Source organism: Nuphar pumila, chromosome 13 (assembly GCF_984573655.1).
Source record: "Nuphar pumila chromosome 13, dmNupPumi1.hap1.1, whole genome shotgun sequence".
NCBI lineage: Eukaryota > Viridiplantae > Streptophyta > Magnoliopsida > Nymphaeales > Nymphaeaceae > Nuphar > Nuphar pumila.
Window position 1 is genome coordinate 7,749,374 of NC_143261.1, and position 72,089 is coordinate 7,821,462.

The 72,089-nt window shown below is 37.4% G+C and overlaps 3 protein-coding genes across 5 annotated transcripts; all 3 read right to left on the reverse strand.

Moving 5' to 3' along the window:
* Window positions 1-21,774: 21,774 nt before the first annotated feature.
* On the reverse strand, window positions 21,775-28,395 carry LOC149817659 (calcium-dependent protein kinase 26-like). Of its 2 annotated transcripts, XM_089985144.1 has the most exons (6): window positions 28,319-28,395; window positions 26,208-26,379; window positions 25,383-26,131; window positions 25,002-25,298; window positions 22,420-22,785; window positions 21,775-22,297 (listed from the first exon to the last, which is right to left on the reverse strand). In XM_089985144.1, the coding sequence occupies exons 3-6, from the start codon at window positions 25,960-25,962 to the stop codon at window positions 22,032-22,034; spliced, it is 1,509 nt and encodes a 502-aa protein (XP_089841270.1). In that variant the 5' UTR covers window positions 25,963-26,131; window positions 26,208-26,379; window positions 28,319-28,395; the 3' UTR covers window positions 21,775-22,031. The 2 variants fall into 2 exon arrangements, with proteins under 2 accessions (XP_089841270.1, XP_089841271.1); XM_089985145.1 differs by lacking the exon at window positions 26,208-26,379 and having other exon boundaries at window positions 28,319-28,363.
* Window positions 28,396-33,270: 4,875 nt separating this feature from the next.
* Window positions 33,271-48,499, reverse strand: LOC149817660 (sorbitol dehydrogenase-like). Of its 2 annotated transcripts, XM_089984340.1 has the most exons (7): window positions 48,293-48,499; window positions 47,695-47,762; window positions 46,549-46,785; window positions 37,675-37,965; window positions 37,102-37,289; window positions 36,767-36,941; window positions 33,271-33,360 (listed from the first exon to the last, which is right to left on the reverse strand). In XM_089984340.1, exons 1-7 carry the CDS (start codon window positions 48,408-48,410, stop codon window positions 33,310-33,312), a joined length of 1,128 nt encoding a protein of 375 aa, XP_089840466.1. In that variant the 5' UTR covers window positions 48,411-48,499; the 3' UTR covers window positions 33,271-33,309. The 2 variants fall into 2 exon arrangements, with proteins under 2 accessions (XP_089840466.1, XP_089840467.1); XM_089984341.1 differs by lacking the exon at window positions 33,271-33,360 and having other exon boundaries at window positions 36,497-36,941.
* Window positions 48,500-53,798: 5,299 nt separating this feature from the next.
* On the reverse strand, window positions 53,799-55,106 carry LOC149817661 (uncharacterized). Its single transcript, XM_089984342.1, has 2 exons — window positions 54,885-55,106; window positions 53,799-54,062 (listed from the first exon to the last, which is right to left on the reverse strand). The coding sequence occupies exons 1-2, from the start codon at window positions 55,104-55,106 to the stop codon at window positions 53,976-53,978; spliced, it is 309 nt and encodes a 102-aa protein (XP_089840468.1). The 3' UTR covers window positions 53,799-53,975.
* Between the last annotated feature and the right edge of the window lie 16,983 nt (window positions 55,107-72,089).

The following is a 72,089-nucleotide window of genomic DNA, read 5'->3' on the forward strand; positions in this document are numbered from 1 at the left end:
ACAATTTTCGTAAATCATGTAGCAAAAAAAAAGAAAAAAATTTATCCTTTTCTAGAATCGTTGTTTCATGACACCAATGGTGGAAAAGGGTGTTACAAAAATCGTGAGAAAGAAACAACCGAAGGAAACAATAAACAAGAATGATCAAACAAAACACAATGACACACAGATTTACGTGGAAAAACCTCTCCTTAAATCCGAGAGGGAGTAAAAAACCATGGCCGCCCAGAGGAAAAACTTTATTGCTTTTTTTCGACAGTTACAAGAGGGAAAGAAAAGAAAGAATTTATACAAGGCCCACAAAAAAAATCTTCTAGGGGGAGTTGCCCCCCAGAGACCCCCCGCCAGGGGCGGCCCCCCTTGGACCCCATGCTCGTTGAACGTGCAGCGGGACCTGCGTCGGAGTGAGCCCCCGGACCTTCCCCCCCCCCCCCCCTCCTGTAAGGGCAAAAACTCTAAATCAGGTTTCATAACTCATTAAGTTGAACCATGCTACAGTCAATGTGCAAGTCAGTTGGTGCTTGATGAAGCAGTGTAGGATCGTCTGCTGGATGTGCACAGAGGTAGAAAAAGAAGGGAGAAAGAGAGAGGGTTGATGTTCATGGCCTTCTTCAGGGGGGATTCTTTTCTCGGATAATCATGCAGTGCAGGGACTGGGTATTAAATAACCATCTCCGGGGTACTTAAGTCTTTGCAACCGCTCTTTTTCTAGAATCGTCGTTTTATGGCACCAATGGCGGAAAGGGTACTTAAGTCTTTGCAACCGCACCGGACTCCGACGCTAACTGATGCTGACAAACATGGGGATATGAGCCACATGTGCTTACATATGTGGCGCTCATTGGGACCCCCAAACATGCACTATAGCAAACAGTGCAGGGGGGGGGGACATATAACCTGCTTCGTCTATAAATACCTCCTCTTCCCATGAGTTCACACATCTCATTCCTCTCTCTCTCTCTCTCTCCTTCATGTATTCTCGCCCTCTACTCTCTATGCACTTCCCTCTTTGCCTCCACCACCTTACACCAAGTCGTGCCACCACCCTTTTCCTTTGACGCCACCAGCAGCCACTACCTTGCTGCAATGCCACCACCGTGATCGGCACCACCCTCAGCCACTGTTCGAGCAACCTCCACCAACGCTGCCACAACATGAATTGATCACCATCGTAGGGATATTTCGATTTTTAATGTAGGTGTTCTTACGTGAATTGCTTGGTATTATGTGATATATATATATATATATATATATATATATATATATATATATATATATATATATATATATATATATATATAATGCATACAGAAATCATGTAGAAGTATCTCGATGGAATTCAGTAAAAGTCTCAATTTTTATGAAGGAGATAACCAAGATTGTGAAGCACAAGAGTCGACTTCTGCAAGGTAGGGTCAGCCCCCTATTGCTTCACAGAGTCACTAGTCATGCCCAAGGGCCGACCCTTGTTTCTGAAGGGTCGACACTCGGGTGGTTCTGTTCTAAGCCTTGACCAGTAAGGGTCAAACCCTGCTACTGCAGGGTTGACCGTTGTTGAGTATTTTGACTACTTTTATGCCTTGACCAGCAGGGGTTGACCCCTGTTGTGCATTGTGTAAACCTGGACCAACGAGGTTCGACCCTTGTTTCGGAAGGGTTGACCTCTGCTGTGTTTTATTGTCTTCTGAAACCCCTAAGGGTCGACTCCTGAGGTCAACTCTTGTTGGGTATTGACCCTTGACACACAAGGGTCGACCCCTGTTTCCTAGGGGTCGAGTCTTGTTGAGTCCTGAGTTGATCCTTGAGTGTCTAGGTAGCCTCTTGCTGAGCAAGAGTTGATCCCAAAACTTTGTGAGTAAACTCCTAGTTTTAGGGGTGTTGACTCCTATGTATTGAATGTTAGATTCTTTGATGTTTGGCTACTTTTTTTCAATGAACAATGTTATGTGAATCTTCATGTTGAAAAACCCCTGAGACATGCGTCGACTCTTCTGAACAAAAAGCTGACCCTAGACAATGTGTGAGGCGACTCTTCGGGTCAAGAGCTAACCCATGACATGGTATAATTCGACTCTTTTGAGGAAAAAATCAACCCCTATATGTTTGTGAATCAACTCTTTTGAACAACGAGTTGATCCCATGTACTTTGTAAATTAACTCTTTTAAAACAAAGAGTCGACCCTAGACGCTATAGATGTCTACTATTCCGAGCAAGAGTTGACCCTTGACTCTTTGTGAGTCAAATCCTCTAAAGAAGGAGAGTCGACCCCGGTGCTTTGACTCTTTATAAGTCGACTCTTCTGAAGAGAGAGTTGACTCCTATACTTTGTGAATCAACTTTTTTGAACAACAATTAACATCAGGATTATGAGGGTTGACTCTTGAGTTGAGAGAGTCGACTCCTTAATTGCAATGACAACTCTTTTGACCCTAGTTGTGGGTTTATGATGGTTTGAGCCTGGTCAAGGCAGTTTAAGATAATGTCGTTTAAGATCTACATGTTACTTTCTGTTATGCTTTGATTTTCTATAAGATGCCCCAGGATCCACACTCCAAATCCGCAACAACGGTTACCCTTAGACCTCTTTCCCATCGTGTTCAAGTACCCCCGACACATATACCTCAGGTTCCATGATAAAAGAATCTCATGTTTGATTCTCTTGAGTCCATCAAGCTTAAATTGAAGTATTTGTCTGTCGAGAATTTGGATCTACCTTCCGATCCTTCTTTGAAGCCATCAAATTCAGATGTTCAGGATGTTCTAACACTCTCTCCCACTCATTTGTATAAACTGTAATTTTGTCAAAAAGATGAGGATAGCCTCTTTTGTCTCTGCAAAAGTGAAGAGTCTCTAACAAATTGGCCATGCTGAACACATTTGCAGCATCATTGAGTATAAACATCTTGCACCTATAAGTTTCAAATCATTGATACCATATGCACAACTACACAAAAGACATAAATATATAGAAAAACTTGCAAGTTTGAATGCCCCTGGGTGTCGGATGAGCTCGAATGCATAACATTCTGCCATGCATATTTTGTTTCGATTTTTGGACCCTTTAGTGGTGGTTCAAAACTGTCGCTAAAGACCTGGTTTCCACCTAGGTCTTTAGTGGCGGTAATTCTCTGAAAAGCATTGGATTTTTTACCCGTTTGATGATACGGGTTACTCTCTCTCTCTCTCTATATATATATATATATATATATATAGAGAGAGAGAGAGATAGATAGATAGATAGATAGATAGATAGATAGATAGATAGATAGATATAGATATGGGTGTGCTAAACCCATTTGGTGTTAAACCATGTGCTAAATAGATTTTTCAGGCTTATTTTATTTTATTTTTAAATTCTGATATGTACTTGATTTTATAGGGATCAGCTCTTGAAGTGTTTGATTCCAACACATGGGTGGGTTTTTATAAAGTTCAAAAAATCAATGGACCAAAATCTTTGTAAATTTTTGAGGTTGCGAACATCATTTTTTTTCATGAGAAACACATGATCCAGGAGTGGATTCTTAGTAAATCGACCATGCCCAATACATTTATAGGGCTGGAACCCCATAAAAAGTACCTGAGAAGCTAAAAACCCATTTAGCACGCGGTTTAGCACTAAATGGTTTGGTGCTAAACCACATGATAAATGGGTTTTTTGGGGCTTTTTGCATTTTATTTTTAAATTCTGACCGTACAGATGTGATCTATGTACTTGATTTTAGAGGGATCAGCTCTTGAAGTGTTTGATTCCAAAGCATTGGTGGGTTTTTATAAAGTTCGAAAAATCAACGGTCCAAATTTTTTGTAAATTTTTGAGGCTCCAAACATCATTTTTTTCATCGAAAACACATGATCTGATCCAGGTGTGGATTCTTAGTAAATCGACCATGCCCAACACATTTATGGGGCTGGAACTCCATAAAAGCACCGAAGAAGCCCGAAAACCCCATTTATCACCAAAATGGTTTAGCATGGACCCATTTTCCTATATATATATATATATATATATATATATATATATATATATATATATATATATATATATATATATATATATATATATATATATATATGTGTGTGTGTGATCACTCCCAGATTTTATAAATTTTAAGGTGAAAAATGATTTCTATTGAAAATTCAGTTTTGGCCCTCAAACAAGTTTTGAGAGCCATAAAAGCCAGTGTGCCCTTCCGGTGTGCCTTGCTAAGAACACATACACCTGCTTTTTGGTAAGCTAACTGCTTTTTCTGCTTTTGTAGGTAGGGCTGCGAAACTAGATGAGCCAGTCATTAGGCTTGTTAAGAGCTCGTTCAAACTTGCAAAATAGGCTCAATAAGATCAAGCATGAACAACCAATGTTCGCATTGGCTCAGCTAGTATAGGCTCATTTTATTAATAATAATATATATATATATTACATATATTTTATATTATAAAATAAAGTTGGTTGAAATATTTGGAGTGCAAGCAATAAGTTTAGAGTTCAAATCCTATTGCTTATAAGTTTGAAATAATTATTTATTTTGTAAATGAGCTAGTTTGAACTTCATTTAATAGGTTTGGGATCTAGATTTGATTGTATTTTATTTTTTATTTTAAATATATTTCTTTGTAAATGAGCTTACCTGCCCGTTTAGCTCGGACTTTTCATGAGCTCAAGGTTGGCTCGGCTTAACACAAAAAAAGAACCAAGCTCGAACATCCATGTTCCATTCTTTATTCTTTCGGCTAGTTTACTAGCCTTATTTGTAGGAGTCCTTCTCAAGCCCCCACCTGTCAAAACACTCCAAATAGGATGTCATACACCCACCTATTTTTTTCCACGTTGTTGTTTCTCTCTCTCTCTCACGTAGCGTCCACCTTTAATCTCTGTGTTATTCAAAAACAATGCTTTTGTTTTTAAAAATTTTACAAACAAATTTGTCTGCTGAAAAATTTTGTGACAGAGTTTATGTTTGTCGAATTTCTAGTAATAGGCCTTTTGACTTTTTGAAAATTACATAAAAATATGAATTTTTCTGTTTAACTCGAAAAGTTTTAAATTTTCAGTTCAAGCATTTTGACTTGTTATTTTTTCTCAAAACAAGTTTTTGAGTGTTTAACTCAAAAAATAGTTATTCTTATATGATAAACTCGAAAGGTCTCAAACAGGGTCTGGTTTATTGTTTTATTACATAACAAAGTCTCTAACTTTTTTAAAATTATACAAAATATATTATATTTTATTGAAAACCTCACAGAGCTTTATTCTCGTTAAAATTGCATGAAATGTGATACTTTTTGTATACTTTGATATATTTAGAGATTGTTGGTGCATGCCTAAACTAGAATAGAGACATAAAATTTTGAATTAATTATTTTTGTGAAAAATATTATTGAGAATTACTAGTTGACAAAAAAAATTAATTAATCCTAATATTTTTTTTATGTTTAAGCAAATGTCAAACAAAATAATCATGATTTTAGCAAAACAATTAATATTGAATTGTAATATAATTGGTTGTGGGTATGCATCTTGTCAGATTTGGGTTCATATATATGGTTAACTAGACCCAAAATAGTTAGTGAAATCTATTATAATCAAATCCATATTATGTTGTATGTGATGCAACATGGGTCAATTCAATATTTTTTATAGGTTTAATTGATGGGTGTTTATACAAAATTATGTGTTGAAAGTTTTTCTATTATATCATGCTATAAAGATAAGATTAGTCTTGACATGATTCCTATCATGTTATTTCGAAAACATTTATTCAGGTATTTTAATGAATTATGATGAGAATAAGTCATAAGATACTAAATTTGCAATGGCGTACTAAAAAAACTTTTATATGCTTAAGTATCTTAACTCAAAACGAGATAAATGGATTGATGAGATGTTTGTAATATAACCTATGTCTAATTGGGTTGGTCCTAATGAACAACTTGGGTAACCATCCATTAAAATTGAATCACCTTATTAGGGTTGGATTGATTGAGTCATTTTAGATCAAATCATGCATTTTGGATTGGATTGTGTCTATATTAATCCAAAATTGGATATAATCAAATCCATTGGATTGTATTAATAACTAAATTTGATTCATTATGTGAAACTTTTTCATATTAGGTGACGCAGTTCAGATCAATAAAATGATTTGGCCTAATCAGAATTGCATTAGATGTATTTAGATTAGGTTATGCACAACTGAGAGAATTGATGACTCAGTTTTGAACATGACAGATCTAATTTTAGTTTAGTTAGTCTGAGGTTAGATCATATTAGATCTAGTGAACCTTGTTTAGATCTATTTGCACTAAATTTGATCTATAGGAATCTGGTTGAACTTAGAAGATTTTATCGGACTTATTTGAGTCATGCAACTCATTAAATTTGTTTGAATTCAACATATTGATTCAAATTTAATGGATTGTATACATAATCAATTTGAAGTGGGCCCAATCATGCTTATTGTGATTCGATCAGAATCAGGTCAAGCCTACTTAGATCTGTTTTGATGATTCAATTTGAATGAGCCTTAATGAATTGCTCAAGATTGTATGAATTGGATCAAATCCAGTGAAATCAGATTGGATTTGAATAGATCCGGTTAAGGCAGTTTGATCTAATTGAACTAGTTTGGTCAAGTTGAACTAGATAGAATCCAATCGTTGAGGATTAGATCTTGTTTACTTGAACTAGTTGGACCAAAGTATAGGCCAATCCTTCTCAACCGTACATATTAGTTGGTTCAAATCAATAATAATTAATCTATATCGGTTGGCTCAAGACAATGATAATTTATCTTAACTGAATGAGTTAGATCCAATGCGTTTGTCTATGTGAATTAGAAAGTGAAAATTTGACTCAAACTCATGCAATATATTTTAAGATCTACTCAAGATAAGTACACATAACTCCGCCTGTGTAGTTATACACTGCCGGTCCCAAGCCCGGATAAAGGAGGAGGGTTGCGGTAGGCCTGTGACAGCCAGCATAAAAACTTTGTCATATCCTATGAAAATGAACCAATATGAGAATTTCGTTGGGGCGTTCCCTACTAAGCGACGCGCTGTACTCTCTAGGCCCGGAGGCAGTGATAAATGTGCAAGGGTTGCTAGGTCGTCGCCCAGAAGCGACGCGTCACACCGGCGCCTGGGTGTGGTGTCAAATAGGCAAGGGTTCCCTCACTTTGTTGGACGGGTGGGGGTAAAGAAGTTAGTCCAAGACCATAAAATTAGGTTAGCCACTTGGAACATAGGGTCTTTAACTGGTAAGTTGGTAGAGTTAGTAGATGTTATGTGTAGGAGAAAGATTGATATTTTATGTCTTCAAGAGACCAAATGGGTAGGTGAGAAAGCTAAAGTGATAGAACCTTGGGGATATAAGATTTGGTATACAGGAATAAATAGGAATAGGAATGGAGTAGGGATTGTTATGAGTCGTCAGTTTATAGATAATGTAGTTGAGGTCCGTAGGAAGGGTGATAGAATTTTACTTATTAAATTAGTATTAGGTACGGATATTATTAATATTATTAGTGTTTATGCACCTCAAGTAGGTTTAGATGATTCCATTAAGCATCAATTTTGGGAAGATTTAGATGGAGTAGTACAAGAGACATCTTATGGAGAAAAGCTTTTCATCGGCGGTGACCTTAATGGACATGTAGGCATTAGTAGGGATGGATTTGAGAATATCCATGGAGGCTATGGTATAGGAGAAAGAAATGAAAGTGGAGAAAGGATTTTAGATTTTTGTTTGTCCTATGATATGATCTTAGCAAACACTTGGTTTAGGAAGAGGGAGTCTCACCTAGTAACATTTAAAAGTGGGGTTAATACGAGTCAGATAGATTTTTTCCTACTTAGAAAGAGAGATAGGGGTTGTTGCATCGATTGTAAGGTTATACCAGGAAAAAGTGTAGCTACACAACATAGAGTCTTAATTTTAGATCTTAGAATTAGACAATGCCGCAAAAGGGATAGACATAGGATAGATCCTAGAATTAAGTGGTGGGCACTGAAAGGAGCTAAACAAGGAATGTTTGTAGAGCAGGTAGTTAAGGAAGTTGATTGGTGTCTCGAGGAGGATTCAGAATCAATGTGGAATAAGATAGCGGGTGGTATGAGAAAAGTAGCTAAGGAGGTATTGGGTGAGTCTAAAGGCGGTGCACCACTAGGTAAGGATACATCATGGTGGAACGAGGATGTTAAATTAGCTATTAAGGTTAAAAGAGAGTGTTATAGAAATCTAAGTAAGAGTCGTGATAATGAGAATTTGGAGAAGTATATGATAGCAAAGAAGGAAGCTAAAAAAGTTGTTCGAAACGCGAGGGCTAAGGTATATAAGGAGGTTTATGACAAGTTGGATACCAAAGAAGGCGAGAAGGATATTTATAGGCTTGCAAAGATGAGAGATAGGAAATCGAAGGATTTGGGTATGGTTAGATGTATCAAAGATGAAACGCAAAGGGTTTTAGTCAAAGATGAGGAGATTAAGGAGAGATGGAAAGATTATTTTGATATGCTATTTAATGATAGTCATGCTCAAGATCTTGGAGACTTCTCCATTCCTTTTCATGAGATAAATCGTGACTTCATGCGCAAGATTCAAAAGAAAGAAATTGCAGAGGCTTTGAAGAAAATGAAATCAAGAAGGGCAGTTGGCCCAGATGGTATACCTATCGAGGCTTGGAAATGCTTGGGAGAGAAAGGTTTAGAATGGTTGACAAATCTTTTTAACTTGATTTGGCGAACAAATAAGATGCCTAATGAGTGGAGGAAGAGTACTTTGGTGCCTTTATATAAGAATAAGGGTGATATACAAGATTGCACAAACTATCGTGGTATAAAACTCATGAGTCATACTATGAAACTTTGGGAGAGGGTGATTGAGTCTAGGTTGAGGAAGGTTGTCATGATATCGGAGAATCAATTTGGTTTTATGCCTGGAAGATCAACTATGGAAGCTATACATCTTCTTAGACAACTTATTGAAAGATATAGAGAGAGGAACAAAGATTTGCATATGGTTTTTATTGATTTAGAGAAGGCATACGATAGAGTACCTAGGGACGTTCTCTGGTGGACAATGATGAAGAAAGGTGTTTCTCTCAAGTACATTAGTATAATTAAAGATATGTATGAAGGAGTAGTAACCAATGTCCCCACTTGTGGAGGGGTGACAACCAATTTTCCGATAACGGTTGGGTTACATCAAGGATCTGCTTTAAGCCCTTTCCTATTTGCGATAGTGATGGATGAGATTACGAGATCAATTCAAGAAAATGTACCGTGGTGTATGTTGTTTGCTGATGATATTGTTTTGATTGATGAGTCTAGAGCTGGGGTTAATGCTAAGTTAGAATTATGGAGACAGACATTGGAAGCTAGAGGTTTTAAGTTGAGTAAGAGTAAGACTGAATATATGGAATGTCGGTTTAGTAAGCAACGAAGTAGTGATGGGAGTGTAGTGAAGCTTGGTGAGCAAGATATACCGGTGAATGATTATTTCAAATATTTGGGATCCATCATTCAAAAGTATGGAGAAATTGATGGAGATGTAAATCATAGGATAAAGGTTGGGTGGATGAAATGGAAAAGTGCTACTGGAGTGCTGTGCGATCGTAGAATGCCATTGCGGTTGAAGGGAAAGTTTTATAGGACGACTATTAGACCCGCTTTACTATATGGTACGGAATGTTGGGCTGCCAAGAGACATCATATTCAAAAAATGAGTGTAGCTGAGATGCGGATGCTTAGATGGATGTGTGGAAATACAATAAAAGATAAGATTCGGAACGAAGAGATACGTAAGAAGGTAGGTGTTGCACCCATTGAAAATAAGATGCGAGAGAATCGTTTACGGTGGTTTGGACATATTCGGCGAAGGCCTAATGATGCTCCAGTTAGAAGGTTGGAGAAATGGGAAAATATATTAGTTAAAAGAGGTCAGGGTAGGCCTAGGAAGACTTGGATGGAGATGATAGGAAAGGATATGAATGCTTTGAACCTCACCGAGGACATGGCGTTGGATAGAAATGATTGGAGGAAAAGGATTCATGTGGAAGACCCAAAATGAATTTCTTTTTTGGTTCATATCGCTGACCCCAATTGTTTTGGGATGAAGGCGTAGTTGTTGTTGTTGTTGTTGTACTCAAGATAAGTACACAGACTGGTAAGTTTGAAGATGGATCCAAATAAGTATAATGAAATTATCAAGTGTTTTTACTTATGTGCTTTGGATGATAGCCTTGATCCAAATTTTATATTATATCAAAAGAGTATCATGTTGGATATGGATTCATATTGACAGTATGAGATCTCTGATTGTTTTATGACAATACATGTTTTGTTGAATATGTTTGATTGGTGATTCATGCTTATATCATATTGATACATGAATTCAATTTAATCATGATTTTATGATAGATCTGGATAATGTAAGATTGAAAAAGTTTTAAGCCTAATTATGTGTGAATTATGATTATAGACAAGTTATAGTGGCTTATAATTAAGCATATCAATAAACTTGATATATAATCAATTCAAATCTATAGAATTACATAACTTTATGCTTATATCAAGCCTATTTTGAATGTATTGATAATAATATCTCAAGTTGATATAGATATGTAAAATCCAAAATAGCATAATGAGATTCAAAAATATCTTGAAGGTTATACTTTATGAATGGTTCATGATTTGGTATAGAATTATGTGATGGGTTTGAATAATTAGTGTTGGATATATTTAGATCTACATACATAATGGGTTTGGACTGTAGTCAAATCCTATATAACCTAGAGTTTTGCTTGAACTATCTAGCTTTTCATGAAGATGCAATTTTAAACTTGATGATAACATATCAAGTAAATTTTATGACCCATATGAATCTATTGGAATTGCTATGCTAATAACATGGATTTATATTATAGTCAAAATCTTATATGACTCATGATTGAATGCATAAACAAGTGGATATGTTCTATATTTGAATATAATATTATATTCATTTGACTTAGATGATAATCATATGGATTTAGATAATAATCAAATTTTATATGATACATGATTATATTTTAAAATAAATTTGATGCATATCTTGTTTGGCTTGATGAGAACAAGTCTAATTTGGATATGAATTGAATCATTTGAACTTACTCTTAAATTTATATATGAATATAAGGGTTCATATGTTTATTCGATTTTTTATATGTCAAGAGCCTTAAAAATGAGTTTATAATCTTTGACATAATTAGTGTTATGGGATAGAAAAATAATCTTCCATCAGGTTTGGATCTAATTCATATCAAATTGATTTTAATTAGAGGACTTGTGTTTTATCCTAAGAAATAATACATATGTTTAACATTTGTTTTACTTTTCATTGATAAATTGATTTACATGAAAAAGTGAGAATGCAAATTAGTTTTGTTTTTTTATATTTGAAAATAATGATAAATAATTATTATGAATTAAGCTCCTCAAATGATTTGTTGTATGAATGGCTAATGCATGGTGTAACATGGATTGGATAGTCTAATTCATGATGATTTGGATATGAATATATCAATCCAAAATTATAAAAAAGTGATAGGAAAATATATTTTATAAATATATGATAAATAAAAAGTACATGTTTGAAAATGCACACGATATTGATTTTCTTTGATATTTTAAATTATGCACATGGATAGTGAGAGTTTGGTTTACGAGTAAAATTGAATGTGTATTTGTCATGAATCTAGGTAAGTGATGAATATTTTTCACTTATGTACATATAACTGCAGAGTATGTTATACTAACTTAGTATATATTATGTGCAATATTGACACAATGTGTCTTAAAGTCATAGACGAGTCATAAGAGACTCTAGCTAATTAATTTATATATGTGAGTTTCATAAAGAATTGATTATATGAGATAAGACAACGTTATCGATATGTGATATATGAGCAAAAGCATAATGAAATTCAGTATGGTGGTAGTCTAGATAAGAGTACATGTTTGTTTATTCTATTAAGATTTTGAATGCATAAGTTTGATGCATTATTTGCACTAAGGGTTATGATAAAAAAATGATTGAAAGTTCTATATATCTATGTAAGATAGACATGACTTAGATTATGATGACGATATGTTAACAAAAGATCTTATGATATTATGAAAAATTTATAGTGTGTGATTAAGTTTCCATCATTAATATGCATGTTAACATGAAAACTCATATATCTTAAAGATAGTTATTCTCAAGCTATTATAAAAAATTTATTTTATGCATGAAATGATAAGTTTGAAATAATTATAAAAGTTCACGTATTCATGAGAAGTACATTAGTAATGGTTAGTGTAATAACTAATATCACATATAATTCCATGGCATGTGAGTTGTGTCTCATAATTATATAACTAACCATTTTGTTTTATGAATGATATGAAAATGAAAAACAGATAAGTGGGAGATGTTGAGAATATGTAGCCATAAGGTAATCATTGGGGGTGATGCAACCCTTGAGTTGGCACTTCTTCATTGAACATGTCACAATCCAGTCCCTTTGAGGATTACAAGAAGGGCCCTAAAAGCCGGTTCTACACATGAAAATGTATAGAATTACAGTTTTCTAGAATACAAAGTGATCAAACAATTTGTTTATGGTGGCATAACTGTGTACACCCTTTGATTTAGGTTCATCACCCTCTTCCACAATCGGACAAAGGCCCTCAATGACAAGTAAATATTGAAAGAAGTCGCAGAACCATAATAGGTGCTCAGACGATTCGATATCCTTATGCCACATAATACATCGGTTAGCCAAGGAGATCCCTCTATTGCAACATACCTTGCTTGTTGATTCTGCCTGCCATAAGCATCCAAGCAAGAAAACATGCATGTGGCAATAGACCTTGGCCCAAAATTGTCCTTAGGAACCCAAGCCATTTTGTCCTCCAAGCAGGCCTTGTAACAAGAGGCAAGACCACTTGAATCTTCGAGGATTACTATCAGGAACCAGAAAACTTCAAAAGCCTTGGCTATAGCCTTCCTACTGGGGAAGCCCTCCTCCATGCGGGTCTCTTAGACCATTGAAGCAAGGACCCCTTGATTTTATATTTACACTTCGAGAAACCAGCACAAGGAAGAATGCCAATAGCTAAGCACCAACAACAACAGAGAGCTATATTGAAAACCTAAAGGCGCTTAATGCCCAAAGCTCCCCGTTCCAATGGGCATGGAACCATTTTCCAACCAACCACATTTTTGGATGGACCCCACCCATTTCACTGAAATCTTCTAAAGATTTAAATAATCCTACTGATCTCTCATTGTCCTAAGCCTTGAGCCTTATTCATAAATAAAATTTATTTTACTCTTTTTCAAAAAAGAAAAAGAAAAAGAAAAAAGAAAGATTGCGAGATGTAAGTTGTTCAGAGCATGAGGAATAAGAATGGGTCTAGACAGTTTGAGTAAATAAATACCTTCCCAAGAGTCGATTTTTGAGAGGATCTCTTCGAGTGCAACCCACATATCTTTTCGGTTTTTTCCCATGAATAATCTTTGAGACCCAGATGATCTAGTCCAGCCTAATAACCCCATCCTGTGAGTTGAGAACCACCATCTTGCATTTATCATCACCGACCTTCAAGCCCGAAACCACTTTAAATGATCCAAGATGATTCCATATTTTTGCCATTTGAGAGGGGCAAGTTGAACCAAGGATGATAATGTCATTAGCGAATTGAAGCATGGAGAAGCCTTCTAAACCAAGTAGGGGCAGTTGTTGAATAAAATCAGAAGCAAAAGCCTTCTTGAACAAGAAGTTAAGTGCTTCGCCCACCAGCACCACATTAAAGAGAAATGGAGAGATCAGAACACGAAATGGAAAGCCATGAGGGCTCGGAGCCTTGCCCGATGGGGAGAGACCATAAAGCCGCCTTAAGTTCTTCCAAGAAGAAGGGGTGGGTGGGTGAGGTGAGTGGTGAGATCCTCATTAAGCAAAGAAAATGGGAGATCCTGAGAGGAGCCAACAGATCCAGAAGGCTTGGAAAATATATCCTTAAAATAACCAGTGATGGCATCTGTTACGGCCCACCCTTCAAGTGATTGAGATCCAAACACGATTAAATGGAATCCAATAAATTTGTCTCATATGTGAGGCATGAAGATCACAGTATTTTGTGTTATGATCTCCACACTAGGGATGCACACGAGCCGAGTTCGAGCCGAGCCTGGGGCTGTTCAAACTCGGCTCATTTCAAAATGCCCATGTTCAACTTCGGAGAAGATATTCAACAGCAATGTTCAGACTCGGCTCCGAGCTCAAGTTGAGCCGAGCTTGAACAGCATTCTAAAAAGGTATATACAGTGAGAAGGTGGGATTAAAACCCTCAACTTCCCAAAGGTTGCACAAATGACTCACCACTGTGTCAGACCATGTTTTTTGTTTATTGTGACCTAGAGATATATACAAATACTAAAACTCCTATATTAGCATCCAGCGAAAAATATACAAGGCACAGAACTCGATCTTAGCACCTTTTGCCACCCTACCCAGTAAGCTAACAATAACGATTTAGGTTGGAAACATATTATATATATATATATATGTGTGTGTGTGTGTGTGTGTGTGTGTGTGCAAGCCTAATCGAGCTTTTCAAGCTTAATCGAGTTCAGCGGCTTGATCAAGCTCGGCTCATTTATGTTCATGGACGAGCTCAAACCTAGATTAAATGAGCCGATCTCGAGCTAACTTGGCTCCTTGAGTATCCCTACACACTTGAGGTGATGTGAGATCTTTGTTTCTATTTTACCTCGTCCTGAAACCTCCAAACCTGGATTAAGTCAAGCAGCTCAGAAAGTCTAGACATCTTCTGCGGTCTGGAGGGAACGTCAGGAGATTGGCTATCCAACAGAGCTTGCAACGATACAATCTTCCTCCCATTTATGGACCTCATTAAGCTTGCATCCACCATTTTCACACACCCAACTGTTGATTTAGCCAAGCAAACGGCACAGCTTGAGAGAGGCAAAAGGCTTAGACCAACCTGAAACTGCCTGATAAAGGCTAGGGATGTTCGACCACTAATCTTCGAATCGGAATCTCTTGAATGATCTCATCTCCATTCCAAACTCCATATGATGGTGACATGATCCGAGGAAATTTTGGGGCCTATACATGTGCTGAGATCATGATAAGCATCGACAAAACTCATGGATGCCAACGCTTGGAAAAGTTTTCAAAAACATGGACGACGACATTTATTCAACCACGAATAAAGCTGCCCATGAGTAGGAACGTGGTAAAGGTTGTAGGTAGCCAGAAAATTGTTGAAATCACACATTGAGCTACACTTCGAAGATCCTAGGCAACTAAAATCAGCTAAGATGCATCAATGAGTAAAGGTTTGAGGAGCCACCCAATCTAATTCAGACCAGTTTTTTTTTCCTGGCCCCCATGGTGGGGCCACAGACCACCGTGAGCAAAAGAGCTGCCCTTAGTGAAGGGCTGGAGAATTAATAGAAATGCGAACTCACCCACCTTTTTTGACAGAGGTATGTGAGTCTGATAAAATGTATATTATGTGTTTGGGGGACTAGGGTCGTGTGGAGTGCTCGAATTTTCAGATAAATTATAGAGTTATTAGTTGTTCAGTTATGGATAGAGCAAGCAATAAGTGTTTTAAGGTTGTGGGAGTATACCTTAGCAACTATGCTGGACATAAATTGATGCAGTTTGGAGTTTGCTGGCTATGATGGACCCTAAGCCTCTTCCTTGGGTGTTTATTGGAAACTTCAACTGTGTGTTGAATGATTTGAAAAAGATGGGGCTTCCTCCAAATATCTATTGTGCTTCAGAGCTTTATGATTTTATTTCAGCAAGAAGCCTTTTTGAAATTGGAGATCTAAGAACAAGATACACTTGTACTAATAATAAAAAAGGCATGCTTCATCAACTATCAGTGGTTTGATGATGTTGGTATGGTCAGCTCATTGAAGGTGATTTCAAGATTGGTGGTGAACCATTTATTGCTTGTTTTTTACTCTAAAATGGTTGTGAGAAAGAGTATGAAGCGGCCTTTCAAATTCTTTGAGTGGTGGTTGTCAAAAGCCAGATTGTTTGAAAAGCATTTTAGATTGTTAAAATTCTTTGCAATTTGGTTGTCCCATGATTCACATATTGAATAAGTTGGATGATGTGAGATTAAAGTTACAAGCTTAGAAGGTGTGATCTGGGTACCTTTGAGGGTAAAATTCATTCATTGCATAACCAACTCTTGGTTGTGCAACAATCGATGAACTGCTCTTCTCCTTCTCATGAGGATATTGAAATTGAATTTCACCTGAAGAGAGATCTTGAGAGGGCATTGGTGCAGGAGGAATCTCACTGGAGGCAGAAATCTCATGTCCTTTGGCTTCGAGAGGGAGACATGAATACTATTTTTTTATGGATTCAATCAAAGGAAGAAGGCATCACACCATTATCAATAACCTTCTCATTGATGACTCCCATGTTACAGAACATTCACGTATTGAACGTGAGTGTTTCAAGTTCTTCCAAGACTTGCTTATTGAGGATGAGGGTTGGTGTGATGTGTTCCCTTCTTGGGATGGGTAGTGTGTGTCTCTGTAGGAGAATGAGATGTTGTTACCTCCAGTTTCTGACGAGAAGGTGAGATCTATAGTTTTCCAAGCAAAAGGTGACAAAGCCTCGGGGCTGGATGGGTTTCCAAGTATGTTCTATCAAAAGTGTTGTGATATCGTGGATAGTGACATTATTGCAGCAGTCAAAGATTTTTTTTGAAAGAGAAAAATCATGAAAAATGTCAACTCCACTTTTATTGCTCTAATCCCAAAAACACAAGGCGCAAACTAGTTGAAGAATTTGAGATATGTTATGTTGTGTAACCTTTTGTATAAGATTATTTTCAAAGTAATGGTGAATAAAATAAGAGTTATTCTCACAAGAAAGAATCAAGGGGATTTCCTGAAAGGTAAGGATATTGGAGAAAGTATTGTGCTTGCTTATGAATTGCTACATTCTCTTGATAAGAAGAAATTTTTTGCTTTATGTCTAAAATTAGACCTTTCAAAGGCTTATGATAGAGTTTCTTGAAAATTTTTAAAAAGCTCTCTTGTTTGATTGGGCTTCTACCCAATTTGGATAGAAAGAGTTATGTTTTGTGTTTCAACAACTTCATTTCAAGTTTTGGTGAACAGAGTTTCAAAGAAAAAATTTTGGAGCTTTCGAGGTCTGAAGCAGGGGGAACCTTTGTCTCCATATCTGTTTTTAATCGTTATAGAGAGACTCTCCAAGAGAGTGAAATTAGGTGAATGTCAAAATTACATTGAGATTGTTAAAGTCCCCTACCTTTTCCAGAACATCACCTACCTTTTCTTTGTAGATGATGTGTTGCTTTTCTGCAATCCTTAAAAGGACTAAGTGCAAAAGGTTAAGACCATTTTTCTGAAATTTAAATTTGTGACAAGCATAAAAATAAATAATAAAAAATCAGTCATTGTACTATTAAATGTGAGTTCAGAAGTGGCTTCTCAAGTTTTCCATTTAACAAGGTGGTAATTGAGTTGCCGTTGAAATATTTGAGTTTGCCGTTGTGTATAGGCAAGATGAATTCTTCTTTATGTCAACTTATTACTAAAATTCAACAAAGGTTGAAAGCATAGAAAGTCAAGTTATTGTCTTATGCAAAGAATTTAATTCTCATTCAAAATACTCTTACTGTAATTCTTGTATTCTGGATTATGTCTTTTAAGGTGTCCAAGAAGGTAGTGGTTCAATTAGAAACTATGTTCAAGAACTTCCTTTAGTTGGATTTGGATTCCAGAAGAAGGTCACATTTGGTGGCGTGGGAGGTGCTATGTAAACCAAAAATAAAGATGGTGTTGGGCTTCGCAGGATCGAAGAGTTGAATATCACTTATTTGGCTAAGCTTGCGATAGATGTATTCTTTGGGGTCTCTTTATGGGTTGAGTTTATGTGCTTAAAGTATCTTATGAATAAAAGTTTTTTGGAAGTTAATTTGGATGTCAGTTGTGCAACTTAGTAGGAGATTCTATGGGGTTGGAAGAAGGTAGAGCTTCTGATATCTTGTAAGGTTGCAAACAAAACTGTTACTCAGTTTTAGACAGATCCTTGGCAGGTTACACCGTTAATATCTCTCGTATATGAAGGAAAAAGATGTAAAATTGTTAATTTAAAGAAAATTTGTGTCAAAAATGGATTGACGTTTTGTATAGATCGACATGCTCATATACCGTCCCTTGAAAGTTTGTGGCCTAATCTGATAGGTTGTCAGCTATCTCATGGCTTTGATAAACTGTGGTAGAGAGGCTTTGTATGTGCGGCGAAAATCAATCAGAATGATATCTGGAATTTCATAAGAAAAGATGCTTCATCTTATGAGTGGTTCGATTATATGTGGCCTAAAATAAAGTGTCACTCAAGGTAGCATGGGTTGCTTAATTGGTTAGTCATGGAAGGTTTCTCACTCAGGACAGATTGAAGGAGTTTGGGGTTGTATTGCCAAATAAATGCCCTCTATGTTTCAAGCATGAGGAATCGCAATCTTATTTGTTGTTTTTGTGCTCTATTGCTCTATTGATTTGGAAACAACATGTGTGCAGACTTTTTGAGAAGAAGTGAATATCTTATTCTAATTTTATTCAGAAACTTAAATGGTGGATGATGTCATGCTTTCACCCTTCGTGTCTCAAGCCTTGTTGGGACATTATATTTCATACTGTTTGCTGGAATATTTAGAAGTTGAGGAACACGACTTATCACGAGGGTGCACTTTCAAGTAGATTTGTAATTACTGATCTAGTTTCGGCGTTTTGCAATGAATATTTATTGTGATAGAGTAACCAGTTTATCAGATTAAATTAATATCTTTGTTTGCAACAATCGGATTGATAGTAGACAATTATTGTCTATCGGAACACATTACACATGTGATCAGATTTGTGTCATGCTCTTATAGAGGCAGAGATCTTCTCTTCTTTGCTGCTTATGACAGAGATCAATTTCTTTGCTTAGAGAGTATGAAGAGAGTTTCAAACTCGAATTTTATTGAAGTGAGTGCACTTGTTGTTGTCCATTCAACAAGGTACACATGTATGCATGATTTTAAATAACCAGCAGTGGTGCAGAACCGTGAAGGGTATTATTCAAGGCTGCCGATCTTCAAATCCAGCATTTACACTGAGAAATCTTTTTATGTGTGAGGATGTTTTTTGTAAGAGGCCTTTGATGATCATAGGTTATGTTCTTTTCTTGCTTCTATTTTACAATAATTTGCTATGGAAAGATAAGCCACCAGATTGGCTACCCCTTTTTTATTCTTTAATATAAAATCGGGGTATCACCCAACGTTCTTGTTTCAAAAAAAGTGAAAACTTATGTCCTATAAGTTTAAAAAGATAACCACATTTCAGATATGTAAAGTACATTTCATTGTTGTAAGCTGTTTTGATCAAATCTGACCCCATATAGATATGGCGTCAGATTTGATCAAAACAACCTGCAAGAATGAGATCCCATGACTGATACAACGACAGATGATTTTGGAGATGACTAGATACCGTTTTGTAAAGCAGTTCCTCAATCTACAACAAAGAGGTTTTGGCACGCTTTCCTCGGAGAGGTCATGAAGTTAAGGGTAATTTGGTTTTTGATTGTTTGATCACCTTAATTTGGTTCAGGGACCATTAGTTTTACTTTCTGATTTACTGAAATAAAATACCGAAGAGAACTTGTCATCAGCTGGTAGACAGAAAGCGTTACAAATAAATGCTAAAATAATTTGGTATGGTCAACTTATGGTTAGGCTAACCTAGCCATAGTTAAAAGGCTTAATCAGTATGTTAGTTTTAGACACTCCCAACTAGGGGTGTAACTGGGTTGGGAATACCTGACCCAACCCGATTTTAGTAGACCCATGGATAGAGGTCAGTTGCAAAATATAGACCCATAATAAAAATGGCTTCAGTCTTGGGTATTACAAATGAAGACCTTAACCCGTTTAGATTCGACCCAAATGGTTCTCCATTCTGACCAAACCTGACCCGATTATGTACTTGAACCCATTTTATTCTTGAAGTGACCAAAACACGAACCTGTTTCACACCCGAACCAACCTGATCATGAATCGATTATGTACACAAATACATTTTATATTTGGTAGTACAAAGATATAACTAGAATAATTTGAAAATATTATGTTATATAATCAATTAAATATTTAAAGATATTGATAAACTTAGAATTAATATACATTTATTTTTGTAGTTACTTCCTATTGCCCTTCAATCATGAAAATTGTTGGGATGAAGTGAAGCACAATTTGAAAGTATACTCGAGCTTATTGAATTTGATACATTTTGAATATGATATATGATTAATGCCTTTATTTCAACTTTGAAACATTTGGTTGGTATGGATATTTTTTTATATTTAAATTTTAGCATAATTAATAGACTTCTCATTTGTTAGCATATAAATCCTCTTAATGAATAGTTTATTTCATTAATTTACATATTTATTTTATTAAGATGTAATTAGGTCTAGAATACTAATCATATAAAGACCCAAACTCACACCCGAACCTGTTAAGACCGAAACCGACCGTACTCAAACCCATTAATCCATTATGAGTTTACTTTTTTCAGTCATACCCAGACTCAAACCCAACCCGGATCAAAATGGGTCTAGTAAAGACCCAACCCGGTACATACCTGAACCTGGTAACCCATATAGGTCCAGAATTTCCAGTAGTACCCGAACTCGAATCAAATTGGTTCGGGTTTGGGTCTTAGTTTTATACCCAACTCAAAATAGTCTAATAAGACCCGAACAGAACCTGACCCAGTTACACTCCTACTCCAGCTTGCCAATAAGAAAAAATATTACTATTTGACATAGGAAGGAAAAAGTTTTACTTTAAGTTCAATTCGATCACATGAGATTCACTGCCAAATACATTTTAAAAAGTACTCCAAAAATAACCATAAGTACAATTTTTTTATACAAAACCCCAAAAGCAAATTTTATAAAAAAATGACTTAGCACAAAACCCTGAAGTGAGACTTAGAAATAGAATCTCATTTGTGTGAGATTCACTTTCCCACGAAATCTCAAGAGATTTTAAAAGTGAAACACTTTTGAACGATATTTTCACTTTTCAAAAACACAACCAAAAGTACCCCAAAAGTGGGGTCACTTTCTTAAATACAAATGATTGGTAGTAAAGTAGAAACTTTTAACAACCCTGTCAAGAAACCAAAATAAATGCAAATTTTTCACAACCATGTCAAGGAAACCACAAAAATCCTAACATGCTTATAAAACAAGTTAAAATTAAAATATGCATGCAAATTAATTATTCAGGAAAGTTGAGTATACTTTTGTTGAACATAACCAACCCGACCACCCCCAACAGAAAAGTACATATCCACCAACCAAATGTCAAATACATTTGCTTTAAATAAGTCCTTTTATATTATAAGTGGTGGGCTACTGAGGTGCTGGCAAGCACATATCAATGAAATCTACCATTTTATAATTTAAAAAGAAAAAACAAAATAAACCTGTGGATACTAGCAAAAATAACAAATAATCTTCCAAGCTAGGGGCCAAAAACCATCAGCACCCCGACACCAAAGACATGAGAACATCTCCACTGAGCTTCAGCCCACAACCGTAGCAAGCAACCTTATAACAGTCAATCATGGTGCAAATAGTATTCACTCACAAAGAGACAACTATGGAGCATTAGTAACAATGACCGAACACAAGGATCAACTTTACATTAGTATCTAGAAGTTCCACAATTAATAATAGCAAGCCCAATTGCCAAGCAAGAACTTAACCTGTAAAAGCATGTAAACGAACAATAGCAGCCAAACCCACAAACCCAAGAAGAGAAGTACAACTCTTTATAAGATATTCTTGATCATTCTTTTCCACATTACAAAAGAGTTGACAAGTTCTGAATTGAAATGCTAGATTTCCCTCATGTGCATGAACAGTTAACAAACCAGGGAAGAGTGGAAAGGTGTAGCACTTGAAAGATGCGTACAAGAGGCCCACCGTATGACTGATTCTGTCACCATTAAGTCCAGTTGCTCCAACTCACCCAAGCCAATGGTACGGTTTCTCCTACTATGCATACCTGACGGTCGCATAGCCGAAACCACTACCCTACGGGCATCAATTTCACGGATCTCAGCTTTTCTTGCAGCAAGACTGTCCCCATAGGCCAGGGATGAGGTAAGCAGCTTCCCGAAACTCAGGTCTGTATGACAACCAATTTTAGAACACATACTGCAGAAAAGAAATCTAAAACTGATTTTCCACATAGTAGAACAGTCCAAATTCTCAAACACAAAAATAAACCAAAGGGTACCAAATGATCACCTCTGTCAATGGCAGCTGAGTTATCCACACTATCTGGTTGAACAGGGGTGCATGGACTGAAGAATGCAAAGCTAGGCACTGAAGCTATTGGTGAAGAAAATTCTGGGTTAGTAGATCCACAGCTCTGCAATGAAAAGCCAACAGATGGGGAAGAAGCTGCAGCATCAATCAAAAATGAAGAGAATGACGACTTGCAAGTAAACATAGGGGAGTAGTCCTGCTGAACATCACCAAAAACTGCATTTCCAGAGCTCAGGCTAAAATCACGATTTACAGAAATAATTTTCTTAGGCAAAGAGTCCCCAATTGAGGGAAACTGGCCTTCATTCCCCTGGAATTTCTCTCCATTTTTAATCCAGCAATGCTCTGAAAATAGAAAAGGATCACAAGATTTAGGATTACTCCAAAGAAAGGTCAAAAAAGAATTAATGATGCAATTCTAGAAATTGATATGCTGAATAAAAAAGAATCAACCATAGGTAGAGATGAAAAAGTCCCTTGTTCCCCCAACAAGGGTGCCACACGCCTAGCTAGGTGGGTTGACTTTAGGCATTCAAGTTGAAGGACGTTGACAGTTTGATGTCCAGGGTGTGCATCCCTTCCGTGGTTTCACTATCATGGGTACCCATGGAATTTTATGCCATGGATGCCAAAGCAGGACCATGGACAAAGTGGCACCTCTTGGCCCATAACAGGAGGTTCAAACAAAAACAGAGGTTTCTCCCCATTATCCAAAAAAAAAGTTCCCTTTTTTTCCTTGTTCTATTTAATCCTATTTTTGTTTGCACAGACCTTAGACATAAACAAAATCAATAAGATCAACTTAATAGAAAGCAAATGAAATCCTCATGTTTGCCAGATCAGTTTGAAAAAGCCATGAAAACTAAAATGCCTATGAAGCTATGTCACAGGGATTCTGCCAACCAGGTGCCGCACCTACGTCAACGCGATGCGATGCGGGTGCATGTGCAGGTGTGGCACCCGATGCGGTCAACCCGACCCTAGGTCATAAATGTCCAAATTTTGGACTTTAAAAAAAAACAATAAAATGGGCTGAGAGGAGGATTAGGGCAAATTTTTTTTGCCCTAATCTTCCCGACCCCGATACTGCGACCCGTCTCCCGACCTCGAGCTACCACTGAAATCCGGTACACATTCTCTCTCTCTCATTCTCTCCTTCAATCTCTCTCTCTCTCAATCTCTCTCCCCTCGTCTCTCAATCTCCCTCTCCCCGTAATATGCTGGTTCTGCCCACTTTCTTGTTCTCAGCTCAAAATCACAGTTTTTTGGTGTTTTTTCTCACATTCAACACCATAGATGTGATATATAGGTTCTGTTTAGTGGGAACCGGCTTTTGGATCACCAGAATCTGACCTGTATACAGGTTTTTCCGGTGATTCAAGAATCAAAATCAATGGCTATAAAGTATGAAGGTATCAATTTATCTTGCTCATAAAAACATATTTTTTCATCAAAAAATCATGATCCAAGAGTTGATTCTCACTAAATCGAGCATGCTAAACACATCTAATGGTTCAGATCTATCATAAGACAATTCAAAACTATGGGGCAGAATGGGGCAAAACGAGAAATGAGGCCTAATATGTTCAGTTATATATATATATATATATATATATATATATATATATATATATATATATATATATATATATATATATATATATTTTTTTTTTTTTTTTACATGTGTTTAATGCTTAATCCAAACCTGTAGATATGTTTATAATTGCTTACTCACTAAGCAACATGCTTTGGACTGAATTAATTTAACAAGAAATAGATAATATTTTAAAATTAATAAATAGTATTTTTTGTTATAATATTGTCATTTGAAAATATCACTAATTTATCACTAACTGTAAAACTTAAAAATTATATATATATATATATATATATATATAAAATTTTATATTTTTTCCCTCCCGCACCCAAGTTTTTTTTAAAGTGCTGCATCGCCTCACCCGCACCCGCACTCATGTGACATAGCTATGAAATGTTAGCAGGAAGAACCGTGGAATATTGAGAAAGGGTCGTTTATAATTCTAAATTACCAATAAAATGCTTCAGTTAAGTTATATATATATATGGGGTATTTTGGTCATTTCAGTCCTTGTAATAGGTTGTGCCCATTAGAGATGCATTAGTACTTTTACTTTATTCTTTTTTTATCATTTTATGTTTTTATAGGGACTATTTGGTCAAATACCAAATAGAGTTGTTGGGTTCTTTTTTTACTAGTCAAGATAAAGTTGACTAGTCAATAGAGCTGTTGGAACAGTCAACAGCTCTATTGAGGTCTCCCTCTCTCTTGTATGTGTATAAATAGGGGCTTTTATCCCCTTTCATTTCGTAATGCTTCTCTTAAGAATTCATGCTCAATAAGATGAATATTTTTTATGTTTTGTGTTCTTCTCTTTAGTTCTTTGATGTCTTGAATGCACATAGTGCTTGTGGTGTGCCTTTGTGTTCTTGTATTGTCCCTTAGTTGGACTTATGTATGTACAATGCACTTCAGTTTTCCCTGTCCACATGTATAAGTCATAAATGACTATGAACTGACATACCTAAAACCTGTGCTGCTGTAAGTCTCTGGCTTGGATCTCTGCAGAGCATTCCCATGATCAAATCTTTAGCAGAAGCAGATATTTGATCCCAAGGATCTGATGGAAACCACACCTCAGCAGACCTGACTGCATCAAAAATCTTTGACTTTGTTTTCCCCCAGAATGGTGGAACCCCACTGAGAAGAATGTAAAGAATCACGCCAGCACTCCATACATCTGCTGCTTGATTATAGCCCCCAGCAAGAACCTCTGGAGCAATGTAAAATGGACTACCAACTACTCCATACAGATTCTGTCCTGTTGGAGGGAATCTTTTGGCATTTAGTGACAAAACCTACTATGAACAAACAAAAACACAGAAAACTATGATGTAAACAATACCTGGTCTAATATAGGTTGCAAGACCAAAATCTGCTAATTTTATGGGTGCTGACATTGATGTTGTTGCCAATAGAATGTTCTCTGGTTTCAAATCTCTATGAACAACACCCTTCTCATGGCAATACATCACAACTTCCATCAGCGGCTTGAATAGAACTAGAGCCTCTTTTTCTGAAAAACGACCATGTTTCTCTAATCGATGGAAAAGTTCACCACCTGCACAAAGCTCCATGACCAGATGCACATAATCCTCCTCCTCAAAAACTGCTTTGAGGTCCACAATATTTGGGTGACCTGATAATCGAGCCATTATTTCTATCTCTAGTTTGACACTACGCACATCCTCCAAAGTCACCAACCTATCCTTAGCAATGGACTTGCATGCCAATATTTCACCCGTTAGCCTATCTGAACAGGATCTAATCACCCCGAATTGGCCCCATCCCAACTGTTCTCCAAGCAAGTATCTATCCTCCAGATTACAAATTCGTGTTGCATCTAGAATGGCCTCAGTAAGATAACGAACTTTGTAACAAATTGGCAAACATGCTGACGAATTATTTCCCTTCGCAACAGCCATCACCAGTCCTATAGCTCCAACAACACAGAGGAGCTGCTTTAGATTGACCCAAAATGGAAAAACCAATAGATCTCTTATATTCCCCAGTGATGAACCAATTTGATCAACTTCGTCTGTATTTTGTGAACCAATAGATGTCTCATCTGTTTCTCCAACAAAGTATTTGAACCTGGTATATAAGGACAACAATCAGATCCAAGATTCATAAAAGAAACCCCACGGTTTCTAAGATTCTTCCCGCTTACCGATTTGTTACAAGTATGAAACGGTTCTTGCATCTCTCGTCTCAAGGTCAGGGTACCACAAGCAACACTTGCAGATATAGACCACGAACCCTTAGAAAATCAATTTGCGTGATATCTAAACCTTGGTGGTTTGACAGTGCCAAGAAGAGTCACATCAGATGGGTTCTCAATCCTGGATATAAATTTAAACCACAACATTTTGAGGGTGAACTCTATTACAATCTTTGTATAAAGAAAAACAACAAAATCAACATAGCAGTTTCTTTTTCTTTTTCCTTTTTTTTGTTAGATAATGAAGTTGAGAGTCAATCCCCAGTCCCTTGGATATGAAAGTGCAACTTTTTCCAATCCAACTATCACATTCTACCGAAAGCAACATAAACCCCTTATCAAGAAATGTTATTGATGCAAAAAAAATACCAAAAGACCACATTTAAGTATCGCAAGACAGAGACACAAAGCTACACTCTCCACAATACGATGGGGAAAAAGAAAAAAGTAGAGATGAATTCATATCCTTTTATTTCTGTTGTTTTAAATGCTTTTGAAAATGAAGATTAAAGAACATTTATCAACATGTTGCTATGAAAATAAAAAATTAGAAATTATCAACTTGATTTCGAAATTCAGCATTCAAATACAAGGGCACTAAAGTAATTCAAGATTATCTACTCTAGACATTATAGTCTAAATGAAATCATAAAATACTTCAGTAATTTGCTCCATGAACGTGAGAAACCACACAAAAAAATACAGGAAAAAGGACAAAAGGCAGACAGCAACATCCCCCAACAAAACAAATTGATGTTACCACTGTTAGGGCTGAAAACGGTTTGGATTCAGGATGGGGATTTTGCAAAATTTGGCTGTTCTGGATCCGATCTGATCGGACTCCCCAATGTATTTTCTGATCCGAAATCCAAACCATTTGCATCCCTGACCAGTGTTATATCAAATGATATTATCAATGGAAAGTTATCAAAAACTACACGAAGTGCCTCAACATTATGAAATTTGGAGATAAATTAAAAAAATTATTTTAGTAGTCGCCTAAAAATTAAAGAATTGCAAAACATAAACCGATAGAGAAAAGGAAATTCAAAATCATATTAAAGTTATTGTTCCAGAATTTATGAAAACATAAAAAAACCATACAACAGTTGTATTCTCAACCAGAAATGCACAAGAATATACCACCAATAAACAAATTAACCGGAGTTCGGAATTATTTCTAGGAACACAATGGTCCAACAAATATTGGGTGGAGATCTTCATTATAATAAAGATCTCAAGCAATCACTACGCCAGACAAAGGAAACATCGTCACATTAAAAGGGAAATGGAAATTGAGTCACCCAATTTTCCCAAATATCCCAATCTTTCTCAAGCGCACCAACTCTTCAGACTGTTTCTAATGCCCAAAGCAGCGATCTTCACCATAATACAACTCCCAGGAAATCAGTACACCAAACAAAGGAAAACACCACCACATTAAAAAGAAAATGGAAATCTGAGGCACCCAATTCCTCAAACGACCCGAACATTCATGTGCGTGCATTCTTCATCATATTGCTAAGGTCCAAAAAACCCCGAGAAGTTCAGAATTCCTGATTCAGTTCTTGAAACCCTAAAGTAAATGAAACGATCAGATGCGGTCTTTGAATCACAAACAATCGCAGACCCTTTACATTAAAATCTAAGAAAAAGGGAAAAAAAAACTTCCAAACCACAGAACGCCTGTTGGGATTCACCCCAACTGCTAGAAAGCAGCAAAACCAGAAAACTAAAACAACAAAATCAAAAGAAAAAAAAAACGAGATTTTGAGATGAAGATCGTCGAAAACCCTAAAACCAACCAAATTCCTCTAATTAGCCAGATCTCTCTAAAACAACCCCAAAAACACTCCCACATTTCCACATCTCTTCCTCCTTCAAGATGCCACAAAAACCAGACCTAATTCAACCCCAAACCCCAAAAAGAGGGAATTTTTCTTCAGACCAACCAAAGAAAAAGGGCCAAAATTCTAAGAAAACGAAAACGAAAAAAAATAGAAAAGATCAATTTGAAAAGAGAGAACCCCACAGAGAGAAAAGGAAGGATAGAAACGTACCTCTGGAAAAGAGGATGGGAGAGAACCCTCTGAAGCCTCCTCTGATAGTCTGCTCCTTTGGAAGGGAAGGGAAGCTTGACAAAGTAGGTGGGTGAAGACCCTTAAACCTAGAATTTACTTTTTTTTTTAAATTATTTTAAATTTGAAAGTAGCGTGATTTATTTAATCGTATTATAATGATTGTTAGTTGGAGGTGGTACGCATATCATTAGTACAAATCAATCCCAGACCAATGTGAACAGATTTTTAGGCACCCTTTGGATGTTTTTGACAGTAACCATTATAACGCCAATATAAAGCCAAGGAAAATAACGGGACTAAATAACATATCCTGCCCAAAAATGATTTTTCTTTTTAAAGTACTTTCATAAGTTATTGGATGTAGTTGTTGCAGAAATGGGTGGATCGTGTGAATATTGTTAAGGTTTGTATAACTATAGGAAAGTTGGAAAAAAAATCCAGAAATGAATTTAACGTTATCTTAACCTTCTCTTTTGAATGATATGAATGAATCATTCGCAAGTTACTGCAGAAAAAAAAGGGAAAAGGAATCCAATCTTGGTAGTTGGTGTGGTGGATTCAGGTAGAGGGGTCTAGAAGTCAATGGGCATATTCATCAATGTGACAAATTGAAGGTCATAAAACTCTCATGGGGTTGATGCAGGCTTTGATTGGGCAGTTAGTGGACTTAGCTTTAATAATAAAAAAATAAAAATATGACTATGATAGGTCTCTTTGGCTGGTGGTAGGCCTGGTAAACAAATCGAGCTGCTTGGGACTCGGCTCAGTTCGGCTCGTCACAAACTCATTCATGATCAGGTCTTACAGTTGGTGAGCCCAGCGGCGACCAGCTCATTTAACTTAAATGAGTCGAGCCCCAACACAGGGTGTTCAGCTGGGCTCAGCTCCAGAGTGTTCTTATAGATAAAATATATATATATAGTATGTATAATATATATTTTAAATGTAATATATAAAAAATGTATAATATATATATATAAGAAGGATGAATGAAAAATATATACATATATAAAATATAAATTATTAAGTATAATATAGAAATATATAAATATATATATATATATATATATTTTAAGTGTAATATAAAAATATATATTTTATGTATAAATAACATGAAATATTTTTACACGAGCCAGCTCAGCTCATCTCATTCAAGGATAATCCAAGCTCGGCAAGCAGAGCTCAAACATGCCCTGTTTGGTTCGTTCGGCTCTTTTACCAGCTCTACTTGGTGGGGAATCGAAACCAAAGAAAAAGAAAAAAGAGAGCCTTAACATGGCGTGAGGCTTGAAAAAGAATCCCTTTTGCTTTATTGGTCACCTTGGTCTTCGTATTATATTGTTTATTATATAGTATTCATAATACATGCACATGCATGGTATCTTTTGAGGACTACATAGTATACTAAGTTGTGAATTTGGTGACAGGAACAATGATAACTTGGGGGGTAAATGGGTGGCTCAAATGCAAGCTGCGGCTTTGTAAATGGTTTTATCATCTGCCTGTTTGTGCATGTGCAATTTGAGTGCAAGTTGGAAACAGAAGAGGTATCAAACGAGAGGGGAGGGGAAAAGGAAGCTTATGATAGAAGCAAAGGCTTCTTTACCCGCATACAAAGTCGACAACTATCTAACAAACTCAAAGCTTGGGCTGTTCGGGCTCGGCGCATTAAGGGTACATCCCAGCTCGAGCTTAGCTTGTGAGCTCGTCACAAACTGTGTCAAGCCCGAACTCGTTATGAGCCGGCTCATTTTCTTTAAAAAAGTATTTTTAAGTGTTTCTTAAACTTGATAATATTTTTTTTACTGAAAATGCTAGAGACTGCTCGGGATGGGAGGTTGGTGTGTGTTCTCCCTGACACACAAATTCGTGTGTTCCTGTGTGTACGGAGGAATATCTTGGGACCCGCAATAATTCATATGTCAATGTTGCTCACGATGACTTTATAATAAAATAACATATAAAAAAGGTAGATATGCTTTGACGAAAATGTCCTCCGATAAGATAGATATGCATTGGACGAAAATGTCGTGGGGGGCAGCACCCCCGGAAGAATTTTTTTTTGGGGCTTATGTTTGAGACTCGGTTTCTTATGGATCAGACCCAACTTGTTTAGGTTTAGGGTTGTCGCTCTTGCCTTGTATAAATTCTTTCTTTTTTTTCTCTCTTGTAACTGTTGAAAAGAGCAATAAGATTTCTCTCTGAGCGGTCATGGTTTTTTTTATTCTCTTTGTTGAAAAAAATGATTTACAGTAAAAATCAAATCAAATAGTAGCGATTTACAATAGAAATCAAATAAGAAAGTAGCAATTTACAGTAAAAATCAGATAAAAGAGTAGCGATTTACAGTAGAAATCAAATCAAAGAGTAGCAATTTACAGTAGAAATCAAATCAGAGAGTAGCGATTTACAGTAGAAATCAAATCAAAGAACAGCGAATAGAAATCAGATCAGAGAGCAGCGATTTACAGTAGAAATCAAATCAAAGAATAGCTATTTACAGTGCAAATCTAACGATATCTGCAAGCACCATTCTATTGTGTGCTCCATTATGAACCATAAATTCACCTCTACCTTCTTTTAGTATGAAATCATATAAAAGGCATTACTTTCCTTCCAGATATCCATAAGAAAAGAGTTTCCTGTGTAAACCATTGACATCACCCTGAATTTTACTGATCTTAAGTTGGCAAACATTTCGTTGACATGCAGTTTGCCAACATGATCATATAAAAAGAATTTCTTTTGTAAGCTGCTAATATCAGTATGAAATTGTATTGAACATAAATTGACAAAATTAGAAGAACAAGGAAGGAATTGCCTAGAAGAACCACTAATATCTTTCCGGTTAAGGAATGAGAAATCTTTCTCCTGGTGCATGAATCAAATATTTCATTTCATCGGGGAAAAGCCATCTCTTTCTCAACAATGTCTTTGTCATTTGATCCAATAGTGTTCTGTTATTAGATAGGAACAAATTTGATAAATATTGATAACTCTCGGATAGAGTATTAGAACGGAAAGATCCATTAGATAATGAACTATTAGTATTAGTTCTAAGCCATCTCTGGCGATGAATCAACAATTCGAAGTGTTTTTCTTGCGTATTCTTGATCAACTAATGTTTATATATAGATGTAGGAGGATTTGTTTGGGAAGTAATAAGTCCCTTTGACATCTCTTCATCTGCAAAAAATTCTCTCTGATTTGCACTGTAAATCGCTATTCTTTGATTTGATTTCTACTGTAAATCACTGCTCTCTGATCTGATTTCTACTGTAAATCACTGTTCTCTGATTTGATTTCTATTATAAATCGTTACTCTCTGATTTGATTTCTATTGTAAATTGCTACTCTTTGATTTGATTTTTATTGTAAATCGCTACTCTTTTATCTGATTTTTACTGTAAATCGCTATTCTCTGATTTGATTTCTATTATAAATCACTACTTTCTTATCTGATTTCTACTATAAATCGCTACTCTCTGATTTGATTTCTACTGTAAATCGATACTCTCTTAGCTGATTTCTACTGTAAATCGCTACTCTCTTATCTGATTTTTATTATAAATCACTACTCTCTGATTTGATTTCTACTGTAAATCGCTACTCTCTTATTGGTTTCTACTATAAATCGTTACTCTCTGATTTGATTTCTACTGTGAATCGCTACTCTCTTATCTGATTTCTACTGTAAATTGCTACTCTATTATTTGATTTCTACTGTAAATCACTACTCTTTGATCTTATTTTTACTATAAATCGCTACTCTCTTATTTGATTTCTATTGTAAATCGCTACTCTCTTATCTGATTTTTATTGTAAATCGTTACTCTCTTATCTGATTTCTAGTGTAAATCGTTACTCTCTTATTTGATTTTTACTTTAAATCGTTACTCTCTTATCTGATTTCTATTGTAAATCGCTACTCTCTTATTTGATTTCTATTGTAAATCATTACTCTCGTATTTGATTTCTATTATAAATCGTTACTCTACTCAGTTTGACGTTGTCATCATTATCTTTGTTGTAAATCGTTATTCTCTGTCTACTCAATTCGATGTTTGCACCCTCATATTATGATGAACAATAGACAGAATGCTGATTTTTTTTGTAATTCAACTATTTCTCACGAACAGACGACGACAAAGGGTGCTCCAACGATAATAGATAACGGCGACGATAAAGGGTGCTCTAGCGGAAGCAAACGACGACAAAGAGTGCTCCGACGACAGCAGACAACAATAAAGGGTGCTCCGACGACAGTCGACGACGGCAAAGGGTGTGTCATCAATCGAAGCTCCTGTTACAGCAGATGGTGCATCGCCAAAGGGTGATCCAGAACGTTTAGGGTGACATATTGCGATGAGCTCCTGTTAAAGCAGAGGAGTTTACTCCTTAGGGCGAAAATGATGATGATTTTAACCCTTTCTAGTGGGAGGACATTTTTGTCCTTTACTTAAAACATCATTTTATGGCAAGAAAGGGTACTTAAGTCTTTGCAAACGCACCATACTCTGATGCTAAGTGATGCTGACACACACAGGGAAATGAGCCCCACGTGCTTACATATGTGGCGCTCATTCAGACCCGAGAACACGCACCTGCGTGTTCCAGTGGGGGGAACATATAACCTGCGCGGCTCGGGACTGTATTAATGAAGATGAATAAAATTACAAATGATCACCCCAATCGGGTAGCCAATCCGATGGCTTGTCTTTTCAATACAAATTTTTTTTTCTTTCCCAATAATAAAATGACATAGCCCATAATTATAGAGGATCCCTTAAACAAAATCGTTTCACTACAAAAAGAAGTAATGGATTAGTGCAACCGTATCTCTCCCATGCCTCGACATCGCCTCCTTAATGCATAGACACCATCTTTTATTGTTGAAGGTGATAGTAACATTGGACATACTACTGAGCTCCTCTAAGAAGAAATGACAGCAATAAGCCTCAAGCTGCTGATCATCCATTGGAAGCCTCTAATAAATTTTTTTTTTCTCGCTGATATATATGCTGCAATTAAAAAACACAAACTCAGCAACCACAAAACCGAACACAGTTTGGTTTAGATCAGGAACCACAGGAGCCTCAACAATCGGACCACCTAACAAAAATAGTTTAACCAGGAAGATCATCTCTGGCGACCATGTGAGAATAATAAAGATTTGAGTACAAGCATACCACACACTTGGCACAATTTTGTCTTTCAACAAAATTTCATTATTATGAAGAATACCATTCTGTATCTTCCACGACTGCCATAACACCACATGAAACACAGAATCCCAACACCTCTTAATTAAGCCACAGTTGATCAAACTTGATAGAGAACCACCAAGACAATTCCCTAACCACTGTGGTATGAGGAACCCACTTTCTCTCAAACCTGTTGCAAACAAAATGTCAAATGGTTTGAGAGAGCCATGACAAGAAAATAAGTGATGATCATGGCTTTCCTCCTCTTTGAAGCATAGATAACAACGGTTTAGAAAAATGATACCCAACTTTCTAAGTCTTGTCTTGTGCAAGAAGCCTTTCCAAACAAGACAAATATATCACCCAAAAAGCTCTTGGAATCACACCCTTATCCTAAACAAAATTATACCATTGATGTTGGGATGCATCCACCCTGATAGTGCTCCAAGTCTCACATCTAGAGACTTCCAAAGCATTGCATCTTTCCTTCCATCTAGTCTGATCACCAAGATTGAAATGCTGAACATTATACTCCACATAAATTGTAACGCCAGAAAGGGAGGATCATAGCATGAACCAAAAACATGTAGACCCTGTTGCATCGTCATGCTGCCAACGTGAGAAATACATCTTTTCTCATTAACATCAATTAATGAAATAAGCGGCTCACCAATCCATGGATCTATCCAAAATTTATTACTCATCCTATCCTTCATATCACAAGAGACAAAAACTCGGATACACGTTCATCCCCACACTATACCTTTCCTAGCCCATATCGATTCCTTTCCGTAGACATCCAATGCCAATTTCGCAAGACATGCCAACTCCATCCACAGCCTTTGGTTTACACAAGACCTCCCATGCAACCAAGTGAGTCTGTTTACCATCCACTCCTTAAGAATGATCGAAATATTGCTTCAAGCTTCCTGATGCTTTTCTTTGGCAGCTTGAAAGATAAGAACTAGAACATCAAAATGGAACTCAAAGTGTTTTGAATGGGAAGTATTTTGCCCGAGTAAAATAACAATTTGGACTTTCAAGAGTCAATTCTATTATGCACTTTAGTAATCATTGACTGACACATGTGGGAATTAAGTTTACCAACAAATAATGAGAGGCGCAAATATTTAATATGAAGATTATCATACTGTCCTCTGTAATAAAAGAACAAAAAAATACAAATCCATGCCTCTTATGGGCTTACAAGATCATATGGACTTGAATTACAAGTAAAAATAATGAATATTATTGAGAGATTGGGTGCTTGAAAAAGTGATACCCGTCTAAGGGGAAGCACCCCTATATCTACCTCTAACAGACCCAAAATAATCTGGGAAGGAGGAAAGATCAGGTGCAATTGTGATGGTACGCTTTTGGTGTGTTGCTGCACTTGATTACCCTCCATCTGTTGTTGGGCGCCACAGTTGACTGGTAATATCCCAAAGACAAGGCAATCAGGTGCAGCAGTGTGCAATCACATTGCATCTAACCCTCCATCCGGAAGGGGTGCTATGAAACTTATTCTAATGATGCCCGACCTTCAAAAAGCTTCACTAAAGATAAAGACGCATGGAAAATTCACCATCTAAAGATTATCCAGTAAAGGAATTTTAAATTTTCTAGAGGAACAAGCATCAAAATTGTAGTGCCTAATTTTTTCACTTCTCTTATATAGTGGCCCTTCAAGGCTTTGATGTAGTTAAGTGGGAGCATATATCAGTGAATGACAAGTACTTTGCAAAATGCACTCAGCCCAATCACTGACAGCCACACCCCAACCTGACCCCCTCCTAGGAATGCAAATGGGTCAGATCCAGGATAAATGTTTTGCGATTTTTGGCTGTTCCAGAAATGATTTGAATCCAACTCCTCATGTATTAGCTGTTCTAAATCCGATCCAAGCCTTCCTTCCAAAGGGAGAGGGAGAGTGTAGTTGTTAGTGATTGGACAGAGTACCTTCCAAGGTACTTGGTCCGACCACTGTAACAACCCTCTAGCTAAACATTGACCTTATGAAAAGTGCAAGCCTTACATTGGAGAAAGAGTATCTTCTGTATCGAGTAATATGGATGGAGTCAACCTCGCTCCTTTCTTTCAGACATGACGAATCCTTTGCTTTTTTATTTTTATTTTTAAATCATTGCTTTTCTTTTAACTATGTCAAAAGAAAAGAAGTCTCCAAAGGCAAACAGCTCCCTTCCCTTTCTATGAAAAAAAAGCAGTGAAAAGTAAATCAAACCATGTTACTTATCCAAATATTACCGAACGCAAGAATGACTACCCTTCTCCGTATCAGAGCCAGCTTACTATGTGCTATACAAGCAGCAGTTGCCAGAGTAAGAAATAGGTGCAAGAAGCGAGTGTTTCAGAAATACTTGAAAGAGTGAAGCATGAAGAATTTAAAACGCAGAAGAGGAAGCAATTTTCCAGGTGTGGCTAGTTTTCCTTAAAAAAAAATGCATAAGAGGAAGCAAGCTCGAGACAGCAATAGAAATAAGTGGAAAACAACATAAAAATATCATCAAAATCTACACTTTTTATTAAAATGAATTTCAAGCCTTTTTATCCAAAGTACTCATTATGTGTAGATTTTTAGAATAAACACAGATTTAAAAAGGAAAGTGTAATTCTTGACATTATAAAAGAATCATTTTCATAATCACACAAGCAAGCTTTCTAGATTTCGGAAGCGAGCTGCTCATGAAACTGTGAAAGCATGCAGTTTCATGTTTCCGAAGCAAACTTTCTAAGATGCATACGAGGTTTTAAAACTAAAGTAATTATGATGCAAGCTGTAACTGTGAACATGACAGCCAAACACAAAAATACATGATCAGTATGTTGGTCTGATTAAGTAGATTGTTTCTTTTGCTGCTTTTAATCACCATTGAATCTCACATTTTTCTTTTGAGCATTTTCTAGTATACCACTGAGGACTTAGACTGCAAGATAAGTGATTATAATAAACAATTTATTCACCAGAAAACTACAAGGCAATTCCATCCTCATACCAAGCAAGACCTGAAAGTTCAATCTCTCTCTCTCTCTCTCTCTCTCTCTCTCTCTATATATATATATATATATATATATATATATATATATATATATATATATTAACTATGTCTTCACTGGTTATAAACTGTAGACTGAATTAATCCTTCACAGTGGACAGTTGAACTTTCTGCAACCGAATGTGATACTACTACAGATTGAACATCACCTTGATAGCATTACCACCTCGAGCACTAGTCTCAAAGGCTTCCTCAATCTCTGCCTGTGAGAATCCAAACCTGTGGGTTATCAATGGCTTCACGTCAATCTTTCCACTCCTCAAAAACTCAATACAGAGAGGCCAAGTGTTCTTGTAGCGGAACACACCAATGACATCTACCTCCCTGTGCCCAATGATCAAAATAAACATGATCATCAAAATAGTATTTATGTTTTCTTTTTCCTGGTTAGGAAACTGTTAGCCAGGAAGATTCAGTGCTTTGACCATTTGAAACAGAGAATGAGCTAATGAGTTAATAGACTAAGTAAAGAAATTCAACAAACCTTGCAGCAGCAGGAGTAAGAGGGACAGTCATATCATTGTGCCCCATACCCACAAGGCAAACTTTACCACCTGCACGAGTAGCCTTGAGAGCTGTTGACATTGTTTTGCTAAAGCCTGCACAATCAAAAGTTATGTCGATCTCTTCTCCCATTGATTCCTGTATCTGAGTAACTTCTTCATCCACATCCTGCCAAAATGACATTTATCTTAATAAATGAACTTACCCCTATGCAGTGACAATTTTATCAAGTACACCATGTTAAAAAGGACTTTACCAATTTGCATGAATTTTATGAAAAAGAGAAGTGAGTTGAGGGCCACAGACTACCCTCTCTCTAGCTGTAAAGAACCAGCTAAAGCCCAGTTAAATCAATAGATCAAGTATCATTCAAAGACTAGTTTGTCTCTCTAGATGTAGCGAACCAGTTAAGGCCATTTCAATCAAGAGTAGCCTCTAGCTTCATGAGCTCTTCCCTTTGCTCAAGTTTGACCATGACACAGAACAAAGCTTACGGGATTTCATGAGTTTGTTCTAGGAAATGAATAATATAAGTTCCTAGGAGATTGTTCACCTGACTATTGTTAGTAACTTTAATACAATGATGTGCACCAATAGATTTGGCAACAGCCAGCCTTTTCTCATCGACATCTGCAATAACAACTCTAGGAGCACCAAAAGCTTGAGCTGCCAGAAGGGTCACAAGGCCAATGGGACCAGCACCCATGATCAAGACATTTGTTTCAGGACCAGCATTAGCACGCCGACAAGCATGTATGCCAACACTTAGTGGTTCGCACATTGCCCCTTCCTCTAAACTTACATTATCAGGTAGCTTAAAACACAAATCAGCTGGATGTACAATCTGCAAAAAATAAGAAGACAATAGGAAAAAAAGGATTAATTTTCACCGTTTTAAGATGCATGGATGAATATTGATACAGTTTCTTATGCATTTTTTTTTGTGATGCAAAAGGTCGCATTGGTGTTGAAGCACATTCACAACATTGAAACAACAGCAGCAGCAACATTGGTTTACAGATAGCAGTCTTGTTGCTGAAAAGAGATTTTTGTTGACAATTAAAACCATGAAGTAACTTCTAAGGCTCTTGTAAATTGGCAATGTGGGGAATCATGCTTCGGTTTCTTTCCAAATTTAAAAAATTTCTAACAGAAGAAATTTTTGTAGTTTGAAAGTACACCTTGTCATGAATCATGATCCAGAATTATTGGAAGTTATCATCCAGTTACGTTTCATGTTTTCTCTTTATCTATCTTTCTGTTTCATTTGTTGTAAATCTGATAAGATGTATGTCATGGGCTCTTTGCAAATCAGGAAAGCAACGTTTCCTGAAATGTAGCATTAGTTAAGGGCGACATTTCCTGAAATGTAGCATTAGTTAGGGACGTTTCCTAAAAATGTTCCTGAAATGTAGCATTAGTTAGAGGCCAGCTATTATTGTGGAGATCTTACAATATAGGAGATCACGATGTAACCATTGTTAAAATGTATCATTCAATCTTTGTAATCTCATATATATTTTATATATATAAAGGATGATACATATACATATATGGTATATATGCATATGTATCTTCCTAATTATATATATAAAATATATATTTCTCTATTATTAGGCATAGGGGTAGTTTAGTCATTTTCCCTTTTTACGCATATTCCATTTGGAATATGTTTGTAATTTTCTTTTTCTTTTTCTTTTTTTATTTTTTCATTTTTGTGGTTTGCGCCACCTAGGGAGGCTCCCCAAAGAGTCGTTGGGGAGCCCCCAACGGTCACAAATGTGACCGTTGGGGGCTCCCAACGACTCCTTTGGGAGCCTCCTATGTGGCTCCTCTCTTGTTATAAATAGGGGTCTCCCCCTTGTAATTTATTAACTCCTTTGGAGGAGCTTTTGCTCCATGTAATAGGTGTTACACCCTTCCTCTCTTCAATAATATCAACTAATGCCTTATAGGCATTTTTGCCCCTTTGTGGGTTTATGTGTTAGCACATTATGTGCTTGTGTTTTCCCCTTTAGTGGGTATATTCGCACTTTATGTGCATGTGTATTGGTTCAGTATTGAACCTAATATATTCAAAGTCGTTTCCTTACAACCATCTTATATATTATCTGACTGCATTTTCATGGTAGAATGAATCAATCAAAAATTGTTTCTACCTTACTCTACCTTCCTCTGCTATCATTTCTTACATGGTATCAGGGATGCTAAGAGGCTCGTATCATTTTCGACAACAGCAGCAACAATACTTCTTCCAACGGTTCAAGGATCTATCTTGAATTAACGACAAGTCCATATTTTATGCACCATTCAAACAATCTTTGTAACGCTCCAAAATCCTGGACTTAAAAACCTTTTATGAAAAATGTTGAAAGCTTTAAAATCAATCATTTATCAGAGTTTGAAACAGAAGTTCAACGAAAAAACATGTTTTAAAATAGCAAGTCCCTAGACCTTGGGTGCATTACAGCGCAAACTCCCCTTTTTCAAACCGATTTACAACTCAAATATATTTATTGAAATAAATAGAAGAAACGGAGTTTTGGTAACACAATTTTAATAATTCAGAGTTTTAATCTAAAGAGATGCTTTTAAAGAAACTCTATACTATATTTACCAAAATGTCCTCAGGAGCGAAACATCAAGCAAAGGGTCTCATCTTGATCTCATCACGTCATCGTGCCATCGCAAGCTACCTCAACCTGTCCACCACCTGCCCATGAAATGGGTCAGTTTCGTGAAAAAATAGTAGGGGTGCAAAAGACAAGGAAAAACAAAGACTGCAATAAGCAAGATAATTGATCTACTAAACAGGAGAAACAAAACAGAGCTAACCATACATGTTGTTGAGTATGGCAAGCAAAACTCCAGTAAAGCAAATAGCTAAATATATGAGCAGTAAGGACCAAAGTGTTGAACAAGCAAAATAAGCATTTATAACAATCCAACTGATTCTATAGGCAGAGCGTAACTAACTCTACCAAGCAATCAAGCATAGTAAGCAGGGTAACTGACTAAGTATTTATAACGAAGCTCACAATGCATGCAATTACCACGAAATTCTTCAATTTACCGACAAGTAACTATATTAATCATAAAGTGCAAGCCATTGCACAACAACCAGTTTATATGTAATAATCGTGATTTTTTGCTATTACTTTTGTTTATAAAATAAAATAATTCGAAATATGCAAAATGGGCCTGAGATCCGCATTTCGGATCCAGGACCCATAAAGGGTATTTATATATAATTAATATCATCTATGTTTAGATGTATTAATAATAATAATAATAAATATTTAAAATAAAAATATAAATCTAACACGAGGATCCAACTTGTGGATCCATATCGAATGGGTAAGACGCGGACCCAACTTGGAGTTGGTTTCCGGGTCCTGGGTCCGGACCCGGGCCGCGCCCTGTGTAACGAAAAAAAAACTTAAGTAAAAGGGCAGAGGTCTGCCCGATAAAAAGGAGGGAAGGTTGCAGTTAGGGTTTTGAAGGAACCCTAACACAATGGAAGCAAGGGGAGGGGTCGTGCGCAGCCGTCGGGGAAAGGAAGGAAATCTCCTTTTCTGGGAGGCCTCCCTCCTACAAAAGGAGTCATGAACTCCCCTTTCTCCCTCTCTCGTTCTCTCTCTCTCTCTCTCTGCCTCCCTCTCGAACCCCCTTCACGGTGCCAAAGCAGACGAGGTCAGTGGGAGCGGCTTTCTCTTCGCTGCAGCACTGTCAAGGCTCAACCGACCTTCCTCCCGCTGCATCAACCGCCTCCAAAGCGTTGGCTCTAAGGTACGGGTTCTCTCTTGTGAAAATGGATGAGAAATCGAACCCCGGTTCGATTTTGTGTTGTTTTCTTTGGATGGAATCCCTGGAAAAAGATGGGAAAACAGGGTGGATCGATTTCACGGCAGACTCAACCGACTGGGTCGGCTGGATCATGCCCCAAAAAAAAAACGTGTATTTTCCTGTTTTGTGGTTACTGCTGGACCTGCCGACCCACAGTCGGTTGGGTCCCTGGAGCGTCAACCCTAGCCGACAGGGTCGGCTGGGCCATGGTAATAAAAAAAACAACAAGGGCAGGGGCTGTGTCCGGGTTGCCCAGCCCTGACAGCACCTGCACAGGCCCATGCTGGTCTTGTGCCAGAGCTGTCAGACCCAGCGGGAGGGCTCGATTGGCCTGTCCCGGCTAACCTGGGGCTGGCAGGGCCTTGCCAAGCCCAGTCCGGCCTTGAGCAAGACTGGGACAGGACTGACAGTCCCCTGCCAGGCCCGACCTGGGGTAGGATAACCACAAACCCAGCCGACCAGGGTCGGTTGGGCCTGTTGTGTGAAAATCTCTACAAAAAGAGATTGTGTGTAACACCACAATACAAGAAATACAAAGAGTGCACAAAGGCACAAAGGAGAACACTCACAAGTGCACGAATACACATGCACAAAACCATGAAACAAAATGAACTTCAATTCATAAGTTCCCAAGAGGGGCTTTACAAAAGCATTGATATTGCATATGCTCTCACAAAAAAAAATATGTTTACAAGGGCCACTAAGGCCTATTTATAATGCAAAAAGAAGCCACAGGGTGCAGCTCAATATGACTGTTGGAGCTGCACCCAACGGTCACATTTGTGACTGTTGGGGCAGCTCCAACAACTATATGGAGTTGTCCCTTTCATAACAGTCAAAAAGAAAAAAAGTGTAAAAAGAAAAAGGTGTAAAAGGCAAAAGTAAATAAAAAAAGAAAAAGTAAAAATGTGCCCATTAGGGTGGCTGACACCTATTGAGTAAAAAGACTGAAATACCCCTGATGGGTATTCCAGTTTACAGTTAAAAGAGACATAATATTTTAACACTCCCCCTCAAACTTAGGGTGTCACGACCGAAAGTTTGCCAAGAAGGAAGTTAAATCTTGGAGAACACAGCGCCTTGGTGAAGAAGTCTGTCAGTTGATATTCTGATGTAACATAAAGAAGGTCAATGGTTTTTCTTAAATATTGTTCACGAACATAGTGACAGTCCATCTCGATATGCTTCGTGCGCTCATGAAATGTGTGATTTTTGGTAATGTAAATTGCACTTTTATTATCACAACATAATTTTGTGGGCCCTTGAACTTGAATATTCATATCTTCCAACAAGTTGCGAATCCAAACAATCTTCATGGTAGTAGATGTCATGGCTCTATACTCAGCTTCGGTGGATGATAGCGATATTTTTTGTTGCTTCTTGCATCTCCAAGAGATTAATGATTCACCTAAAAAAATACAGAAACCAGTGGTGGAGTGACGGTTATTTGTGTCACCTCTCCAATCAGAGTCAGTATAAGCAATTAAACTTAATTCAGACGTAGAAGATAGAAATACTCCCTTGTTTACTGTACCCTTTATGTATCTGATGATACGAAGGATGGCGCTCATATGGACTGTAGTAGGTGCATGTTGAAATTGACTAGCAACATGTACTGCATGAGAAATATCAGGCCTGATAATGCTGAGATATGTTAGGGATCCAACCAGTTGTCGGTAAGGTGTGGGATCTTTTAGGAGAATCTCATCATCAATCTTCATCTTTGAACCTACTATTTCAGGAGAATCCCAATAAAAATAATAATCTCAAAACCTTCGAAGATATGATGCGATAATAAGAGTGCAATTTATATTGCAAGCAACCACACGTTCCATGAGCAAACCAAACACATTGAGATGGATTGTCATTATATTTGTGACTAATATATGAGAGAGACCATTGAGTTGTCGTATGTTACATTAGAGTACCAACTAGCAGACTTTTTCACCAAAGCTCTTCCTGCAACTTTGTTTATTTTTCTCCTTAACAAACTTTCGGTTACTTCGACGTAAGTTTGAAAGAGGGTGTTAAAATATATATTTATGTATATATACATATATAGGGGCATTTTTGTCTTTTCACGTGTAATAACCATTGTTTATCAAAAATAGTATTTTTTATTATTTTCTTTTTGTTTTTTGTTTTTTGTAATTAGGGAGTTCCTTAAGGGGCTCTATGGTCTTTTAGACCATAGAGAATGTGATCGTTGGGAGCTCAAAATGACTCTAATTGGGAGGTCTCCAAGGTCACTCCCTCTCCTCCTTTTTTGTGTATAAATAGGGGTTTTCTCCCCCTTATTCTCTCAATGCTTTTCCAAGCATATTATCAATAACCTCTTATTCTTCTACTTGTTTGTATTGCCCTTTGTTGGCAGTTTGTATTGTCCCATAATGGACTTGTGCTTTTGCACTCTTGTGCTTGTATTGTGCCTTTGTATTGTCCACTCTTGGACTTGTATGTGCCTTTGCATTTTGTTCTTGTAATTCTGCTTACTTCATTTCATGAATCATCATAACAAAATCTTTAAAAACATTATAAGTTTCAGACTTATATTGCATGAGGTATACCTATGTGTGTCGACTATAGTCATCGACTATGGTCAAAAAATAGTAAACTCTTGACATGGATGGGGTTTGATATCCTCCCCAAAAATTACAATGGATCAATTCAAGTGGTTTGGAAGAAGATATAGAACTATTGAGAAACGGGAGTCTAGTTTGTTTGGTAATATGACAAATTGAACAATGATCATGAGATATACGCTCATTTACTTTATTGGAATTGATAAGATTTGAAGTCTTGAATTCGACAAATAACCAATGCAAACATAGGGACTTACTAAATGTTGCACGTGTCCTTTGTTTTTAGGCTAACTTACCCATCAATTTTTGGTGGGAATGCATTCTTAGTGTCACCTTATAAATCGCATTACTTCCAAACTGTTGCTGGGAAAAATGCCATATGAGGTTCTTCATAACAAAGCACCCAAATACAATATCTTAGAATATTTAGGTGCCTTTGCTAAGCCTTTAATGCTCATCATTCTCATAAACTTGACAACCATGCTCGAAAATGGATTTTTGTGGGATATCCCTATGGTCAAGTGGGTTATAGAGTTTATGATCTTGAAACATATAAAATCTTTGTCAGCAAAGATGTCAAGTTTTATGAAAATGTTTTTCCTTTTCAAAATCATAAAGCTCCTGATGATGATGGTGGACATATTTTACCCATACCGTTTTTCAAGCCTCAAGAGCCTGAACTGCAACATCAAGATCATATACCTGTGTCTACCCATCATAACATCACACAAGAACAAGATCCATCCATACAACCGAGCTCATATATCCCAAATGTTGTGGATCCAATACCTGCCAGCATTGAACCATCTACCCAAGAAGATCCACAAATCTGAAAATCCAATAGGACCGATCAACCGCAATCGTATCTCAAGGATTTCAAATGTTACTCTACAGCTCCTGTGATTCAATTAGATGCTTCAGGTGTTGTGGTTCCAAGTAATCATTATCCCCTTAATCACTACCTTAAATATAATAAATTTCTCACTATCACCGAGTTTTTCTAGCAGCCATTACTCAAAACTCTGAACCAAGAACCTTTACCCAAGTCATGAAGCACCAACATTAGTGTGATGCCATGGCCGCAAAAATTCGAGCACTTGAAGAGAACAATACTTGGCCTGTTGTGGATTTACCTAAAGAGAAATAAACGGTTGGGTGCAAATGGATCTATAAGATTAAATATAGATCAGATGGTTCAATAAAAAAGTACAAAGCACGGTTAGTTGCAAAGGAATACACTCAAATCGAAGGACTCGATTACAATAAGACTTATGCACCAATCACTAAACTTGTCATGGTTTGTTGCCTCCTTACCATTACTGTCATAAGAAATTGACACCTCTACCAAATCGATGTCAATAATGCATTTCTCCATGGAGAGTTGCATGAGGAGGTCTATATGCAGTTGCCTCTCGGATTTTCTAGCAAGTGGGCGCAACATGTTTGCCATCTCAACAAGTCCCTCTATGGACTCAAGCAATCCTCATGAAATTGGTTTGCCAAACTCTACGTAATTGAGGCAGCTTGACTTTGTTCAATATAAGGCAGATTACTCATTGTTTTTCAGAATAGGGAAACGAAGTCAGATTTTCATATTGGTATATGTCACCGATATTATTATTGTTGGTGATAATCAAACACAAATCGAAGAGATCAATCTCTTATCCATTGTCAATTTCACCTCAAAGGCCTAGGTCAATTGAAATATTTTTTAGGCATTGAAGTGTCTAAATCTAAACCGGGCATATTTTTATCCCAACGAAAATATGCTCTCGATATTTTGGAAGACATGGGCTATCTAGGCACCCGACCATGAAATTTTCCTATGGAACCGCAATTGCGACTCAACACCGAAGATGGTGACATCTTGGAGGATCCAAGCAAATACTGACGTCTAATTGGGTGGTTCATTTATTTGTTGTCCATATCTTGAGTCAATTTTTGCACCAACCGCACAAGCCACACATGGAGGCAACTCTGAGGGTACTTAGTTACAGCAAAGGCACTCCTGGACACGACGTCCTCTTGTCATTGACCAGTACATTGGATATCGTGGGATATTGTGACTCAGATTGGGAATCCTGCCCCATGACCCGAAGGTCCACCTCGGGCTACTCCGTCTTGAAAGGGAATGGTATGATCTCATGAAAATCAAAGAAGCAGTCAACTGTCTCTCATTCATTAGTGGAGGTTGAGTATCCATCAATGACTTGAGCAAGCTGTGAATTAAATTAGGTCAAGTATTTATTGGCGAATCTCAGAATCCAACACCCTCAGCTCATGCTCTTATTTTGTGACAATCAAGCAACTATGCACATCGCCGTCAATCCGGTCTATCATGAGCGTATCAAACACATCGAAATCGACTGCCACCTCTTTGGAAAAAAATTTCAAAGCGGCACGATCCAGACATAGTCTGTTCCCACCACATCTCAGTGTGCGGATCTGTTCAGTAAAGCTTTAGGTATTGATAAGTTTTCTCTATTGAAGACCAAGTTGGGCATATTAGATCCACATGCTCCAACTTGAGGGGGCATATTGGAAGTTACCATTCATATTTTCTCTTTACCTTATCTTTCTATTTATCTTTCTGCTTCATTTGTTGAGAATTCGATAAGAAGTATCTCATGGGCTATGTGTAAATCAGGAAAATAACGTTTCCTGAAATGTAGCATTAGTTAGGGGCGATGTTTCCTGAAATGTAACATTAGTTAGGGACGTTTCCTAAAAATGTTCCTGAAATGTAGCATTAGTTAGAGGCTAGCTATTATCGTGGAGATCTCACAGTATAGGAGATCACGATCCAACATGACCATCTTATATATTATTAGACTGTATTTTCATGGCAGAATGAATCATTCAAAAATCGCTTCTCCGTCACTCTATCTTCCTCTACTTTCATTTCTTACAAGAATTTAAAAGATGTAAAAGACAAGCTTAGTTTTCTTTTCAATTTCATTTTGATCTTATTAATTAGAAAGAAGATTAGGGCCGCAAACCTGATTCGCTAAAGAGCCATGTACTGGAGGTGTTGCAAAAAACTTCATATCTGGGCACAGATTGTATCGGCCACCTTTACAGTGATCACAGCGCCAACAACTGATTCCTGGTTCTATCGCCACCTGGTCACCCACAGCCACATTGCGGACCTCACTACCGACTTCCTCGATAACTCCAGCACATTCATGGCCAATAACCATAGGCTCCTTAACCACAAAATGTGCACAGCGCAGTGTCTGAAAAGATGAACAAAAAAGAAAAAGAAAAAGAAAAAAACAGTACTTTATTAGTCCCCATGCAATAGCCGTCTCTTCACCCACTCAGTCAAATCACATCCTATTTCACAGTAAAAACATAGATGTATCTGTATTTGACAGACAACATGAAAGCATATCCAAAGACAAAGAACTATAATGCAGGGAATGATGAATATCTATGCCGCTAAAATAAACATGTGGTGGTGTTTGCTTGATCTAAACTTACAGACATGCTTCAGATAAGGTTCTTTCCATGTTTATGTGCTTTAGAGCAATAAAAAAAATCAACAGTTCTATCGCACTAAAACTTGATGATGAAGAAATCAAAAATTTTTGTTAAACTGATTTGGTACAAAACATGTTTTTTAGTAAATAAATAATGCTAAACACATCTAGAGGTTCAGATTAAGCAAGAAATACCAGTAACCATGTTTTTCTGAAGTGTTAAGCATTTTAGGATATAAAACTGTTTAGGAGTTACTAATTTTCCTATAAGATATACAGGAGAGGAATAGGCGTCTCATCGGTACCAACTGTTCTACAATTCTACAAGGCACAATTTTTTCTAGGATTTCCATTGCAATTGGAGTACATCATGCAAGATACGAGAGAGAAAGAGAGAAAAGAAAAGGAAATAGAAAAAGACGCTCCCGTCATCCCTTAATGTGTAGAAGATGGTGAACCTTACATACAAGAAGTATTACTAAAATCTGTGCTACAAGGCAGGAATGCTAGATACGGACTTACTCTGGCACTCTGTAATTAAGGACCTCTAAAATTCCAAAATTCAAGTATTTACAATTAAAATTCATGAAAGTGTTCACGCCAACTGGTTCTTGAGATCAAAAGATGAACGGCAACCCCCCAAAAGAATTTGCATATGCATACCTTCAGGTAGTGAACATCACTCCCACAGATGCCCACAGCTTTCATCCTCACTTTAACATCATGGGGACCTAAAAATGACAAACCAAACCATCAAATTCTATCTCCAATTCATTTTTTCTCCATCAACATCCAATCACCAATCAATTAACAAGAAAACCTAAAATCCACCACAGGCAGAAGTCAGTCAAGAAAAGCACAACACTGATCCATCGTGATATCTTGCCAAGATCAATCAAATTCTTTATTGAATAACTAACCAAACCCGTAAATCCAAATGGCACCAAAGAATTCTATAGGTGAGCAAGTCACTGAAAAAGAAACCAAAATGAAAAAAGAAAAAGAGACCCATTAAAAAAGATCAGTGAAGAGCAGTGGGAATGACACCAAAGAATTCTATAGGTGAGAAAATCACCGAGAAAGAAACCAAAAAGAAAAAAAAAAGAAAAAGAGACCCATTAAAAATATCAGTGAAGAGCAGTGGGAATGACACCAAAGAATTCTATAGTGAGCAAATCACTGCAAAAGAAACCAAAATGAAAAAAGAAAAAGAGACCCATTAAAAAAGATCAGTGAATAGCAGCAGGAGGGAGGTGATTACCAAGTGGTGGAAGTTTGAAGGGTTGGATCTTGAGGGTGTTGACGGCAACAAGCCAAACTGCCATGTTTTCATCCTGAACCTCAACTGAGCTATCATGAGACATGCCTCCCTTCGCCATCTCTCTCTCTCTCTCTCTCTCTCTCTCTGGTCTAGTATATGACGTTGGGTGTTCTAGTGGGGGAGAGAACTTGGTTCTTATCCGGGCTCTGAATCAACGAGGGAATCAACATTTTGTTTATTTGTATTGATTTGGATAGAGATAGGGGTGGCAAAACCTGACACGACCTGCCAAACCGCCTCTTAGGCGGGTTCGGGTTGGGCTTAAACTAACCCGTTTAATAAACGGATCGATCCGCCTAACCCGTTTATTAAACGGGTCAGGTTCGTGTTAGGGGTATGCCAACCCGCCAACCCGGCTGACCCGTTTAATAAACGGGTTAGGCAGGCGGGTCGACCCGCCAACCCGTCCGCCATCCTGCCAACCCATCAACCCGCCCTCCAACCCGCCAACCCGTTTATTAAACGGGTTGGCAGGTCGTGTCGGGTTACCCGTTTAATAAACGGGTAGGGTTCGTGTTTGCCACAGCCGACCGGTTTAATAAACGGGTCGGGTTCAGGTTGAGGTTTGTTGACCCGTCAACCCGCCGGGTCGACCCACCAACCCGACCCGATTGCCACCCCTAGATAGAGATGTCTTATTCGCCATCACCGTGAAAAAACAACCACCATTGTATTCAAAACCATGCAGTTCATAACGGTCCTCCCACCGTCCATCTTAGAGATAGACGGCAGTAATAATAGGAAGGCTTCTTTTTTTCTTAAAGGAAAGACCCTATTAGAAATACAACTATACCAATGGGTTTTGAACCTGAAACTTCCCAACACAAGGTGAAGTGCACTAGCTTCTCCTACCAGACAAGCAGAGACCCCAGTTGGTAGGGGAGGCCTCTCTTCCTATGGATCTCTCTGCCTCAGTTGCTAAAGAATAGCTCCAACTAGAGGTGAGCAATAGGCGGGGTGGCTCGCGGGCAGGCCCCGCCCATCCCGCCATGGGCCTAGGCCTATAAATTAAGTCCAAGCTCAGCCCGAACTGGTCTGACATTGTCTGCATAGACATGCTTGACCTGTGTGTATATATATATTATGTAACATTAGATATATATTATATATATAATATAATAGGTACAGCTTGTCAATTGTAAGGCGGGCTTTGATCGGGACCACCTGATCTATTAGTGGGCTGGGCGGGCCCGGTCCATTAGTGGGCTGGGCTGGGCTGGGCTGGGCTGGGCTGGGCTGGGCTGGGCCGGCCCCGCCCACCCCTAGCTCCAACCAGAAGAACCGATTTTTACCCATTTCAGGCTTAGGTTTTAGTAAATTTGCATGTGATGTCGATTCTTCTTGATTGGCTTATTTTAAATAAAAGAACTGAACATGTTAGGTCTCATTTCTCGTTCCGCCTAGCTTTTTAGGTTTTAAATGTTTTAAATACTTAAAAGAGGGAAGCACACAAAGTAGATCACACATTTTTTTAGGTAAAAACAGCAAAGCAAGGCAACAGTGTTAGGGCGCAAATCGATAGAGCAACAAAAGAAAGCAAGCAAGGTAATTATTGTTTTCTTTTTTCATTTTTTTTGTCTAATTTTTTTAAATATGTTTAGCATGATCGATTTAGTGAGAACCGACTTTTTTATCATGTTTTTTGACGAAAAAATATGTTTTTATGAGCCTAGAAAAACTGGTACCTTCGTAGCCATTGATTTTGGATCACCAGTTAAACCTATATATAGGTCATATTTTTGGCCATCCAAAAGTTGGTTCCCACTAAACAAAACCTATAGATCACATCTACGGTGTTAGACGTGAGAAAAAATACTTAAAACTACTTTTTTGAAGGAGCTAACGAGACCTTACGAAAAATGCATTACTCTTTTAATAAAATAACAAATGATAACTCTTTAATTTATGAGGCCAATTTTTATGCAGTGGTATTGCATGCTTAGCATTCAGCTGCATTACTGCTGACCATCCATTCCAAAGTTTCTAGAGATGAAAACATAGTGACAAATGTTTTTTTCAGCAAAATCTCATTTTTCAAAAACTTACGAGAAATTGAAAAAATTTCATAGATCTTGTATTTTTTGGACAAAAACTTGGCAATAAAAATTTTTATAAGAGAATATTAATAAAAATTATTTAAAAATAAAAATACATTGTTTTTTCACGATAAATAATCGTAAACGTAAATATCATGTTTAAATCGCGGTGTTTATGTTTTTTCATAAATCTCACGATATTTTGAAGATCTTGCAAGCTATTTTAAACTTTCAAGCGATAAAATATTTGTCACTATGGATGAAAACTACACCCAGGAGAAATGCCAAGATGGATGCCAGTCAAGCATGTTGCAATTCTGCATATAATGTGAACGCTAAAACTTAGTGGTTCTCATTGGTGACACTCTACGTATCTCTGTGGATACAGTCACCAAATATTGGATATAATTACATGTGGTAAGGAGGTGGCCCAAATTTGAATCCCACTGCCACATGGGGCGTAAGAGATATCCTGTTGGGTCTGCCTAACTCTAGCTGAGCTTTAAAGAAAAAATGAATATAATCATAGAATTATGTTTGGAGTGTTCAATCATTTTTAATTGATCAATAAATTCAATTTTTAAGACTGTAAAACATCAATGGCTCATAATTCATGAACATGAAAATGCTTTAAAAAATCAGCCTGAAAGATAATACCACAGTAAATTTCTGAACCCCGATGGGGTTTCTTACGAACCATTCTTAAAGTTGGATCCATCAACTTTTTGGGAAAGGCCGATTCAGTAGCAGTTGAGAACTAGGTCGAGGAGACTGAGCAGGCGTTTGATGTTCTATATGTCCTTAAGGACAGAAAGACTGCTTTTGGCACGTATCATCTAAAGGGTGATGCCAAGAAGTGGTGGGACACCCTGTGAAGGGTGAAGTTTGCCAACATGAACGTGATTCCCTGAGAGATGTTCAAGAAAGAGTTTTTGAACGCTTATTTTACTTCTTACGCTGAGGAGCAGATGCAACAAAAGTTTCTCGACTTGACTTAGGAAAACATGAGTCTAGTGGACTACACCACTAGATTCTGGAGTCTTGAGAAGTATTGTTCGAACCTATTCAAGAATGAGAAGACAAGAGCGATAAAGTATGTGTGTGGGCTGAAGGACAGACTCTGAGTTTGGGTGTTGGGAGGTCGACCCACTACGCTGGCAGAGACGATTGAGACTGCGGCGGTCCTGAACGAGGAATGAGAGAGGTTTAGAGGCGACTTGCAGAAGAAGGGCATCAATGGAGGTAGCTCGGCTGGTGTTGTGAGGAAAAACCCACCTGTAGGTGAGAAGGTGCAGGGTGATTAGAGGCAGCGGACCCAACAGGGGCAGCAGTCGAGGAAGGCTCAATCGGTGTGTCGCAGGTGTAACGAAAGTCATCCTCAAGGTTTTTGTCTAATGTTCAAGGGAGTTTGCTACTGGTACCAACAGCCTGGGCACATCGCTCCCTACTGTCCAAACCAGTCAGTGGCTCAGGGACGGTAGTAGCAACAACAGAGGCCTCATCAACAGCAAGGTCAACAAAGGATCAACGAGATAGTTTATGCTGTTACAACTACCACAAAGGGTAATCAGACTGATCTGATCGAAGGTATCATCTTAGTTACCGATTATTAGGCTCGTGTGATATTTGATTATGGTGTTACCTATACTTTTTTGGTATGTTCTAATTTTGAGGACAAAATTCTTTTAAGAGAGTAAGAATTTAATATCACGTATTTTTATACTTAGTCATTTTTAGATTTTTTTCAAAAAATTGGCTAAGTCTGAGAGAAAAATCATTTGATTCTCAATTTTTAGCCGATGCTTTGGAATCTAGGCTTGGCCCAGGTCTCATTGTCAAGGCCTAAATGAGTCAATCAAAATGTAAGAAAAAGTTTTGTTTTTACCTTTAAATTCAAGCAAAATTTGGGTTATTTTTTTTTGTAAAATTTAGAATTTGTATTCACGTTATATATCGTTGGATGCGTCTTAAAATTCTGAGCATAATAATGTTTTATTTTTCTTGATTAGGGCTACGATTGACCCGAAAATCATATTTTTCAAAAATTGAGCAGTTTATCGGTTTAAATCCAGATTTGGATCGGATCGGATCGGATCAGATCTAACGGATTTGATCTAAATTAATATGAATTTTGTCTCTATCCAAGACACATATTAATCTGAATTTGATTCAGCTAAAGACTTATTTAGATTTTTTAGATGAATTTGGATCTTTGATCCAGATCTATATTAAAATTTATGCCCAACGATTTTTACAACTTTAAATTCATTGAAAACCTTTAAATTGGAGTTAATTAATGTTAAGGATCCTCTCAAGTTAATTTGAACTTTTTTGGAAGCTTCTAGAAATTTATTTATTAATTAATATTAATTAATTAATTAATTAATGTTATTCCAAAATTTTAATTTGACAATTGTTTAGCACTCTAAGTAGAGCCCTTAAACCCATATAATATCACTTTAGAAGTGTTCTAGTTCAATAATATGATTTTTGAAAGCTTCTAGGTATTTATTTATTAATAAATAATAATTAATTAATTTTAATTAATTTCAAGATTTATTTTTAGAGAGTTTAAGACTCTTTATAGAGCCTTGTTCATGCCTTAGAAGCTTTAAGAAAATTTTTTTTTTAAATATTCAAATTTAAAAAGTCAACACTTGAAGAGTTTCAAAATTTTTGAAACTTTAAAGAAGAAGGGAGTTTCTATTGGGGCTGCACTCTCCTAAATACTTTTAAAGCTATTTTAAGAAGCTTTCCAGCTTAGAACATCTTTGACTTAAACCATAACCTACTAATTAAACCCTACCTGCCCAATTTTATCAGCTACAACTAACATAGTAAATAGTTATTTAATTATAATACAATTAAAAACAAACACAATTAAAAACCTAAATAATCCCAATATAAGCAAATACAAAATGTTACTATATTATAAAAAAATAATTTTCAAAAATTTATATTATTTCAAAATTTTCAAATATGCCGTGGCTGGACCTAGGCGCTTTAAGGTCCAAAAGTTGGTTAGGTTCAAACACTACAACAGAGCAGTAGATTAGCGACGACCACCTTCCGTCGCTAATCCGTCGCTAACATGGTTAGCGACGGATTAGCGACAACGCGGCGACAGTATGCTTACGTCGCGAATATTTCGACGCTAACTGGCGACGGAATTATTCCGTCGCCAAGTCCGTCGCTAATTGCGACGGAATAACGAGCGCTATATTCCGTCGCCAATCCGCCGGTACTAAACGGCGACCACGGCGTGGCGACGGATTTAATTCCGTCGCTAAGCCGTCGCTAGATTAATATGAATAGCGACAGAATCATCCGTCGCTAATCCGTCGCAAAAACGAAAAAAAATCAAAAAAAATTTATTTAAAAATTAATTACGGAGAACTGTACAATTTATATTTCCTGTACAATTTATATTTCCTGTAAATAAAAAACAAACCACACAAAAAAATTCATATAACAAGTATCTATAATAATTAATCGTTCCACCTTAAAACTAAGAAGTTTAATTATTTACAATTCAACAATTACAATTAGGAAAAATAAAAAAAATAGAACTTCTTCAACACAGTCCTCTAATCATCGCCAAGATTTTGTGCGTCTTCTTGTTCATTGTCTTTATCTGTCCCTTCAGCTCCACTACCCTGATTATCGCTAGCAGCCTACACAAGAAAAGAACAGTCAGTATTGATAAACAAAATATAATGAAATAAATTACACACTATATGTGATTCTATCATGTGCTCATGTGTGATCTAAGGCAATAAAAAAACTCTATATGTGATTCTATCATGCTCATATATGTGCTAAGGCAGTCAAAAAATTGAATATGTGATTATAGCATGTTCATATGTGTTCTAAGGCATATAAAAAAACTCTATATGTGATTCTACCATGCTCAGATGTGCTTTAAGGCAAGCAAAAAACTATATATGTGATTCGATCATGCTCGTATGTGTGCTAAGGCAGTAAAAAAATTGAATATGTGAATATAGCATTCTCATATGTGCTCTAAGGCAGGCAAAGCCAAAAATTTTATATGTGATTCTATCATAAATGATATATAACATGTTCATATGTGTTCTAAGGCAGTTAAAAAACTCTATATGTTATTATAGCATGTTCATATGTGTGCTAAGGCAGTCAAAAAACAGAATATGTGATTATAATATGCTCATATGTGTTCTTAGGCAGTAAAAAAACTGAATATGTGATTATAGCATGCTTATGTGTTCTAATGCAATCAAAAAAACTTTATATGTGATTCTATCATGCTCATATGTGCTCTAAGACAGACAAAAAGTTAAATATATATATATGTGATTCTATCATGCTCATATGTATGCTAAGGCAGTAAAAAAATTGAATATGTGATTATAGCATGTTCATATGTGTTCTAAGGCATCTAGAAAAACTCTATATGTGATTCTACCATGCTCAGATGTGCTTTAAGATAGTCAAAAAAACTATATATGTGATTATACCTGAGAGGGACCTGGAATCGAAGATCCCCTATCCTGAACAGCGGCCTTGATCTCATTTCGGAGAAAGGGGGCGACGGTGTATTGGAAGTAGTTATTCAGTGATTCATTAATGATCTCGCGTACATCATCACCGGAAAGAATAGTCGGCTGCTTGGAGCTTATGTCGGCGCAAGAAGTTGGTGAGCCGTAACTGGAAGAACCAATAACTGGTGAAGTGTTCATATTACTCCCAAACCCGAACACGCGACCTTTTTTGGGTTCACCTGCTGCAGTCACCCATGCTGTAGGATCAAATGATGGATGCTGAGTAGCGTCTTCACCATATCGCTCTACCATTTGTTGCTCATATGCCTCCTACAAAATAATGTTTAAAGTATTCATTAATAATTAATGATAACATTATGATGACTTGCATATATATTGCAATGATTATTAATAGAATTAATACATACCGTTGTCGTTCTCGCCTTCTCTGATACGAAGACTCCCGTGGTCTTCCGTTTATGTGTTTCTACAAACACATCCTTATATGGTACACTGCCTCCTTTTTCTGCTTCCTGCAAAGTTAAATGACAAAAGATTTAGTACACAAATTTGCAACTATACTTATAAAATTAATATTATATATTGATGAGTTACCATTTTCTTTAGGTGGCTCCCAAATGTCTTAGATCCACCTGTGTGTAGATGGGCTTCGGGCATCTTCGATCGATTTTGTGAAGCCTTCGCAGAGCGATTTTTAAATGCATCTCTCGCCCACATATCGCACATTTCATCCCAGTAATCTCTCCTGATAGTAATAGGACCATGGCCCTTCCACAGTAATGGATCATCTACTACGCCAGATGCTTTTTTTGCTGCAGTCTTCATAGTGTGCAGCATGTCTGCAAATCGATTGGCAGCCACCTTCTGCCACACCTTCCTTGCATCATTTTCTTCCACCGTAGTTGCAAAGCGATTCGAAGCCTACAAATATTTTCAGAAAGTTAGTAGACATTGCTTAAATAAATTAAATATGAAACACATTAACTATGAGGAACAACTGTATACCATGAATGAGGACCACAATCTGTCTAATACCTCCTTTGGGTACTCTTTCCATTGAGCAACTGGTCCTGGTAGATGTTGAAGAAGTGAATTCCTAATCTCCCGTACTACTTCTTGTGGCTCAAACCTCGTGCTACACATGAATTGTTACACAGTAAATATCAATATAAAATATTTAAAAGATATGCAATAATTGAAAACAAAATACTTACGGTCGATTATCGATATACACTATTCGAATGAGTCTTCTTGTGCCAACCTGTGAAGACCCTGTTTCCTGTGTTGGCTGTTGACTTGTGCGATCAACTGGTGTAGGTGGGTCGTATACAGGCGCAACATCATCTGTAAAAAAATACACACCAAGTTCTCAGAATGTGCATTTGAACTAATCAAGCATCTAATTAGTTATATGATATACCTATCACAGGAGCCCGTGAAGATGAAGGTTGAGCCTGGCTACTACTGGATGAGCGACCACTATAACCTCCACGAACCATATTCTAACAAATAACATATGTCATACAATACATTCAAATAATTCACATCAAGTATTACAATGCATTCAAGTCATTCACATCAAGCATTGCAATGCATTCAAATAATTCAAATCATTGACATCAAGTATTGCACTAATTCAAATCATTCGTTAATTGCATAAATTATAATACATTCAGATAAATTACAATGCATTCGAATCATTCGTATCAAGTATTACAATACATTGAAATAAAATTTTTAATCATTCACACCAAGTATTGCAATACAACTCACATCAAGTATTACAATGCATTTAAATAGAGGTTTGTAGTATAAGATTTTTTTCACTAGCTTGAGAATTCTTCCTCGTCACTAGTTTGACTTTCTTCTTCTTCTTCTTCTTCTTCTTCTTCTTCTTCTTCATTGTTTGCCCATCCACTTGGTACATCATTTGGATCACATTCCTCTATGAATGTTTCATCAGCTAATGGAGATATGACATGCATATCATGCGCAACATCGTGACCATAAGCGAAGTCACAGACATCATCTGATTGATAGTAATCACTGTCTTCAGCTAACTCATCTTCCTGTAACTGATCATACTCGGGGTATAGTTTGGATTTCACCTTGCAAACTGCCCACCATTCATTTCTATCTGACTTTTTTATACTCGGATATGAAGTATAATAAACTTGTTGAGCTTGCGAGGCTAATATGAATGGTTCATATGTTCCAAACCTGGATTTATGATTCACCTCCACAATGCCTGAAGCTTTGTCGAGTCTTGTTGCAGTTGGATCAAACCAATGACACTTGAATACCGTAACCCTGTTATTCATGCCTAAGTAAGTCAACTCCATTATTTCCTCTATAACACCGTAGTAATCATGTTCATTTTCACCGTAGCTGCTACCCTTGACACACACGCCACTATTTATCGTTGATTTGTTTATACCGTAGTCTTTTGTATGGAATCGATAACCATTTACGATATACCCGTTGTAGCATTGCACAACTTTGGTCGGACCATTTTCTAAATCACATATTCCTTGATCTTTAACATCACCATGGCGAACCTACGCACAGACATAAACAATTATTGTGATCACGATCAATTAAGTAACTTAGTGTTGTTTATAAGTACAAAATTTATGTTAGCTTCTTTACCAACTGTTTCAACCACTCCACAAACTTAGTTTCACGTTCTTTTTGTACTTCTGCATTAGTGAGATGTGAAACTTTGCTTTGCAACTCCAGATCAAATCGTCTGCAAACCACAAATACTTATATTACCGAGCCATGTATCCACATATAGAACATAAAAGGATTTATAATTGAGTTGCATATACATATACTTACTCGATGTATGGGTCGATCGCTGAACAATTAAAAAGAATATAGATGTGTGCTGCATCTTGCTCTCGATCTGTCAATAGCCTTGATCGGCAACTACCAAATGCATGCCCAAGTCGTTGAAATATCGACAGCTTGTCAGCTACAGTTACTTGTTCTCCATCATCGTTACGGGGCGGGCATGTGTAACGTGTTGAAATATGAGGTTCGAAGTACATAGATGAGAAATTTGAAATCTCTTCTAAAGTGTACGCCTCACAAATAGAGCCTTCTACTCTTGCTTTATTACGAACCTTTTTTTTTAGGTCGAACATGCATCTGACAAGAATATACATTTCAAATTTTAAATATCTGTCATTAAAGAGACAAATATAAAAAAACATATACCTTTCAAATGGGTACATCCATCGATATTGCACAGGGCCACCAACCCTTAGTTCATATGGCAAATGTATGATCAAATGTTCCATAACATCGAAAAATGCTGGCGTAAATATCTTTTCTAACAGACAAACAGTGGTGATGACAGAGTCCTCGAGATTCTTTACATCTGATACAATGACCTCCGATGCGCACAATGTTCTGAAAAATCCGCTCAACTCAGACAATACCCCCCATATAGGTTTGTCTAACATATCATGGAATGCTAGGGGTATCAATCGTTGCATAAAGATATGACAATCATGGCTCTTCAACCCATATAACTGTCCATCGTCAATCTTCACAGCCCGAGCAATGTTAGAGACATATCCATCTGGAAATCTCAGTTGTCTCAACCATTGACATACATGTTTTATTTGATCAGGTCCGAGCACGTACTTCGCCTTTGGTTTCAGTACTTTGCCATTATACTCTTTGAGTTCCAATTCTGGTCTTTTACATATTAATTTTAAATCCATACGGGCCTTCGGATTATCCTTCGTTTTTCCTTTAATATTCATTACTGTATTGAACACATTATCAAACACATTTTTCTCTACATGCATCACATCCAAATTATGTCGTATCAATAGGGTCGGCCAATACGGTAGTTCCCAAAAAATAGATTTTTTCGTCCAATTGTGTTCCTTCCCAAATCCACGGAAGGGTGTAGGACTGCGGGCATCTGTTAATACATCTGGAAAGTATCGCAATCTTCTTAAAATCTCTATGCCAGACAATCTTGAGGATGGACCTTCCATTTCAGTTGTGCCTGCTGTAAATGCATTCTTTTGACGTCGGAACGGATGATCGCTGGGTAGAAATCGACGATGGCAATCAAACCAGCAAGGCTTCCTTCCATGCCTCAATCTAAAAGCTTTGGAATCCTCCATGCAGTACGGACAAGCCAACCTCCCATGTGTGCTCCAACCAGATAACATACCATATGCAGGGAAGTCACTGATTGTCCATAGAACAGCGGCCTTCATGTTGAAATTTTGTTTTTTGTGGGCATCATACGTGGTAACACCGTCATCCCACAGTACTTTTAATTCATCAATCAATGGCCTTAGATATACATCAAGATTTTGGCCAGGTGAGGTCGGACCAGGGATCAACAGAGACAAGAAAAGATTTGGACGTTTCATACACAAGCTTGGTGGAAGGTTGTATGGAGTTACAAATACTGGCCAGCATGAGTATGGAGTTGATCTACCCCCAAATGGATTAAATCCATCTGTACATAGACCGAGTCTAACATTTCGCACTTCCATTGCGAAGTTCTGATGAGTACGATCAAAGTGCTTCCAAGCTTCAGCGTCAACAGGATGCGTGATCTTGTTTTCATCGTGTTGAACTTTATTTGCATGCCATCTCATGTGTTTAACTGTCTTTGAAGACATATACAATCGCTGCAATCTAGAAGTGATAGGAAAGTAGCGGAGCGACTTGTATGAAACTTCCTTTGATCTCGTGCTACCATTGCCTCTTGTCTTTGGCTTGAACCGAGGATGCCCACATGACGGGCATGATATGTCGTTTTCCTGCTCCTTGAAATACAACATGCAGTGATTTGGACAAGCATCAATCTTTTTGTAACCCATACCTAGAGCGTTGACCATAACTTTCGCACGATAGAAATTTTGTGGCAATTTCTCATCTTTAGGCAACATACTCTTCACAATCATGCACAAACGGTCAAAACATGATTGACTCAAATTATACTCGGACTTCAAATTCATTAGTTGAAGAACTGCAGACAAGATAGTGTGACTCTCACAACCGTTCCAAAGTGGCTCATCAGCATCTTTAAGTAAATCATAAAATCTACTAGCTGCATCGTTTGGTGATTCTTCATCTACGGCAGTTCTTACATCACTAAAACTCATAGCAGAACCCAGTTCTGTTCCTGCAGCATCAAATATCAAATCCGTATATGGATTATCGTGCACCACATTCACCCGTGCATCAAAATCGTTTCTAAATTCTTCTCCATGAAACGTCCAGTTCTGATAATCACTCACAAAACCCTTCCTGTATAGGTGATGTCTAACGCCATGAGGTTCTACAAATCGATTATTCTTACAAATCTTGCAGGGACACCTAATCCGACCTGTGGGATCTACCGTACTGACACTTGCCGTTGCAAATTCAATAAAACTGTCGACACCATCCATATATTCATGCGATAACTCATTGTCCACTATCCTACGGTACATCCATTCACGGTTTGCAGTCATTCTGTCGTATGATGTTACGAATAGTATCCTAACCAGTTAAAAGAGAACCATCAAAATGCTATGATGAAGAAAATATCAAATTTATCATGCAATATATGATGTCATACAATCACAAGAATTATGATGCATGCATTGATAACTTAATATTTTCATGTGCAAACTATTCATGACACGATACATTCATTTGAAGCATGCTTTCAGTATACAATTTCACATGGAAGACATAATCAAATTGAAAGTAACTACATGTAAGCATGGATACAATCACATCAAACATTGCAATACATCGAAATAATTCATATCAAACAAATGTCAAACATGTACCTGCAGCAAACACACTTCAATATCCCACTAACTACTACCACGCATAGCATGGACTCCGTACTCCAAAAATAAGAACACTTCCATATTCATACATTAAAATCATGCTCAGCATGATCTCCGAACTCCAACAAAGCAGTCCTAGATATCAACAACTAAGTGAGTGTGTGAACAATAAAGTGTTACATTCAATAAATTAAATAACATGTGATGCGCTTGCCTCACTTACTCACCACGGGTATTTACCCGATTTGCATTGTTTTTGTCACTTACTTACCACGGGTGGCGGGGCACAAGCGAGTTCCGTTGAGAAATCTGCACAAAAAAACAATTTTTAAAATGAAGTCACCACGGAAAAAAAACTGTTCTGACAAGGGGTCGACTCCCCTGCTGTTCCGACAGGGGGTCGACCCCCTGCCCGGGTCGACCCCCTACCGGAAAGGCAAGGGGCAAGGGTCCTCTGCCGAAAAATGCAGGGGGTTAACCCCCTTCCGGAAAACGCGGGGGTTAACCCTCTGCCGGAAAACGCGGGGGTTAACCCCCTCCGTTTTCCGGAAGGGGGTTAACCCCCTGCCGGAAACGGGAGGGGGTTAACCCCCTGTGAACCGGGAGGGGGTTAACCCCCTGCCGAAAACGGGAGGGGGTTAACCCCCTGTGAACCGGGAGGGGGTTAACCTTCTGCCGGAAATGGCAGGGGGTTAACCCCCTGCGTGAAAATGGGGGTTAACCCCCTGCGTGAACCGGAAGGGGGTTAACCCCCTGCCGAAAACGGCAGGGGGTTAACCCCTTACGTCAAAACGGGGGTTAACCCCCTGCCGGAAACGACAGGGGGTTAACCCCCTGTGTGAACCGGGAGGGGGTTAACCCCCTGCCAGAAACGGCAGGGGGTTAACCCCCTGCGTGAAAATGGGGGTTAACCCCCTGCCGGAAACGGCAGGGGGTTAACCCCCTATGTGAACCGGGAGGGGGTTAACCCCCTGCCAGAAACGGTAGGGGGTTAACCCCCTGTGTGAAAACGGGGGTTAACCCCCTGTCGGAAACGGCAGGGGGTTAACCCCCTGTGTGAACCGGGAGGGGGTTAACCCCCTGCGTGAACCGGGAGGGGGTTAACCCCCTGCGTTTTCCGGCAGGGGGTTAACCCCTTGCCGGAAACGGGAGGGGGAGGGCGTTACCTTTCTCCGGGCGGCGAACGGTGGGACCAGCGGACGGTGGGACCGGCGGACGGTGGGACCGGCGAACGGCGGGACCGACGAACGGCGGGACCGGCGAACGGCGGGAGCGGGACCGGCGCAGGAGCAGCGAAAGAAGAAAAGGAAAACCTGGTTGGGATTAGGGTTATTCGAAAGTTAGCGACGGCTTAGCGACGGATTAATTCCGTCGCTAAGCCAACGTAAAATCAAATTCGCGAAAATAGCGACGGATTATATTCTGTCGCCACATCCGTCGCTAGTTAGCGACGGACTAGTTTCCGTCGCTAACGTCGTCGGTAAATGGTGCGATCGTACCGACAAAACAATCTGTCGCAACATCCGTCGCTAATTAGCGACGGACTAGGCGACGGACTATCTTCCGTCGCTACTTTCATAAGATTCAGTGATAATAGCGACGAATATTTGTCGCTCGCCAATCCGTCGCTAACTAGCGACGGAAAGATTCCGTCGCTAACGTCCGTCGCTAACAACCTATTTTATTGTAGTGAAACACCATATCCAAAATGACAAGTAATTGATCCAATTGTTGGCACATGATATGAGGCCATGAAAACTCATTGCATCAAACTCTCGAGAGTTCATTTGGCTTTATCCTCCAAGCGCAATCGAGTGATAGATCATGTTGAACACGGCAACTTAGCTCCAGTATAAGCCCACCAAGATGCGAGCTAACATATTTAATGCTTATCTGTTCTAATGTCTACCTATTCACCCACATGCTTTTAAAGCATGAAGCTTCGAACATCTTTGACTTTAACAATAACCTACTTAATTAAACCCTACATACCTAACACTACAACTGACATAGTAAATAACTATTTAATTATAACTTAATTAAAACAAAGACACAAGTAAAAACCTAAATATTTCTAATCTAAGTAAATAAAAAATATCACTTTATTCTAAAAATTTAATTTTCTAAAATTTATATTATTTTAAAATTTAAAAAATATTTCAACATCAGACCTGAATCGCTCCAAGGTTCAAATAGATCCATCTCTAAGATCCAATTAAAACTTGTTAGATTAAAAAACTAGATCCAAAATAACGACTAATTGACCCGATTGTTGGCACATGATACAAGGCAGCGAAAACTCACTGCATCATATGCCAATACCCTATAAATCAGTTTTGGGTACCCACTACAAGTCCGACCCATTAACAACCCTACCATATACATTCATAGTGTCTACGCCCACCTTACTAGAGATTCCTGGCTCCTCATCGCTTCTCTTATCGATTTTGTTTCATGGTCATTTTGTATGAATATAAAACATCAACCTTTATTTAGATCTACTTAAACCTAATAAAATTCAGGTTGGGTTTAAGCTGTGAATTAAATAAGAAAAAATTCAAATAACCACTAAAGTTTTTCTTGGAAGTTTTCAGTTTCCTAGCAAATTAAGTTTTCGCTGGGTTAAGCAAATAAAACCCAAGTCTCTCTCTCTCTCTCTCTCTCTCTCTCTCTCTCTCTCTCTCTCTCTCTCTCTGCAAGTCCTACCATCCCCACCGGTTTATGATTATGGTTTCCTTTCCCCTCCTTATCTGTGGATATAAATCTGATAAATCTGGAATTCCTTGCACATTTTTTATTATTATGGTTTCCTTTCCCCTCCTTGTGGTCTGGTATTTTGGGGTCTTCCGTAAGCTTCACAACCCAGATTCTTTTTGTTTGTGTCATTAGGCTTTCTGGATGGTGGCTGAAATTTCTATGCAATGATTTTTTTTCATTGTATAGCACAAATTGGTAGATTTCCTTTTACCCCTATTGGCTTCCTTTTAAAACTGTTCCTTTTATGGCCATCCCATACCTAATCTTTTGATCGGATAGTTATACAATTACATCTCTCTATAGATTGGTTTTTGACATTTTAGATGTTTATCAGATTAAGGCTGCTTCAGTTAGGGATAGTTCTTTGTGATCCATGTCTTTAGATTTATTTGTGGGTATTGCCAAATTTACAATTGTCTTGTGTGATTTGTACTCTGCTGTAATCAATCCTGCATGTTAGCAACTCTGTTTCAGTGACCAGTGTATATTTGTCTTACTTTGACAGTTGGACCACTGTTGCAGTGCATGTGAAAGCGTTCTGGTTTTCTGAATTATTAGGATTGAACCAACTTGGTGATAATGGTCTTGGGTGATGATTGTCTTTTGTTGGATATTGAAATGGAATAAAAATCAACTATGTTTAAATATTATTGTTGGGAGTTCTACGTGTTTATTTATTTATTATTTCATTTCATTTTGGGTTGGAGATACTGAGGAGTTCTGCTGGCTGTTGGTTTGTGTGTGTGTGTGTGTGTTTGCATCATGTTTTTAAGTTAAAACTAAAAAGATTAGAACTCACAAAATATCTGTTGTGATGGGTTTCTGATAATTTATGAATACGTATCTGTATGTCTATATGGTATTTACTGTGTTGTTGTTTTTGTGTGTAAATATGTATGTCTATAAATATGTGTATTTGTATCATGGCTATGCTTCCATCCACAGTAGTTCCATTTTCTTATGGAAATAGGCCAAGAGAAGGAAATAAAAAGAGAAACAAATTTGTATGAACTCAGTAATATGGAGTGGAATACATATTATCTGGTGGTTATATACTAAAACAAGGCCAAAAAGAACCTCATTTTGGTATTAATCATCTGATAAGTTGGATTTGCAAATATTGCTTGTGTTCAACATTCAACTCCCAAAATCATCATTTTAATATTAAAGAATGAGTGTTGTTATATATATATATATATATATATATATATATATATATATATATATATATACAAACTTGTAAAATAGACTTGGCCAAACCTACAAAGACAATGAGCGTTCAGCTCAGCTTGTATAGACTCTAATAATTGATATATTTTTTATCATAGAGTATAGATGCTTAAAGTGTTGCAAGAAATAAGTTTAAGAGTTCAAATCTTATATCGTTTACAGTTTTGAAACAATGCATTTATTTTATAGAAGAAACAATGCATTTTATGGACAAAAGTGAAGGACAAAACACAAAACCTTGAAGCAAACTAATAGGGTAGAGTTCAGAAGATATGGAAAGATATTGTTTCTCTTGAAACAAGTGAAAAGAGAGGCTCTAACAAATAGGTCAGAAGAGAGCAGTTTATGTATGTAGAGGAAACCCGTGTGCAAAAAAATTATGAAAGCGAGCTAATTATGATCCTTGTGATTGTTTACCTATAGAAGATCCATTGTACAAAGGTGTGCAAACATCTACAAGCATGACATGGATGAGAATGAAAGATGGATGCACTATATGGTTCTTTAAAAGTGTTCTTCATGATGATTTTCTTATATTTGGATCATTTGATGAAGGCTAACCAAAGATCGCTAGGGTACATTCAGACTGATCAAAAAGATCAATTTACGTACTTGTTTTTATCATTTCATCCATGCATTGATGGGTTTTTAAAATGATGTTTTTTAGTTCTTATGGTCGATGACACATTCTTAAAAAGAAGATACATAGGTATATTATTATCTGCCCCATAATATTGATTATTGTGGTGATATATTTTTTGTAGTATTTTCAATTGTAGATAAAAAGTTGAAGGATTCATGGGTGTGGTTTTTGGAGCATGTGAAAGAAGAATTCATTATCATCGATGAATATAAAGAGAAACTAGGATTTACAGTTATCTTAGATAAACATGAAGGTCAAAAGTATGTTGTCTCACACACATGACGTAAATGTCATGCTGGACATTACATGAAAAACATGACAAAAAACTTTTCTAAAAAGTTTGTTTCACCACTCAGTGCAGTTTGGTAGAGCATGGCCTACAAGAATGTTGCGTCATGCAAGTGTAATATATGTGGTGATGTTGTCCACAAGAGTTGAAAACACGAATAATAGTATGTATGAGTATCTATGTTTTGCAAAATGTGTATTTGTTAAGAGTTGTTTAATGATTTTTTTTTTATATTTATCTATTGTTTTTAAATGAACTGATCCAATGTCTTATTTTTTTTATTTATATCTTAGGTATTTCACAATGAATAGTCATACACATAAAGGGAAACATGACAACAAAAAAAAACTAAACTTCTACCTCACCCCCAAAATGAAAGAACATGTGATGCAGTTCATCAAGGAATGCCTCACCTGCAAAGCGAACAAACACGAGGCCATGAAACCCGCTAGCTGCCTTCACCCCTTTCCCATATTGGATCGAGCTTGGTTCGATATTTTCATAGATTTTATTGAAGGCCTACCTCCCTCCAATAAAAAAAAAGTAATCTATGTTGTAGTTGATAGGCTCACTAAATTCTCTTACTTCATGGCCTTACCTAAAAAATGCTCAACCCAAATCGTAGTTTAAACCTTTTACCAAAACATAGGAAAACTCTATGGAATGCCTAAATCTATAATATATGACCAAGATTTTCTTTTTACCAACCAATTTTGAAAAGAATACTTCAATCTTTTAGAAACCAAGATGAAGTATAGTACAACATACCACCCACGACCCAGTGGCCGAAATGAAGTAGTCAACTAGACCATTGAAACCTACATTTGTTGTTTTGCCAATGAAAAACCTAAGTTGTAGACGGACTTTCTACCTTCGATGAAATGGTTCTACAATACCTCCTTCCATTCCTCTAATGACTCCTTATAAAGCCATTTATGGCCGGCCTTTACCCAAAATCTTGACTTATGAGGAGGGAAGTGCCAAATCCCTTGGACCGGCAAGTAAGGACAAGAGATGAACTTCTGTGTGATCTCAAGGATAACTTGGTAAATGCACAAAATTAGATATGACAAATCTATGACAAGAACCAAAAGGATAGGAAATTTCAAACCGGGGATTGAGTATGGTTAAAAAGAACTCGAAGGCAATTATCAGAGCAAGAACAGGCTGTTCACAAGCTCATTCTCTGTTACTATGGTGTGTACCAAATCCTCGAGCAGGTTGGACCAACTGCGTATAAGCTCAAGTTACCACCGTTCGTTCAGATTCATCCCATGTTTCATGTATCAAGGCTCAAGGCACATCACAAAAACTTTCTTCAAGGAGTGATGCCTTCCCTGAGCAAAGTGAAACTCAAGAACTCAATTCGGGTTTTCAAAGTAAAAAAGTTGTGAATCAATGAACGGAGGAGGGTTAAGAAGCATATAGTGGAATGAGATGATGAGGAAACACCAACCTCGAATTTTGACTATAACCTCCGAAAGTGTTTTTCCGGATTCTTGCCTAGTGGACTAAGCAAAACTTAAGGGAGAGGAGATGATATTGATCTCGTTGACCGAGATCTAATGATCCAGTAAAGAGACCAATTGGGCTTGGTGAGGTCCACTTAGGGGGCATCTTCCCTTATTTTTGGACTTGACGCAAGCCATGCGAGCTGGGTTAAGAAGACTCTAAGAATGGAAGAAAGAAGATGAATGAGCTTGTCTATTTTTGGAGGACAAGATTTCAGAAATAGTAAAGTCAAAGAAGACTTATATATAATTAGCTTAGGTCCATAGAGGTTTAACTAGATTTGGAAGAGCATTAAATTTATTTTGGTAAATTGTGTAAAGGGTTTATGAGGCTCTCTAAGCTTATAAATAGGCCTTGTATTTTTCATTTGCAAGCATGAGATAATGAAAATTGAACCTCTCAATCTCTCTTTCTCTAAGGATGTCTTCCTCTCTCTAAATCTCGCCCCTCTGTCTCTCTTTCTATTTCTACGAGGGAACTTGCATTGAAACTTAGGCTCCTGACCAATATCCAGTCAACTGAACATGTGGCCAATCCGAGTACTGGCCATCCTTGCCATCCTAAGTGAGTCCTTGGAGGAACCGGCCTCAATCAGCCAACCCAACCTCATGTAGAAGCCCTTCTCTAAGTTACTCAAGTCTCAGTGAGTTAGTCACACCTACTACCTTAACCCTAACCAAGTGTGTACCTACCTGAACTCAAGTGTACTAAATTTTGTAGACAGCAGAAAACCTGCCAGACTTCAAAAAAATACCCTAGCTCAAGTCGTGAGGAATTTGGATCTGATTTTTGGACCTAGGGTTCTTCAGTTTGTCTTTAATCAACCATCTAAATTTAATGATTTATTGAGTCCCCTGTACAGAGAACTTGATTTTTAAAGTCAAGTCTCTATGTACCAAACTCATAATGTTCCTGCTCAATCCATAAATTTTCTGCAACTTCATGAGCCCATAGCTCCATGTTACCTTTTGACAGAAAATAAGCTCCCAAAATTTTATTTTATTTTTTTTGCACCATTCAAGGGAACCTATTTTTCTCCTAAAACTTGTCTGAACCCAATTGTCCTGTCTACTTGAGTTAACGACCTTAACTTAAGCTGTGTCTGAACCTTTGATCCTTATATATATATATATATATATATATATATATATATATATATATATATATAGAGAGAGAGAGAGAGAGAGAGAGAGACCCTCCAGCATCTGGATGATCCAAACCATCCACGAACATTTGGATTGTGGAGAAGTGCTTGGACCTCTCTCTCTCTCTCTCCATAAAAGACTACCTTTGAACCTCGATCAGCCCACCCATTGTGCCTACAGCCCAGTCCTGCCTCCAGAAACAGTTAATTTTTTTTTTGTAAAAACCCAGTCCTAGCCCAGCCCTGATTCCATATGAAATAGATTTTTATCCATTTTTTTAGCCCAGCCCTGACTGCAGCAAATAGTTTGATTTGTCCATATGAAATAGATTTTTATTAATAATTGTAGCCATTTTTTATTTTATCTCAAAAAAAAAAATCGGGGGCGCTGCCCCGAACCCCCGACTATCAAACCACTTTTTTTTTCCTACACCCCTGTTTGCCCCCCCCCCCCCCTCACATGAATCCTAGCTACGCCACTGCCTACCTCCACACCTCCAGCGGCCCACCCATTCTCTATTGGGCTATGCCACTGAACCAATGATGGCTGCCGAGAAAACCATCGGGCTGTAAGTGGCCTGCTGATGGCCCCATCTCTCTCTCTGGTTGATGTATATGCAATATTATGTATGCATCTTAGAGACCTCTCCTCTCATCTGAATGACGTTCACTCGGCGGTGGTTTCTTTTAATCCTGCGGATCCTGGTTGAGTAGGCTTTGTTGGTTTCTTTTTCTTTAGCTTTGTTTTTTCTATATTTTAGTTTTGTTTCTAGTTCAACATTTTGTTGATCTTCGTGAGTATTAATGTTGATCTTCTTTTGGCTCTCTTTCTCTCTATATATATATATATACCAATTAATCTTTTTTTTCTTATGAGTGAGCCTCGTATGATCCCAAATCATCAAATGTAATTTCATCTCATGTGATTCCAATTCCCGTGAGACCCAACCAAGCGTGTTTGTGAAAAGAGAGGCTCCACTGAAAGCGTTACCGTTGAGCTTTCTTATTCAGAGATCGAGTTCAACCCCATGAGAAGCTTTACCACGGAAAGAGGGGTGGCGTTTAATTCGGAGCCCTCCTTCCGCGCGAAAAAAAGTTCCTCCGTTTAGATAGCATCGTGGGCCGCGGAAACCCTAGTTTTCTGCGCCATGCAAACGGGCGCTAAATCATATTTCTCTCTCTGTGGATCGACGACTAAAGGTAAAGAAAGGGCAGTCGCAGCCGAGCAGGACAACAAGACTCATGAAACTCAAGTTTGGGTGGGTCCCTTTAGATAACGCGGCAAGTGGACCCACAAGTGTTGGGGCCCGAAAAACAAATGAAAAAAGAATCATAGTCTGCAACCATTGGGCCCCACGTACCCGCGAGGGCACGCTCTTTGTCACGGGAGCACGTCGTGACGCCACTGACTTGTGTCAGTGGTCACCCTGTTTTTTAAGGGGTGCGGGCCCCACACAACGGTCCATCGCCAACCCCACCCACCCCCCAAAGAGAGCGGAGGAGGTCAGGTCACATCATTCGACCGTTGTATTCAATCTCCACCGCACATCTCATTTGTCACCGTTCGTTTGGTTTAAGGAACTGTGAGAGTGGAGCCCACACATCTAAATAATTTAGAGAATAATCAGTTAAAACAAAAATGGGCCGAACTGCACTCCCTTGAAAATCTTCTTCTCCCTTTGGAGGAAGCCCAATAAGGTCACGAGAACACTTGAAGTTATGTTATGAAAAACGTGTAAGCATATGAAGTTTTTTTGGTATCAAAGTTTTAAGTAGGACTCTTATTTAAAATAGAGTTAATATCATTGTGAAGAAAATTTCGACAACGGAAAATCTTGTAATATTTTGAAAAGTTTGGTTTCTCAAGACAAAAAAAAGTAAAGAAAATATTGACGTATAAAAAAGTATGTAAATGTTATATAAGCAATATATAATACTACCATGAATTTTTTTATCGCATACATATTTATGTCAAAACTCAAGCATTTTTAAAATAGGCGATTTTTTGAAATAGCATATTTTTTATATTATATATGGTTTTAAAAATATTACAAAATATCGACTATGTTTGTGACGTGGTTGAATATATTGTGACATCAATGGTTGTTAAGACAATAGTTTTTTTTTTTATCTTTTTTTGACAGAGAAAGCTGGGGTTAGGCAGGCCCTTACCAGTTATACATCCATACCATTGGGATTCGAACTTGTAACGTTCCAACACAAGATTGTTCGCAAATTAAAAAACATGACAAATTGGCTCAATTGATTTTTTTTTTAGTAACGGTTTTACCCTGTTGCCTTCTGAAAAATTAAGCGCCTTTGTCAAACCAGTTGTCTAAGTTGTCACCTAAAAAAATCAGATGCCATCTCAATCATCACCTGAAAAAACATCAGATGCCATTTAAATTGTCACCTGAAAAAGTTGGGTGCCATGTAAGTTGTGTGAAGAAATAGGCATCATTATTATTTAGATATAACAAAATAGTAACAACCACAACTACTCCTTCATCCCCAAAAAAATGAGGTCAGCGATATGAACCAAAAAAGAAAATCATTTTGGGTCTTTCACATGAATCCTTATCCTCCAATCATTTTTATCCAATGCCATGTCTTCGGTGAGGTTCAAAGCATTCATATCATTTCTTATCATCTTCATTCAAGTCTTCTTAGGCCTACTCTAACCTCTTTTAGCTAATATATTATCTCATTTCTCCATCCTTTTAACTAGAGCATCATTAGGCCTTCGCCGAATATGTCCAAACCACCGTAAATGATTCTCTCTTATCTTATTTTCAATGGATGCAATGCCTACTTTCTTACGTATCTCCCTGTTTTGAATCTTATCTTTTATTGTATTTTCATCCATCCATCTAACCATACACATCTCATTTACATTTATTTTTTTAATATGATGTCTCTTGGCGGCCCAACATTCCGTACCATATAGTAAATCGGGCCTAATTGTCGTCCTATAAAACTTTCTCTTCAATCGCAATGATATTCTACGATCGCATAACACTTCAGTTGCACTTTTTCATTTCATCCACCCAACCTTTATCCTATGATTTACATCTTCATCAATTTCTCCATTCTTTTGAATAATAGATCCCAAATATTTGAAACAATCATCCACCAGTATTTTTCGCTCACCAAGTTTCACTACACTCCCATCACTACTTAGTTGCTTACTAAATCGACATTTCATATATTTTGTCTTAATGTTACTCAACTTAAAACCTCTGGCTACCAATGTTTGTCTCCATAATTCTAACTTAGCATTAACCCCAGCTCTAGTCTCATCAATCAAAACAATATCACACCATGACACATTTTCTTGAATTGATCTTATAAGCTCATCCATCACTATAGCAAATAGGAAAGGGCTTAATGCAGATCCTTGATGTAACCCAACCGGTATAGGAAAATTGGTTGTCACCCCTCCACAAGTACGGACATTGGTTACTACTCTGTACTTGAGAGAAACACACTAATTACAAAATAGTAAAACTGTCAAGAAAAAAATAAATTGATCATGTTTGTCGTACTTTCTAGTTCACAGTCGGTTATGGTAATTAGTGCCATAATAATATGATTGTAGTATCAATGCACGACTTATGTGTGTGGATATAAATCATTATCGAAAGATAACCAAAGGATATCTCATCCTTTTCTTTGGGTAGAGAAAAATACTAAAATTTGGAAAGGATGTAGTTAAGAATGAAACCGTGAAACACTTAAATGCTAAAATATTTTTAGTAACCAC

What these genes read in the sequence shown, in the direction of transcription:
- LOC149817659 (XM_089985144.1), bottom strand. Translation starts at nt 25,962, where the DNA reads ATGGCTGTTGCGAAGGGAAATAATTCGTCAGCATGTTTGCCAATTTGT. An exon ending in TGCAACCTATATTAGACCAG is followed by an intron (nt 25,299 to 25,382) that starts GTATTGTTTACA and finishes TCCCTCCAACAG; the next exon opens with GACAGAATCTGTATGGAGTA. An exon ending in TACAGCAGCACAGGTTTTAG is followed by an intron (nt 22,786 to 25,001) that starts GTATGTCAGTTC and finishes TTCTATTTTCAG; the next exon opens with AGCATTGCTGGATTAAAAAT.
- LOC149817660 (XM_089984340.1), bottom strand. Translation starts at nt 48,410, where the DNA reads ATGGCGAAGGGAGGCATGTCTCATGATAGCTCAGTTGAGGTTCAGGAT. An exon ending in GTGATGTTCACTACCTGAAG is followed by an intron (nt 46,786 to 47,694) that starts GTATGCATATGC and finishes TCATCTTTTCAG; the next exon opens with ACACTGCGCTGTGCACATTT. An exon ending in CTTACTCCTGCTGCTGCAAG is followed by an intron (nt 36,942 to 37,101) that starts GTTTGTTGAATT and finishes CATTGGGCACAG; the next exon opens with GGAGGTAGATGTCATTGGTG.
- LOC149817661 (XM_089984342.1), bottom strand. Translation starts at nt 55,106, where the DNA reads ATGAACACTTCACCAGTTATTGGTTCTTCCAGTTACGGCTCACCAACT. An exon ending in CGATTCCAGGTCCCTCTCAG is followed by an intron (nt 54,063 to 54,884) that starts GTATAATCACAT and finishes TTTCTTGTGTAG; the next exon opens with GCTGCTAGCGATAATCAGGG.